Source organism: Zingiber officinale, unplaced genomic scaffold (assembly GCF_018446385.1).
Source record: "Zingiber officinale cultivar Zhangliang unplaced genomic scaffold, Zo_v1.1 ctg167, whole genome shotgun sequence".
In the NCBI taxonomy this organism is placed as follows: Eukaryota; Viridiplantae; Streptophyta; class Magnoliopsida; order Zingiberales; family Zingiberaceae; genus Zingiber; species Zingiber officinale.
The window spans coordinates 173,240-242,815 of NW_024589857.1; the positions used below are offsets into that span (position 1 = coordinate 173,240).

Sequence of the window (69,576 nt, forward strand, 5' to 3'; positions counted from 1 at the left end):
CCTAGTTGTTGGGTCTTCCTTGCCAAATCATACCAGGACTTACCTTGCTAAGACCATATGCTTGGACTTACACCCTTTGCTAAGATCACACTTGGACTTTCCAAATACCTGGCTCCTCTCCAGGACTTTCTCATTTGCCAAGATCACACTTGGGCTTTCCAACTGCCTGGCTCCTCACCAGGACTTTCCACTTGCCTGGCTCTGATCACTAGGACTTTCCAATTGTCAGGCTCCTCACCAGTATTTTCTCTTGCCTAGCTCCTCACTAGAACTTTCCAAATGCCTAACATCCAGTTAGGACTTTCCCAGTCAAGTCTCCTGTCAACTTTGACCTATTTGACTTGTATTCTCATCAACCTGGTCAACCCTTTGACCATCTCCATAACCGGACGATTGCTCCAGCAATCTCCTTATATTGTCAAACATTAAAACTCAAATCTCGACTCAAGTTTGACTCAACTCAAGCTTAGTCAAACTGGTCAACCTTGACCTAGGAAAATTGCCCTAACACTTACAAGGTATCTGAGGACTTTTCCTTAATTAGACTAGATGAACTCTTTTCAGAATTCAAACTTCATGAACAGACTAATGCATGCCCGACCGAGCAAGGTATTGCTTTGATTGCAGGTACAAGTAGAAAGAGGGAACCAAAAATCAAGCGCTGAACCGAACTCGAATCCGAAGATGAATCAGATCTCAAAGATAAAATCACCATCGAACTAGTCAAACTAGTTCGGAAAGCTCTCAAGAAGAAGAAGGTGACTCAATCAAACTCGAAGACCAAGTCTGGAGTTATCTGCTATGGATGCAACCAGAAGGGACACTACAAGCTTGACTGTACAAACCAGAAGCAAGGAAAAAAGGAAGGCTTTGAAGGCAATGTGATCTGAGTCATCGAAAGAGTCGGACGAAGAAGATCATAAGCAAACAAGCTTCCTCGCTCTACCGGTACAAGCGTACGTTGCCCAAACAGAGTCCAAGTCCGAAATCGAGAATGAATCATAAACCAAGTCTGAGAGTAGCCATGAATCCGTATCTGTTTCCGAAGGGCTAAACAACATTGTAAGTTCCCTAATTTCTAGTACTCAGATAGATGACTTACAAAATTTAGTTGTATATTTATTAAGAAAGCTGGTCAAATCTAACATCCGGGTCAAGTCACTCCAAAAGGAGGTAACAACCCTTAAGGAAGCAACTAACTCGAGCTCTTTGACTGAGCAAGTTCAGGAAGAGAATTCCAATTTAAAAACTTAGGTCAAAGAACTCAAGGACTCATTGGAACGGTTCACTTTGGGTTCCAAGAACCTTAACCTAATTCTTAGAAAATAAAGGGTTGTATACAACCGATCCAGACTTGGATATAAGATTAAACATAAATTCATATATGATTTGTCATGGGTCCCCAAGTCTAACTTAACTAATCAACCTGGACTTGGTCAATATTGGATCCTCAAGGATCAAATTCATTACCTTGATAGACCTTATCGAGATTATGATCCAGGAAAAGCCAACAAAAAGACTGTCTTTATCATAAAATAGAATTATCGGATGTTTGCTTTACTATTTTTCATTATACATGCTTAGATTAAGGTAGATAAGGACTTAGGCTTGATTCACACTAGACTAGTTAGACCTAAGATTTTCATAAAGAAAATTAAATATTTAATTTCTTTAAAAAACTTTGTCTAAAAATGGTGGATGATCTCAAACCCATGAAGGCCTAGTGTCTCACCACAGTTTGGAAGTCAATTATTGAAATAGATATTTAATTAACTAACTGTTAAATCTTAGTCTAACTTAAATGTTGATCAATCCTTAGATTAGAATTTAAATTAAAGATTAAATTAACCATCTCATAAAACTATTAAAGTTCCCTGATTGAAAATCTAGAAAAGGGTGAGATGGACCTAGATTTAAAGTAGTTAACCAAACCTAAATTAATTAAATTAAAGCCAACTCAATTAAAATTCCTAATTAATTACAAAAATTTAATTAATTTTAAAATCTAATTAATTACAAAATCTTAATTAATTTCAAAATCTAATTAATTACAAAAGTTTACTTAATTTCAAAATTTAATTAATTATAAAATCTTAATTAATTTTAAAATCATAATTAATTTTAAAATCATAATTAATTTTAAAATATTAATCATTTTCAAATCATTAATTATTTTTAAATCATAATTAAATTTTAAAATATTAATCATTTTCAAATCATTAATCATTTTTAAATCATAATTAATTTCAAAATTATTTTCATATCTTAATTATCTTTAATCAGTTTTGAAAAATATAATTAATTTTAAAATCTTAATTAATTAATTTTAAAATCTTAATTAATTAATTTTAAATTTTAAAATTCAAACTTAAATATTCTGAAATTCAAAATTCAATTGAAATTTAATTTAACTTAACTTATTTTTCAAATTCATTATCCTTCAATATCATAAATATTTAACTCTATCTCACACAATCTTATAAGCTGAACATACTTGATAACCTAAAATGAGTTAGATAGAAAATTAGAAAAATAATTTTTATATTTATTTTATATGCTTGGACTCTAGGATACCCTAAAAAGTATTCATTTTTTTAACATTAATTAAGGGGGAGTGCAAAAAAAGTTTAAGGTATTAATTTTTTTTTAATTAAAGCATTGTTTTTCAATATTTTAAAGTTAATTTTGTAAATGTTTAAAAAGTTCAGTTTTTTTTTTCTATTTTTGAAAATAAATCTTATTTGAAAAAGTAAGTTCAAATATTTTTGAAAAAAAAATTAAGCTAAGCTTTTATTAAATTTTTTTAAGCTAAGTACTTAAGCTAAACTTTTATCAATTTTTTTTAAGCTAAGTACTTAAGTTAAGCTTTTATCAAAGTTTTTTTTAAGCTAATTACTTAATTAATCTTTTTTCAAAATATTTATAAAGCTAAGTATTTAACTAAGCTTTTATCAAAATCTTTATAAAGATAAGTACTTAACTAAGTTTTTATCAAAGTCTTTTTAGAAGTCAAGTTGCTATCAAAATTTCTCTTCAGAAAGTTAAAGTACTTAATAAAGTATTTTTAAGCTAGTGTTTGTCAAAGCAATTATTTTCAAAGTTAAAATTTAGCTAAGTTTTTTTTGGAAAAGGCTAAGATAGTTTCAAAACTTAAGATTAGCTAAGTAATTTTCAAAGCTTAAGTTTAGCTAAGTTTTTGTTAAAATGCTAAGTATTTTAAAAGCATTTATAATTTAACTAAGTGTTTTTCAAAACAATTATTTTCAAAGCCAAGTTTAGCTACTTTTTTTTTAAAAAAAAAAACTAACTCAGTTTCAATGCAATTATTTTATAATTTAGCTAATTTTTTTAAAAGCAATTATTTTCAAAGCAAAGTTTAGCTAAGTTTTTAAAAAAAACTAACTCACTTTCAATGCTTAAAAATTAGTATTTTTTTTAAGTGATACCCTTCAGGGGGAGCTTAAAGTTAAACAGAGTAAAAAAAATTTTGTCAAACAAACTTCTCTTCACTTATCTTACTTTTTGATTTATGTCAAAGGAGGAGAAAAAAGTTAAAGTTAAGAGTTAAACATAATTTTTATGAAAGGGGGAACATAAGGGATTTTTTTCACAAATTATTGTATTTATGTTCATGCTAAAATTCCTTTAATTATTGTTATATTTTACTTAACTTTGAATCAGGTTGCCATAATCAAAAAGGGGGAGATTGTTGGTGCAGGAAGCACTAGACGATCGAACCTGAGTTTTAAGTATGTTAGAGGGTCCAAAGTTAAGTTGTCTTGTGATCTAACAAGGTTGATTTAGCTTGCAGGAAAGTCCTAAGTTGTCTTAGGCAAAAGTCCTAGTGGATTCTAGGCAGGTGGAAAATCCTAGAGGGATGTAACCCTATGTCCTAGGGGGTGGTAACTTTAGGTAATGGAAAGTCCTAGCTACGGTTAGACAGATGGAAAACCCTAGGAGGTGGTAACCCTAGGTTCTAGGGGGTGGTAACCCTAGGTTATGGAAAACCCTAGGAGGAGGTAACCCTAGGTCATAGGGAGTGGTAACCCTAGGCTATGGAAAACCCTAGGAGGAGGTACCCTTAGGTCCTAGGGGGTGGTAACCCTAAGCGGAAAGTGTGGGCGGGTCGTGGAACAGACATCCAGCAGAAATTCCAGTCGGTCTGGAGGGTCGGTCTGGCAACAGGTAATCTCTCCTGAGAGGAGTAGGTGTGGACGCGTTCCCCGTTGAGAGAACAGTAGGCGTCGATTCGACCTAGGGTTTCCGGAGGAAATTCGAAATCAAAACCGAACAGTCCGAAAGCTGTCAAGTTATTGATTTATATATTATTTGCTATTTTGTCTAACTCTATTTTGCAGGAAGCTAACAATTTTACAAGGTCGGACTTAACCTTAATCGGTCGACCGAACCGGGGATTGGCCAACCGAACCTCCAAAGTAAATAGATAGATTTCCAGCCAGATGAACGGGTTCGACCGAAGGATCGGTCGACCCAATCTGGGGTTCAATCGACCGAACAGTGGATATACGGTGATTAAAATCAGGTTGAATTGATTGAATCAGACCAAATAAGTCAGTGAGGATAGCGGGATCGATCAATTGAACGACGAGACCGGTCGACCTAACAAGGACTCATCCGAAGCTGAATCTGGACAGGAAGACAAACCAATTAAGGCAGGACCGGTCGACCGATCAACAACGAGTCAAACCTGATCTCGAGATCAGTGGATCTGGATTAGGCCTAGCTTGGTTATTTAAGGACTCAACCAGTTGCTTCAACAACACAATTTTTTAGATCAAGAACGAACAACTGTTGCTTTCTTCAATGTTGCTCAGACAACCGACGAAAGACTTCTAATCCTATTGTTATTGGTAACTTTGTTATATTATACTTCAAGTTTTCAAACTATTAGTAATTGTCCACCGAAAGCGATCAACGATCGCAGGCCTTGTAGTAGGAGTCGTCACATGCTCCGAACCAAGTAAAAGAAATTCTGTTAGCATTACTTTTGTCTTGTTCTTTATTCCACTACATTACTCTGAGTTTTTTGAAACAAATGAATTATCCACGAGTGCTATTCACTCCCCCTTTTAGTACGTCATCGATCCTACATTTTCATATTATTGCTAGCTCTCTAGTTTCATCAATAAATTTTGATCAAAATCAATTTATAAATTTTAAAAATTCAAAATAATATAGAATTTAATTTTATATATTCATATAATTCTCCTGATTATATATTCATATTCACATATTTTATTTATAATAATAATTTTTTAAATATAAATCAGTTATTAAAAAAAAATCCATTGTTACAGTCTAATTCGGGACCTGCTCATATCCAGTAAAAAAATAATATAAAATGAATATAAGATACGTAATTTTAAAACTTATGTAGGTGATGTTAATAAAATATTTAGAAATTTTAAATGCATGATTCAATAATTTGTCAGTAAAAAGTAAGGTTGTCTGTGTGAACGTACAGATTAATTTTTATTTTGAGGTCATTTAAGGGCATTGACTAGGATGGATTTCTAAAGTTACAAAAGAAAATATAGTGCCGTTGAAATCTCTGGATTGTTTCGACTTTTACAGTCCTTTATTTCGCGTATTTCTTCTAGACTTTTAAGTATGCTTTTTAAGTTACAAATATTCAAAGCTTCTAGAAATTTAAAGCAAGTCAATAGACTAAGCTTTATTTTTATAACCATTTTGACTATTCTAAACAGTGGATGAAGAAACAACGAACGGACGGACAGTGATGGAGGAAAGTGGCTTAGTCGTAAATAGAGCACATGTTGGAGGGCCTTTGTGGATATAGCTGCTCTATTAATACCGATCCCATCGACCGCCGGAGGATGAGAGACGACCTGTGATCGGCGATGGCGGAGGTTTTGCCATGGTGGAGGGCCGATCAGATGGAGGAGGAGGAGGAGGAGAAAAAGAAGGGGAAGGGGAAGGAGAAGGCGGTGCTGGAGGAGGAGGCCGAGTGGAGATGCCGCAGGCACTCGCTTAGGTCTCCCAGCGGAGTCTGCTCTGCCTGCCTTCGAGATCGCCTGCTCTGCCTCTGCCCCGATTGCCACAGCCTCCGCCCCTGTGGCTGCTCCCCTTCCTCCTCCTCCTCCTCCTCCTCCTCCTCCTCCGAGGCCGCCGGATCCTCCGGAACTGGAAGATGGACCGCAGGCGGAGAGGCCGGGTTAGGCCCTGTGGGTCCCGTCTCGCTGCTCATCGAGAGCGAGCCGGCCTTCCGGCGTTCCCGATCGATGGGTTTATCCCACCTCCCGACCACCGGTGACGATCCGACGTCTAGGTCTCGGCGCCAGAGCCGGGGAAGGGCTTGGACTTCTTTATGGCCGTTCTCGAGGTCGGCGGAGGCGGGGAGAAAGGAGCCGCTACCGCCGTCGGCTTCGGGCCTGTTCCGGTCGAGGACAGTCGCGGCGGGGCGGTCCTCGATGCGAGGGGGCGTCAGGGAAGAGGAAAGGAGGAAAGAGTGGTGGAGGTGGCGCTTTTCCAGCCTGGTGGCCTTGTTGCGACACCGGAAGAAGGCGGCGCCGGAGCACCTCCTTCTGCGGCGGCGCTGGGGACTGGTACAGGGCAGAAAATAAACCGCCGTTTGTGACCCGGAGTATGCAAAAAATTTGGAAACTGATAATAAATATTTTAGAATATAAATTACATAATTAAACATAAATAATTTGAGTTTTTATTTTCCATTTTTAGTTTTTAACTTTAATAAGTTTAATTGCTAAAAATAAATAATATAATATTAACTACTTTACTGAACCATGTAGATAAATTTTTGAAATTATCAAATTAGGTAATTTTAAAATTATTAAATCACATGTTCATTCCTATTTTATATTTTTTAAATAAATAAATCGATTTTAATCTATATCGAAATGTCGAAAAAAATCAATCAATTGATTTAATTTTTTTTAAAGTCAATTTAGATAAAATTAGTTGATGCACGATCTCATCAGATTGACATGAAACTAGTTTTTATATATTTGGATATCTCTTGTTATTATATTCATACCCTATCACATTAGCCGATTTTGCTGATGGACCAAATGACCTTGAATTTATATGAAACTAATTTCCATGTGTTCATCTACCTCTCCTAATTATATCTCTACCCATAAATGTCAGTTTAACTTAATATATCGAGAGCAATGATTTTTTTAACGTGAATATGTTTAAAAATTTTAATTCGTGTTAAAAAAAATCTGACTAATGGACCAAATTATCTCGAATTGACATGAAACTAAATCATAGGTGTTCGGCTAGTTCTAATGATTATATTCATATCCTCAAACATTAATTTGACCCAGAGTAATAATTTTTTAAACATGGATTAAATTTTTTAAATATTTTCATAAATCAACCAAATGACCTTCAATTGACATGAAGCTAATTCCTATGTATTCGTCTACCTCCCCTGATTATATTCATGTCCTAAAACCTCAATTTGACTTAATATATTGAGAGTAATGATTTTCTAAAAATAAAAATATTTTAAAAATTTTATTCATGTTAAAAAAATCTGGCTGATGGACCGAATAACCTTGGATTGACACGAGACTATATTCTATATATTCGACTAGTTCTCCTGATTATATTTATGCCCTCAAAATATCAATTTGACTTAAAATATAGAGAGCAATGATTTTTTAAACATGGATTAAAATTTTCAAATATATTGATATTTAAAAAAAAATCACTGCTCTCAATATATTGAGTAAAATTGATATTTAAGGACAAAGATATAATTAGGAGAGTTAGATCAGGGGCGGATGTAAGGGGTGGCAGGCCTGGGCTGTAGCCCAGGCCTGGATTTGACCCCTTCTCTATTAAATAGTAATATAGCATAATAAGAAAAAAAATTATGCTTTGTTACTTAACCTACCTGCCACCCCTTTCATCAGCCGCAGCCTGCAGGTGACGCCGAGCTTCACGCAGGCAACGCCTAGCTTCATGCAAGCAACACCGAGCTTCACGAAGGCGAAGTCGAGGTCTCGAGGAGGTATACCGGCTATACATAAGATCTCCTCTTTCCCCCTTCAATCATCCTCTTTGAGTTTTTTCCCCCTTCGATCTCCTCTTTTCCCTCGCAACCTGCCGCTCAGTTCTAACTTCTAATGTATCAACTGAATTAGGGAACTATCGGTGTTAGATGGTTGTAGACTTGTAGTTTCCAAACGGACCAAACCATACTAGAGAATTGTACAGTTTCCACTTTCCAGCAAGCAACCAAAAGGGAATTGCAATGCATTTTAATTTTGAATTTGTTAATGTTATATCAGTGGGCATTAACGAGTTATATGACATTCTTTATAGGTTTTTTAGTTTCCTTATTTCAATGCTCCTTATTTATAGTTTCAATGCAGCATCTATGATAGAATTTTAGGTTTTCCATATCCTATTTCTTGTTTGTTTTTGTGATTTTGTTTAGTATTAAGAATGGTAATTTGATATGTATTTCAGTATTTGAGTAGTATTATACAGAAAAAATATGAAAAATTCTAAGCGGTATTAATTAGTCAATATAAGAATGGGTAGATTGGACCAAATCGTTTCAAAATTACTTGATGGTTCCTTGCTGCCCAACCAGCAAGAACAATACTCGAATACTCATCGAAGTAGTTTGAGGCATAAAGCTAACATAGCTCGATAATGATGAATATTTCTAAATTAAAAAAAAATAATTAATAACAATAAAATAAGATAAAATTTATTTAAGTTTGGATGTTGATGTAGCATGGGATAGAGTCTAATAACATAGAAGGATTCATAAAATCGACCCACCTATTGAGATAAGACTTTTTTGTTGTTATAGTAATAGTTAAAAATTTTAGCCACTCCTTTAGTCAATTCCTGGCTCCGCCCCTGAGTTAGATGAACATATAGGAATTAGTTTCATATTAATCCAGATCGTTTGGTCCATTAACCGGATTTTTTAAACACGAATTAAAATTTTTAAATATTTTGTGTTAAAAAAATCATTGCTCTTAATATATTGAGTCAAATTGATGTTTAAGGGCATGGATAGAATCAGGAGAACTAGATAAACACATAGTAACTAGTTTTATGTCAATTCAAGATAGTTTGGTGCATCAGTCAGATTTTTTAAATATAAATTTAATTTTTTAAATATTTTCATGTTAAAAAAATTATTATTTTTAATGTATTAAGTCAAATTAATGGGTGAGAAAATGAATATAATTAAGAGAGGTAGAAAAATATATAGAAATTAGTTTCGTGTAAATCTGAGGTCATTTAATCTATCAGTTATTTTTACCCAAAATCGGGTAATGGATAAAATAATTTTAGATTGACATAAAACTAGTTCTTATGTGTTTGTTTATCTTTCCTGATTATATTTATGCCCTCAAATGTCAATTTGACTCAATATATTGAGAGCAATGATTTTTTAATATAAATATATTTGAAAATTTTAATTCATGTTCAAAAAATCATCGTTCTCAATATATTTTGTTAAATTGGCATTTGAGAGTATGAATATAATCAGGAGAACTAGCTGAACACGTAGAATCTAGTTTAATGTCAATCCATGATCGTTTGGTCCATCGGGCGGATTTTTTTAAACACGAGTTGAGTTTTTCAAATATTTTTGTATTCACAAATCATTGTTCTCAATATATTAAGTCAAATTGATGTTTGAGAGCTATAATTAGGAGATATAGATGAACACATATGAATTGATTTCATGTCATTCCGAGGTCATTTGACCCATCAGTCGATTTTTCTTGCCCATCAACCGGTTTTGGGCAAAATCAGTTGATTGATCAAACGACCTGAGATTGATATAAAACTAGTTTCTATGTATCAATCTATCTCTCTTGATTATATCCATGCCCTCAAACATTAATTTGACTCGATATATTGAGAACAATGATTTTTTGAATATGAATATATTTTTTTAAAAAATAATTTATATTCAAAAAATCATTATTCTCAATTTATTGGGTCAAATTGATGTTTGAGGGTATGAATATAATTAGAAGAACTAGCCGAACACATAAAATTTAGTTTCATATCAATTCAAGGTCGTTTGATCAATTAGTCAAATTTTTTTAACACGAATTAAAATTTTCAAATATATTCATGTTAAAAAAATAGTTGCTCTCAATATATTGAGTTAAATTGACATTTGAAAGTATGAATATAATTAAGAAAGATAGACAAACACATAGAAACTAGTTTCATATAAATTCGAGATCATTTGGTCAATCAGTAAATTTTGGATAAAATCAACTGATGTATCAAACGTCGAATTAACGTTTGAGGGCATGAGCATAATTATGGGAGATAGCTGAACACATAAGATTTAGTTTTCAATCCGAGATAGTTTGGTCTATTAACTAATTTTACCTAAAATCGATAGGAAAAAAAATAAAAATAAATAAAAATCAGCTAACTAATTTTAAAAATAAGTAATTTATCTAAAATTTTAAGTTTCGTGTAAATCTGAGGTCATTTAATCTATCAGTTATTTTTACCCAAAATCGGGTAATGGATAAAATAATTTTAGATTGACATAAAACTAGTTCTTATGTATTTGTCTATCTTTCCTGATTATATTTATGCCCTCAAATGTCAATTTGACTCAATATATTGAGAGCAATGATTTTTAAATATAAATATATTTGAAAATTTTAATTCATGTTCAAAAAATCATCGTTCTCAATATATTTTGTTAAATTGGCATTTGAGAATATGAATATAATCAGGAGAACTAGCTGAACACGTAGAATCTAGTTTAATGTCAATCCATGATCGTTTGGTCCATCGGGCGGATTTTTTTAAACACGAGTTGAGTTTTTCAAATATTTTTGTATTCACAAATCATTGTTCTCAATATATTAAGTCAAATTGATGTTTGAGAGCTATAATTAGGAGATATAGATGAACACATATGAATTGATTTCATGTCATTCCGAGGTCATTTGATCCATCAGTCGATTTTTCTTGCCCATCAACCGGTTTTGGGCAAAATCAGTTGATTGATCAAACGACCTGAGATTGATATAAAACTAGTTTCTATGTATCAATCTATCTCTCTTGATTATATCCATGCCCTCAAACATTAATTTGACTCGATATATTGAGAACAATGATTTTTTGAATATGAATATATTTTTTTAAAAAATAATTTATATTCAAAAAATCATTATTCTCAATTTATTGGGTCAAATTGATGTTTGAGGGTATGAATATAATTAGAAGAACTAGCCGAACACATAAAATTTAGTTTCATATCAATTCAAGGTCGTTTGATCAATTAGTCAAATTTTTTTAACACGAATTAAAATTTTCAAATATATTCATGTTAAAAAAATAGTTGCTCTCAATATATTGAGTTAAATTGACATTTGAAAGTATGAATATAATTAAGAAAGATAGACAAACACATAGAAACTAGTTTCATATAAATTCGAGATCATTTGGTCAATCAGTAAATTTTGGATAAAATCAACTGATGTATCAAACGTCGAATTAACGTTTGAGGGCATGAGCATAATTATGGGAGATAGCTGAACACATAAGATTTAGTTTTCAATCCGAGATAGTTTGGTCTATTAACTAATTTTACCTAAAATCGATAGGAAAAAAAAATAAAAATAAATAAATAAATAAAAATCAGCTAACTAATTTTAAAAATAAGTAATTTATCTAAAATTTTAACGTTTCAAAGCGAAATAAATTCAACTGATGGTCGACTGATAAAATTGATTAGCCCGAAGGATAAAATAGTAAATAAATATGTAATTTAATAATTTTAAAATTACTTTACACGATTTAGTAATTTTAAAAATTTACCAACGTGCTTTATTACAAAAATGTAATATTAATATTGGACCGGCGGTGAAATTATATTTACAAATATTAAGAGGTCAAATATATCAAATAAAAATTCTCTGGGTAAAATGTAAAAGGCATTTCTCAGTGGGCGGCCCGGCCCAAATAATCTACTACCTCTTTGTCTTCCACGCGAGGGTTCTTCGTGTCCGTGGTGGTTTGACTTCGACTCCGTCTCGCGCTCGCCGTGGCTCTCCCTTCATGGCGTCTCCGTGGGCGAATTCTACCGTCACTGTTGGTGGAAAGGGTTCCTCACTCTCACCTTCGGCAGTATATGCCGTCTCCCACGGCGTATCCTCCGTCAGTATTGACCCCGCCGCCCTTGCGAAGCTCTCGCAATCCAAGCGGCCGTCTCCGACGGGCAGAATTCAGGATGACCCTTCTACTCCGCTGTCGTTGACAGCGGAGGAGTCTCGCGCCGCCCTCGTAGTTCTTCTGAATAAGCTCGTCCTCTCCGACGCCGCTGTCCGCCCCGGCCTCCCCTCTCTCATCGTGGACACGCTAAACCTTGCGTCTGGCCTTGAAAGACTCGATTTTTGTTCAGCTCCGAGGTTTTGGGACTCGATGGCCATGTTGAATGCGAGGAATCTGGATGAGATTCAAGTCGGCCGTGAGGAGTTTGGTATTTTCGTGACTTCGTGTGCAGCATCGGTTGGTGTCTGCGCGATCTTGGACTGCTGCGCCTCTGCTCTTGTGAAGGTGGTGGACGCCGTGGCAGCGTTGTCTTGTGAAGCTGCTCGCGCTGATGTCTCTGCGTTAGATTTGTTTGGCTCCGGCGATGGATTCTCGATGAAGGATGAGACCGATGTGGCAAGCGACATGAAGACATTGCTATTTGGATCGAAGCTTGTAGGGCAGGATGATTCTTCGCCTTTCAGTGAGATTCCTACCGTCAATGGTAGCTTCAGGGAGGCTCTCAGGTTATTCCATGGACGAACACGAGTTGAGTTGAATTCCAGTGTTAAGGTCAAGAAGTCAATTGTTATTGCAAATCACGGAAAGGAGAAAGCTTTTATCGCGTCAGTCTTGCCACTTGCAATGTCAATTCAGTCCTTGTGTGAGAGTAGCTTTGGCCGAGCTAAATCTTCTATTAATATTATCAGTGATAGTAGCTTGCGCTCTAGGGTTTCTGAGGTTTTTGAGAAAGCATGCTCAAATTTAGATGATCTGAGAGATCAATTTCACTCTGTGACAGAAAAGGCTGCCTCTGGATCAAATTCTGCACATGTTCTTCACTCTGTGTATGATTTTTTGGTTAAATTTAGGAATGTTCTTGCTTGGGAGGCAGTATTGGCATTGTTTTCCCTTGAAATAGATGACTCAATTGAGAGAGCTCAAGTGGATTCCTCGAAGGACAACAAACTGAATGGAGATCTAGTGAAAGGCGAGAAGAGTGACAAGAAAAAGAAGAAGAACTTAGGCAAGGGGACTTCTATCATAAGGCAGCTCCTTAAAGGTAGTGCTTTGTGTAGCTCTGAGCTTTCTGCTGAAAATATTTCAGTGTTGGTTGATTGGGCATCTGATCTGTCAAAATATTTCGATCCCATGGATGCTAGGCTAGATAATCTACTGACAAGGGTTAAGGAAATAGTTGAGGCCAATGAAGTCAGGAGACTTCCAAAGAATCCTAAGGTAATAAATTTTGAAATTGTTTGGAATCAAATAGTTTCCGCAGTTTGCAGTTGTCAATACCTACACAGGTTCTTTGTATCTAGAGGGTTTCAGCATATTTTACTATTTGCTTTTATCAATTCCTTCTTTTCCTTCATCGATTTTTGTTATATCCATGCTATGCTAGGGACTAATCAATTAGCCACCTTTTTATCATGGGATGCATTTCTGAGTTTTGACCATAATCTTCCATTTAATTTAGACACAACTTTGAGAACTGAATCATGTCCAACCTGCATTTTCTTGGAGTTATACTGACAAGAAGTCAGTCAGTGTGGATTTTGATTAGAAGCATGAGCTGTTTGATCACAATTTTTTTTTTCAAAATTTCTTGCTGTACTGCATTTGGGTGATGCATCATATGTATAAATTGAACCTTTATATGCCATATTATCCTGTGACACATGTATAAACACATTATTCTTCTTTGCCATTACAATTCAGAATTTCCTTTTGCTTATGTGTAGTAGGGTACACGTGATTTTGGAAAGGAACAAATGGCTATTAGAGAGCGTGCATTCTCAATTATTACAGGTGTTTTTAAGATGCATGGTGCTGTTGCTCTTGATACTCCTGTGTTTGAGTTAAGAGAGACTCTCATGGGTAAGTATGGTGAGGATTCAAAGTTGATATATGATCTCGCTGACCAGGTACACATAAAGATGTCAATGATTTTCTTATTGTAGCTTTTCTCTTCCAATTTATTTATTTGTGCACATTGCCATTAGCTATGTTTTCTTCTTTTATAGGGCGGAGAGCTCTGTTCTCTGAGATATGATTTAACTGTTCCCTTTGCAAGATACTTGGCCATGAATAATATAAATGCATTAAAAAGGTACCAAATAGCTAAAGTATACAGAAGGGATAAGCCATCAAATGGAAGATATCGTGAGTTCTACCAATGTGATTTTGATATTGCTGGTCAATATGAAACAATGGAACCTGATTTCGAGGTTATCAAAGTCTTGACTGAACTGTTGGATCAACTTGACATTGGCAGCTATGAGGTATTCTTTTTTCTTTCTACAGATTTCTCAATGGGAACTGTCATATTGTAAGAAGAATTTTGTCTTTTTTCCTCTTAAAAAATAGTTGAATGTGAGAAACAGTTGCGATCAAAAGTCTTTAACTGCTCCTAAAATATCAACTGTTCATGAAGATTTGTCTTTGTATTTACAGATTAAACTGAATCACCGGAAGTTGCTGGATGGGATGTTGGAAATCTGTGGAGTGTCCTCTGAAAAATTTAGAACAGTTTGCTCAAGCATTGATAAACTGGATAAGCAACCATTTGAACAGATCAAAAAGGAATTGGTTAGTAAAGCTTCTGCAAATTTATTGCTTATCAGTTCAAAACTCAAAGAAAACCTTTCTTCTGTGAATAAAGAAAACAAATTTGGTTTCTAGGTGGAAGAGAAGGGTTTATCGACTGAAATTGCAGATAAAATTGGCACTTTTGTGAAGAGAAGAGGGCCACCACTTGAAATTTTGTCAGAACTAAAGGAAGAGGGTAGCCAATTTTTGGAGAACACTGGCTCTGTTGTTGCCCTGAATGAGTTGGAGATTTTATTCAAAGCCCTTGAAAAAGCAAATTGTTTGAACCGAGTGGTGTTTGACTTGAGCCTTGCAAGAGGCCTTGATTATTATACTGGAGTTATATATGAAGCAGTTTTCAAAGGAGCTACACAGGTAAAATGATGCCTTCTGACCATAGTGTAATAGTTGAAACATTTTATGCATAGTTTATGATTTTTTGTTGTCTACTCTGAGGTAGCTGAATGGTTTGCACTTGATCGATAATAACCTCTGAATTTTTAAGGAGATCTAGGCCTGAGGAAATGAAGAGTTGAAATTCACTGTGGTTATCTATTTATGCACCTTTTTCATTCAGACATGTTTTTTTAATAGCTTGGTTAACAATTATTAAAGGTGATTGGCTAACCACTTATCATAAAAGCTTGAGCCATTTGGAAAGGAACCACTTATCTCTTCATGTGTGGGTGGGTCATATATATATATAACTTAGGTGAGATTCAACCTCTCAGCCTTTTGCTTTGATAATATGTTGAAGTTGATTGGATAACCACTTACCCCAAAAGCTGGAGCTTTTAGGAAAGTAACTAATTTATGTACTTGTATTGCTAAAACCTCTTCCTTCATATATGCGAGACAACAATCATGTCTTATTCCGTGAATGGACAAGTCTTCTTTTATAAAGCTAAATGTTTGTATATAATTGAATGATAGGTAACACTAGTGGCATATCTAGTTCTCATGCCTAGTGGTGATTTCATTATAAATATAATTATTATTTCATTATATATATATATATATATATATATATATATATATATACCTTGCTTGCCATCGTTGTTCTCCTCTCTTATTTAGCGTTGCTGCTCTCCTCTCACTCATCATCAGTGCTCGCTTTCTTTACTCACTAACCAAATTATTTTACATATCAACCAAATTGTTGTCACTTTCCTCTTTCACTCGTCAGTGTTATTCTCCTCTCTTTCTCATTGTTGACACTTGCTTTCTCTACTCGCTGATGGAGGGTCAACAACCAGTGTTTGTTCCTTGCCCTCCCCTTGACTTCCTCTGTTCACCATTATAGGTTGTCTCACTTTCTGAACATTGTGGCACCCTTTTCCTCCAGTTACCAAATTCACGAAGCTATCCAGGAGAGGGTTGTTGCACATTTAGACATCAGAGGTAATGATTTTATAGTCATTCCTTGATGCCTTTTCTTTCATATAATGTTGCCTATTTAATCAGCAAGCATACAATCTTAATAAAATAATAATTCAGATTATAGATATATTTCTCAAGAAGAAGTTATTTTAAATAGCAATCAAATGTGAGAGGTTCTTCAAAACAATCTCACACTGAAATCATGTTGAGGATAGTTTATAAAGACAATGAAGTTACTTTGCAACAATTAATTGTATTAAGATAGTAATATTTTTTGCATTATGCTGAAAATAATTTAACTCGTTTTTTTATTAAATACTTGTGAACATTATTATATCTCTGTTTGTATTTTATCATTAATGTTATCTAATTTGTCTTTGTCAAAATTTTCACCGTTCGATTTAATGAGCTCCCTCCAATAATTTTTTGGCTACATCACTGGGTAACACAGTTGTGGATGTAGTGTTTTGATTTATTAATCTGTCTCAAAGAATGATGATAAGGGAATAAAAATCTAATTTGGTATAATCTGGAAATTACTTCTAACACATCTGAACTTGTTCTCAGTTTGGTGTTTTTGTTGCCTCTCAATTTTGTTTTTTGTATTTTATTTCACTAGTAGTTTGACCTATTGAACCTGAAACCATCAAGTTTCCTGAATCAAATGCATGCCTGGAAATTCAAGGAAACTGATTTTTATTGTTTTTATTGCTCTTTCTGTGCCTTAGGTTGGTTCTATCGCAGCAGGGGGACGATACGATAATCTGGTAGGGATGTTCAGTGGAAAGCAGGTTCCTGCAGTAGGTGTCAGTCTCGGAATTGAGAGAGTCTTTACAATAATGGAGCAACTTGAAAAAGACCGAAATCAGGTTTGATGCCTCAATTTATTCATGTCGGAAACTCAATTTAATGTGTTTTTACACTAGTCATTTATGTTTCTCATCAGTCTGTATCGGCTTATCGCGCTCTTCTACTTCATTTTCGTTCTTAATCTGGTTCCGCAGGTCATTCGTGCCAATGAAACACAAGTCTTGGTAGCCATCCTCAGCAAGGATCTCACACTGGCTGCAGAGATCGCGAGCGAACTGTGGAATGCTAAAATCAAAGCAGAGTTCGGCCTCACCAAACGAGTAATGAATCATATCACACGCGCAAAGGAATCAGGAATCCCTTGGATGGTCCTCGTCGGAGAATCTGAGATAAGTAGCGGTATTTATAAGCTAAAGAACATCGAAGCCAACCAAGAGGAGGAGATTCCCAAAGAAAGAATTGTCGAGGAGCTCTGCATAAGGCTGTCAGGCCGAAGTACCAAGTGATTCAGAGTATGAACCAAGCCTTGCGTAACTAAGAATGAGTATGCTTCTGTTTAAGCTTAGTTGAGCTCAACTTGTGAGTGCCAACCGATCGATTGCAGTAGGATAAAGGAGATACTGCTTGTGTATGATTTTGATTCACAGTTACAATTTGCAAGTGTTCTTATGGATGTTTATGAACTCATTCTTCTCATTCTTTCTTGAAGTTGCTTAATGTAGTGCTTAAAGAAGTCTTGTGCCACGTCAAGTTTCTCATTGCTCATTGCCAATTTACAAAATTTTATTTTTTGATAGTTAAAAATTTCATTTACTTGTCAAATTTAACACATTTACATAAATTAATTTTAATATACTTTACAAATATTATACTAAATTTTAAAAGCTTAAAATGGTAATAAAAATAAAAAATTATACATTTATAAGAGAATGAGAAAAACCAATTGGGCCTAATAAAAACCCATGAACTGTTGAAGCCCATTTAACATCCATGGTACTTCCTCCAAATCTCATTCCTTCCTCCGTATCCCAATCTTCACAACTCAAAAATCTATAAATCGGATTTAATTGCGTTGCAGCATCGATAGACGAAATCGAAATCGAAACTGAAACGAATTGGAGTCACCGATCGAGAATCAGTCTTCGGATATCATCGAAGCCACGATTCCAGGGCGAAATCCTTAATCTTCTTCTTCTTCTTTGCCCGGTTCGATCGCCGCCTAACCGCTACGATCGTCCCCCTGCCCTTTCATTCTCCGTGTTTACGATCTCGAAACTCTCGATTTTCATCCTCTTTCGATTTTTTGGTTTCTTCTTCTTCTTTTTTTTTTTTTTTGGGTGGTTTGTTTTTAGGGTCATGGATCGAGGTCGGAAGCGCGAGGGCGCCGCCGACCTCCGTGCGGACAAGCGCGCGTGCAGCTCGTCCGACCACCGCCCCTGCTCCTCCGCCTCCGGCTCCCCGCCCCCGCAGCCGCCGCACAGCGAGATGGAGTCCTCCTCCTCGGGGAGGTCCGATCGCGGCGGGGACTCCGGATACGGGTCGTGCGACTCCGACGACTATGCTGGGGGTTACGACTCGCGGTCCGTGAGGGGGAGGCTGCACAGGGTCTTGGTTGGCCTCGCAGACGACGGCTCGGGAGGATCCGAGCAGCTCGCAGCGCTGACCGAGCTCTGCGAAGTGCTCTCCTTCTGCATGGAGGACGCCATGGGGTACTTCCCTGTGGAGAGCGTCGTGCCGCCACTCGTGAAGCTTGCTGGTCACGAGAGCAATCCCGAGGTCATGCTTTTGGCGATAAGAGCGCTCACCTACCTCTGTGATTCGATGCCGAGGTCGGCGGATGCCATCGTGCGGCATGGCGCCCTACCTGTCCTGTGCGGAAGGCTTTTGGCTATCGAATACTTGGACGTGGCAGAACAGGTATTTTATTCTCGCTCAACACATATTCTATTTTCCCCCCTTAAACCATTATGATAGAATTATTTTTCTTAGTTTACTATTGTGTTAGTGCCACCAAGCATTGGAGAAGATATCGCGGAAACAACCGATTGCTTGTTTGCAAGCAGGAACAGCAAATGCTGTCTTAACTTATATTGATTTCTTTCCAAGTAGTATTCAGGTTAGTAGAAGAGCAGCTTCTGAGCATCTTAGCTCTGTTCGTATCATATGGTTTTTGTCAAATTGAATTTCAAGTAACCACATTTACTAAATCTGCATTATTCAGAGAGCTGCAGTTTCAACAATAGCCAATATGTGCAAGAAACTGCCTCCTGATTGCTCTTCAAGTATTATAGAATCAGTCCCTACTTTATGTGCCCTTCTCCAGAATGAGGATACGAAAGTTAGTGCTCTACTGCTCTTGATTCCTATTTTTCATTATAATTCTTAAAACAAAAAAGGAAATTTAGTTCAGTTCTTGACTTCTTCATTGTTGTATTTACCCCTCCTATACATTTGGCGAAACTGCTTTTTGATCCCTGTTGTTGATGCAGTTGGTGGAAACTGTTGCTATTTGTCTTGCACGGATAGCTGACTCTATTGGCTCTTCCTCCAATTTGCTGGATGAACTATGCAAGCTTGGGTTAATACAAAAGTCCTTGGAATTAATAACTAATGATGGTCATAGGACACTCAGCCGTGTAACTTATTCTGTATGTTACTTTAATGATTTGGTATTCATTATTTGATCAGTTGATCATTTGCCATGTATCTATATACTTTTCTAGGATGCTTATCTTTTTTGTTACTTTTTACACATTCAGGGTTTAATTGCTCTTCTCACCAAACTTGCTGGAAATTCTCAGCTAGCAGTTCAGACCCTATTTGAGCTCAATATTAGCAGAACTCTGAGGAACGTCTTATTAGGTTCTGACATGTCAGATGATTCTGCTTATGCATCTACTGAGGATTTGCAAATCAATCAGGTTTCTATCCTCTACTTTGTTAACATGCTCATTAGACATGTGTTGCATGAAAGTATATATATCTTTTATATTTTCTGTATGATATATAAGCACACCTTATCATATTTTTATGTGATTGTTTTGAGATAATATAACATTCGTTCTTCAGACTACCTCACAAACTGAATAATGCCAACTAATTGAACCATATGAATCCTGAAGTGAGGAAGCTTGTTATAGGCTTCCGTACAACATACTTTCTGTCAAGCAGATCATCAAAAAGTAGCAATATGAATTTATTTTCTAAACATAAATTTCTTGTATTTCTTCTGCCTTTTGTCAATCATGGACCTCATTATTGCCCACTTTTTTTAACTATCAAAAACAAATAAGGGGGAAAAAAACTTCCAGGAAGGTTAAGGATGTGCCATATGGTTCTTTCACATTGTAAATCATAATGTTTGGTTCTTAAATGAAGTGAATTTAGGCAAGGGAAGGGTGCATGAAACATTGAAACATTCTAGGTGACCATGTTTCTGAATACTTAAATATCCTGTAGCATGAAGTCTGGGGTGGTCAAAGAATATATTAAATAGATCAAAACAATTTCCTTATACCTTGAGCTTCTGGGATAAATTCCACCTATTTAATCTTAACATGTAGTTTTGATATTTACTTGGTACAAGGGTTGAAAATTTTAGTCTGATTTGCTACAACCAAAATATGATATGAGTGAAACTGCACCATCTCCAGATGCTATCCTTTAGTCTTTATGTTTGCTTTGTGGTAAATTAACTAAATGTATGACTGCATTCCAACACTTAACCTTTTTCTTCAGATTCATATTGCTAGTGTCTCGTGATGTCAAACAATTTATTGTTAAGCACCATATTATTTTATTTAGATATAAATGTTTATAATTGTTTGTGGTCTTTGATTTTTTTTAACATGTAAAACTTTTTTTTTACATCATTTGCAGATCAAGGCTTAGTTGAATTTATGTAGTAGTAGTTGTTGCTGTATTTGCGGATCAACGACATTATTGATTTATCAAATCACTACTTGCTGCAGGTATATGAAGTTTTAAAGTTAGCTAACCAGTTAATCCCTCCAAGAGAGAGAGATCCAGACAATCAATTAACAGAAGCTAAGGAAAAGATTCAAATGGTTGTGCCCAATTTCTTGGATCAGTTTGCAACAGAAATTCTTCCTGCTTCTATTAAGGTTTGTTTCTGTTAATGGTACAGCATCTATTGCGAATAATATTAAGTTAATCTCTACATCACATATACATGGTAGGTTGTGAACTCTGATGCAAATCCATATGTATGTTATGGCTGTGTTTCCATCATAAGCCGCATTGCCTATTACAGCGCACCTGACACACTTCTGAAGTCAATTAAAGATATAAATATCTCATAGTGAGTAAATTACAGAATTGATGTGATCACATCAATATGTAGAATCTTTATTAAAGTTTCTCTCTTAAATTTTGTTGGGCAGTTTTTTGGCAGGGCTGTTGCTCAAGAAAGATCCACATATATTACTTTCTACACTGGAGACAGTTGAGATTCTGATGCAAAAACTTCCTGGTTTTTTCTTAAGCTCTTTCATCAAGGAAGGAGTAGTTCATGCAATTGATGCACTTCTTTCAGAAGATAAATGCACAGAGCCTGTACTTGGACACTCAGATGATCAAATGGTAGTAAAAGATATTTCCAGGTGCCTGTGCTATTCATTTGCTTTATCTAGGGTTCCATCCTCAGAAGCAAAGACATGCAAGATTGTAAAAGAATCTATCCACAATCTGGGAAGGCACATTAAAGCAACCTACTTTGCTAATGGAGCAATGAGCTCTGATATGGGATTTACTGAAACCCTTCAAAATCTCAAAACTTTGTGCAAAGTGCTAACTGAAAGTGTGGATATGCATTTAAATAGTGACAGTAGTCTCCAGGATGAGGAGAATTTAACTCAAATGTTAGACCAGGTAATGAGAGCTTTTTCTCAGGAAGATCCTATGTCGACCTTTGAGTTTGTCGAGAGTGGTCTTGCAAGATCTCTGATCCATTATTTATCAAATGGAAAGTATCCACTTGGAACTCATTCTGTTGGTTTATCAAGTCACATTCTCACCATACTAAAGAGATTCCAGACGTTTGCTTTCATTTGCTTATCAAAACCATGTCAAAGTTGTGACAATACCATTTTGGTTATCTTGCTGAAGAAGCTGCAGAATGCATTGTCTTCGTTGGATAACTTTCCTGTTATTGTAAGCCAGGGTTATAAGGCAAGAAACACTTATGCAGATATCCCTGCTAGGTGCTGCACCATGAATCCCTGCTTAAGAGTTCGCTTTGTCCGTGAAAAAGCAGAGTCACACTTGTCCGACTATAACAATGTTCTAAATGTTGATATTTCTTCATCGGTAGACGATATAGAAGGATATCTCTGGCCTAAAGTTAGTGAAAACAAGAATGTAAATCTGACAGAATCTATGGATAATAACATCAGCAAACTAAAACTCACTTCTTCAAGGTCAAATCATACTTCAGAAGGGGATTCTATAGAGACACACACAAATATCTCCAATGAGACATGTATTTCCAACTCTTCAGAGGTACAGTTTGGTTATTAACTTGTTATTTTTCATAAATCCTATTTTTGCACAAAAGAACTTAGTATAAATGGCTTTTGTATATCTACTATGATACATTTAATCTCATAATATTCACTCAAGTTCAATGGAAATAAGATATCAGGTGCTTTGGATGAACTTTTTTGATGCAGTTGCTTACAAAGACACATCTGATCTTATAATATTTCATTATAGTTCAATTGAAATAAAATGTCAAGCGCTTTAAGTGATCCTTTTCTCACAGTTGCTTAAATATTCTTCCACTTAGGTAATTAGAAGTCAAGAACAACTTTTGCCAACAGAAACTAGTCCACTGCAGTCAACATCTGGTAACCTTTCAAGTATTTTGAAAAAACAACTTGTTAGATAAACATATTTGTCACTACATACCTCTTTATCTGTTGTTCTTCAGGTGTGAAATCTGGTCCAGAAATAACCATAACAGCATCTCCTAGCATAGGAGAGGCAAAGCAAAAGTTAACTTTTAGCTTAAGTGGAAAACAACTCGACCGCTCTAAGACGCTCTATCAAGCAGTTCTAGAGGATCAAATGTCTTCAGAATCTCACATGGTTGTGGGGTCAAGATTTTGGAATCAATTATACAAACTTACTTACAGAGTAGCTGAAGATGAAAACTCAAGCAAGGGCCAACTCTTAGATTGTGTTTCTCAGTCAAACATCCTCTTGAATAAGCTTGGATTCTCCTGGCAAAAACTTCCTTTTTTTCCTACTATATTTCAAATTGAGATGCCTTCTAACTTTGATAAAATGAGTTCAACATATGATATTTTGTTTATGTTGAAAATATTGGAGGGCTTGAATCACTTTTCTTTGGAATTGTTGACTGATGAAAGAGTCGGAGCATTTGCTAAAGGGAAAATAGATAACCTTGATGATCTGAAAGTGATAATCCCTTCAGTTCCAGAACTGGGGTTTGTGAACAGTAAATTATCTGATAAGTTGGAGCAGCAACTCAGAGACCCTCTGGTGTTGACCACTGGTTATTTTCCATCATGGTGTAGCCAGTTAATGAATTCATGCTCTTTCTTATTTTCTTTTGAAGCAAGATGGAAGTACTTCTACCTCACAGCTTTTGGTTCTTTGAAAAATCAACAAAATAGCATACAACATTCAAATAGCCCTGGCACAAACTCCAGCAGTGATAGCCTCACTTATCCACGCAAGAAGTTCAAAGTTGATAGGAACAAGATCCTTGAATGTGCTATGAAAATGATGGAATTACATGTTCATAGTAAGGGTTCTCTTGAAGTAGAATATGATGAAGAAGTGGGTACTGGTCTAGGTCCTACGATGGAATTCTACACATTATTAAGTCATGAATTTCAAAAGGCTGGATTGGGTATGTGGAGAGAGGACCTTTGTCACAGTGTCGGTGAATCTGGATTATTGTCAGCTCCATTTGGACTGTTTCCCCGTCCATGGTCGACAACAACAGGTGTGTTGGGTGGGACTGAATTCTCTGATGTGATAAAAAAGTTTCTCCTCCTTGGTAAGCTGGTAGCCAAGACAATCAAAGACGGAAGGATATTGGACATACCATTTTCTAGAGGCTTCTATAAGATTATGCTTGAGCAGGTTCTTGCAAAGTTTTATACTGATTGCTTGTGTTTGTGAATGTTGTTTCTGTGCAGTCTAACCGTGGAATGAACTTAATGCTTCTGTAGGTGCTGAGTATATGTGATATCCAGTCATTTGATTCGGAGCTTGGAAGGACTTTGCTGGAGTTTCAAGCTGTTATCAATAGGAAAATGTTTGTCGAATCAGTTCCTGGAAAAAGCCATAGGGTTCCATCTAACTTAAATTATAGGGGTATCAGTGTGAAGGATCTTTCTCTTGATTTCACTCTTCCAGGCTATTCTGATTATGCACTTTCCTCGGAGAGTACAAAATTGGTAAGGTTCAGAGCAGGAAGAGTAGGACTCATTCCTTCTCATTCAAAACATTTTGGTAACTATAGTTGTTTGCTTGATAGGTTAATATTGACAACTTGGAAGAATATGTTGCGCTGGTTGTAGATGCAACAATTGGCAGTGGAATTGAGAGACAAGTTGATGCCTTCAAGTCTGGGTTTAATGAGGTAATTCTTTGCGTCATTGTTCAATTTAGGTTTGTCGAACCTAGAACTTTTATGGCTGGTTCTTCCTTTTTGATAGATGGTAAGCGAATGAAAGGAAAGATTTTAATTTGCATCGGACCAAACATGTATTATAATTCTTGATATTTTTAATGTTACTACAATCTGAGCTAGATAGTCTCAGCCCATGCTTTTAGTTTATCTTGCCTTCCCCTCCTTTATGTCCAGGTATTCCCTCTGAAAGCTCTTAAGATTTTCAATGAAGATGAGCTGGAGAGACTACTATGCGGTGAACAAGATACTTGGGATGTATGCACACTTTTCCCCTATTTTAGTCATTGATTTCGTGCTCCTTGATGATTATTATTGTCCCTTTCTATACAGTTCACTGAGCTTGTGGATCACATCAAGTTCGACCATGGATATACAATGAGCAGCCCTACTGTTATCAATGTCAGTTATCTTCACAAATCTCCCCAGAAATGTTTTATTCACAATATCAAACCTACCACAGTCTGTCTGTCCCTTTTTCTTTTGCAGTTGTTAGAAATCATTCAAGAATTTGGGTGTGATCAACGTAGGGCTTTCTTACAATTTGTTACTGGTGCTCCTCGACTCGCACATGGTGGCTTAGCTGCACTTAACCCTAAACTAACAGTTGTTCGCAAGGTTAGAATTTACAGTGTGATAATCCACCAATATTATTCTGTGCGCTTAACAACGAGCTTCTATTTTAAATTGCAGCATGGTAGCTGTGATGCTGATTTGGATTTGCCAAGTGTGATGACTTGTGCTAATTATCTAAAGCTCCCACCTTACTCTTCCAAGGTTTTGTTTCTTTCCTCTTTTTTTTTTTTTTTTTATCTGGATGATTCATTTAAACGATATTTTGCCTTCTATATGATGAGAAACGACAGTTTTATCACTTAAATTGATTTTTTGGTCTTTTGTTTTTGCAATTTATCATTTTTTTGTTAAGTGATATTTAGTTAATTATTAGTTTCCTGAATGAAATATTAAGTGTAGAACTAACGAGCAATTTTAATTTTTTTGTTTTGGGGTCCACTTTGATTTGTAGTTAGAAACTACAAATGAAACTGAAAATTTGGTTCAATTATTGAAATTGAATCCCATGACCCCAGGCAAAAAGTCAAACCAAATCGAAATACGATGCATTTCTTTTTGGCATGTTTGTCATCTAGAATATTCTCATAGATGTATCTCTCTCATCTGAAATATGATGCATTTCTCTCAACGTGCACTGCAGGAGAAAATGAGAGAAAAACTGATGTATGCGATAACCGAAGGTCAGGGATCGTTTCACCTCTCGTAAGCACTAAGCACGGCAAGACATTGCAACTCTTCTAAACCATCGGTACTCACTGCTTTGAATATGATTTGGAGTCACGAGGTTGAGACGATGTAAATAAGTAGCTGCAGGAGGAGCCTAGTGGTGGGCAGATTATTATGCACACCAAAAGGATGACAGTCCAGGCACCAAAATTGTACATAGTTCAGGTTAAGTCGATAGGTAGCGGTTACGCGTGCACATAAAAGTAATGTAAATAAGACGATATTAACTTAGATCTCTAGTTATCATCCAAGGGTATGTTTTATTCCTACAATATAAGTAGCCTTGCTTGTCTTGTTCATATCTTTTATCTGGTTAGTCTTTAGTTTGTGTTGTGTTTGCTACAGCTGATATCAATTATGTTTGATTAAATATGTTTTATTTGTGTAAAGTATTTTAGAAATATTTTTTTTCAAAAAAAAGTTTGTTTTTATATATTTGGCATACAAATAGTAAAGGTATTTCCCTCTTAAGCAGGGGTGGTTAGTCGGTTCAAATAAGGTAGGTCAGGTGGTTCGGTCGATTTGAGTGGTCTAAACAATTAGCTACCTTGGTCGTTCATGATTAGTAGAGAGTTCGGATCTTTCGTCTCTAAATTTTTCTGTCCTCATGTTTTCTGTCGATCGGACGGATCAGATTACATCTTAAGGCATTATGACATTCTTAAGATGTGTGCAGTATTTTTGTGATGTGCAAGGTATCCTTGAGATGTAATCTAGTTCGTCCGATCGACAGAGGACACGGGGACAGATAAATTTGAGGACAGAGGATCCCAACTCATTAGTAGAGCATAATTTGAGTTGGCTAGGTGAGTAAAGCACTTCGGGTAAGTTAGTTGTATTAGGGATTGGCGATTCAATTGGTCAAGACAATCGAGCAAGTTGGTTAGATTTGACAATTTATAGATGATTTGGGCGAACTAATCATTTCAAGCCAAGCGAGTTGGATCAATCGAGCTGAGCTAAATACAGATTAAATACGCGGATGGCGTCAGAAAGTTGAGAATTGGAGAAAAAATTATATTGTTTTCCCAAACCGATAAGTTCCGCAGCAAGATAGACAAAGAACCCAGTATTGTTAGTTTAACGATAAAATATAGATAGATTATGAGAGAATAGGTCGGAAGGTTGAGAATGAGAGTATAAGAGTGGGTGGAACGTATGTTTTTTAAAAGAATAATATTTGACTTGTATTTTCTATCTCTATTTTTTCTTAAAAAAATAGATAATATTATTTGAAAAGTAGAACATGTCTAAAAATTATTTTTTATTTTTCAAAAAACACACATTCCAAGAATGTGAGTATAAGAGTGCGTTTAGTTTACATATTTTTTGTTTTTATTTTTTGAAAAACATGTGATTTTTAAAAAATGATGTTTCTACGTCTATTTAAAAAAAAATAGATAGCATTTTAAAAAAATAAATAATGTCTAAAAATTATTTTTTAAAAAATTATTTAAAAATAAAAAATAAAAATACGTAAACCAAACTTCTCTAAGAATTGCAAAAATAAGAGATTTATTATAAGAGCATAGCACACGGATTAACTATAGCTCTTTTTAAGAGAGCCATTTTTCTCTCTTCAAAATGGTATGTTTTTATTAATTATAGCAATACGTTTATTGACTATGATTTCTCATCTCAACTACTGCTGAAAATTTTAGGAAAGAAAAATTAATTCTATATAAGTTACCCTACGGTAATTGATTTAATTTTTTTAATATATATATATATATTTGAAAAAGGAAAATATGGTTAATGTAGAGATATAAAGTATAAAAGTTACCCTACGGTAACTGATTGATTAACTCTATTGTGGGATTATTAATATTGTAATTCTATAGAATTTATATATTATGTTAAACTCTAGAGAAATCGAATTACTTGTAATTTATAAATTTCACAATAAATGGATGTTGTGCAACGTTGTAAAATTTATAATGAGGAATCCCTTCAGGATAAGGCAGTTTACATCTATTATACAACATGAACTAGAATTGCTCCACAGAAATTTCTGAGATAAATCAAGATCAAAGCCAGATAAGACCTTAATGACACATCTGCATGAACTCTTTAAAAGTTATCTAGCCATATTGATCATCCACATCAGCAGCTCTTTCTCGCAACTAGTTCTTCCCCTACACCTTGCATAGTGTTCAAGACATCTCTCTCTGCCTTTTTCTGTATGAGATCATGAAATTGCATAAGAATGCATACTTGGAAAGACAACAAGGCGTTTATCGCAACTATTCGGAGTTTTCTCTAATCCCATTCGTATGCCTACCCTAGACAACCTAATTAGCTAAGCTAACAATCACAACAAAAAAATACATGACATTTTGATACACTAACTCAAACTTAAACCACATGCAATATCACTGAAAGTCTCATTTTCCTTTTTCTCTTTGTTGGACAGGGAGAATAGAACCATGTGTGCATGATGACTCTTACCAGAATGACAGAATCTTCCAAGTTGTTACTCTCTCCGGTGCTGCATCACTTGTGTATTATGACTCTGCATACTCTGGAGAAGTATCCGATCCATTTACAAGGGCCGAGCCAATGGGCTACCCGGTTCGTCGCATCGGCCCAGCCCATCCCTATACGGTAAATTCATTTATCTCTTTTTCAGTATACTCCTCGGAGTTTCAAAATCATCAAAAAAAGGAACCAAAATCCATGTTCAACTCATTTGAAGTCAACCACATAATATCCTCCCTCCGGTTCCCGGCAAATCTACTTGCTGAACCGCGTACGCGGGTTTTGATATATCCAAATCAAGGCCCGATTGAGTCGGCTGTTACGAGATATATATTACTACAATTATTGAAGAATGGTCAATTATCATTTTTTTTTTTAATTTATCTGTTCACAAATAATCATAGGATACCGTATAAAATCGTCGGATAGCATATTCCACTTTTTACTATGATATTATCCAAATCAAGAGTGAATTAGTCCACGTAATTTACTTTCTTCCGGAAGAGGGGTCTCACATGTTATCCAAATTAAATACTCAATTTTTATAATATCTAAATCATTTATTAGATATCATATTCTCGAATACCCTTTCTCTCTCTATAATTCTATCAGTCAATTTTTTCCGAAATGAGAAGATTCATTTTCCCAATTTAAATTAAAAATATATTTCTAAATTTTTACCTTACTAATTTAAAATTTTATTATTCTCAATTAGTATATACTACTGAATTCAAATAAAAGGTATAGGAGTATATTAATTTTAATTAAAGTAATTTAAAATTATTTATGTCAATCAGTAGTTCAAACAAAATTAATAGAGTTGCACTATTTTAAAATTTATAGTTTTTTAAATCAGAAGAGTTTTAGAAAATCATTATAATGTTGATTAGCATGTATGTATCATTGTAGCCTCAGACGGTAATCAAACAAATTTTATCAAATTTAAAAATTATTTTCAATTTACATAATCAAAATTAAATAATTTTGTAAAAGAAGAATATTTCAGGAATATAATATTTTAAATATTATAAAAGTTAAATAAGTGGCTTGGATAATACCAAAATTTACGTAAAATGCTATTTTTTTTCATTATTTCTAAAGAGAGAAGAATATATTTTCTATAAATGCAAATTAAAACGACAAAAATTGATATATCAACATCATATCAATAATATTCTCGACCAAGTCCCAGGAATAATAAAACACTTATAAGAACAATTAGAAGGATCAAAATTCCAATTCCAATAGCTCTAAATAGGTATAAATTGTAGTCGGGATTTATAATTTATCTGATAGATGGACAAGAAGAATAGACTATCTATCTGACAAAACATAAACACCGGAATTATATATATATATAAAAAATCCTGCATCCTTTTTTCCCCTGTGGAATCGGCACAGGTAACCAGAGTTCTAAGAACTGAGAAATTTGTTAAACTTCTCTGAAAAGTAAAGAAGCTTCCCAGAAATGAAGAACACACGGTCATGTCACTCCCGATTTTCCCAACACGTTCACAGGAAAATCAGAAGAAACACCAGCAAAGGCATAAAGTGCGACACATATCACCTGAGGCCCCATCTCAGGTAGGAACACTGAACTGACAATATGCTGGAAATTGCAAAACTAACAAATTTTCTCTTGCTGAAGGTTTCAAAACATCGGGTGCATTTTATCTACAGCTACATAGCACTTGTCGAGTGATCTGCATACAAAAAACTGGGTAGCAAAACATCACTTCCATAAAGTAGATACCTTGTTAGCTGGCTAGGGTTTCAGCTTGTTCGTCGACCTTTTTGATAACTTGTCGCCGTGCAATGTGATCTTCCAACAATCAGCTTGAAAAATGAAGACAGAACCCACTTTGGGAACAACTGCAATGCAAAATACACCAGTTGATAAATTGTGTCCTGGATTTTTTTTCCCATCTTAGCATTTTCCATACTAATTAGAATTTTTTTGTATTGATTTTTAAGAACTCAATGCTCATGCCTAGCCACGAAGTATAGAAGACCATGCCATAATCTAAAGAAAAAGAATATATATTCTATATGCAAACTGTTTATTTCAATATTAAATGTATTCTTAATCCACAATGTCTGGAAAAGTCAGTATGAAGTGAAACAATGAAACAAAACCAGGTGCACCACTGATTCATGTTTTTTCAACTAAATCAAGATGCAAAGAAATTGTGTGATGAAGATCATGCTAATGTATTTTGACTGGTTGAATGTGTTACATAGAACATTCCTAAATAACAAGGAACTGATGTGCAAAAAAAACATCTTTTTACACACAACTAAAGTCGAAGTTATATTATACCTCGGAACCGGTTTTCTTTTGTAATTATTCCAAAGGTCTCAGAAGTCTCTCGAATCATAATACCACTTTCGCCTTTGTAGGCACTTGTTTTGCATTCGACAACTAGAATAACACATTAAGAAAGTATCATCCACAAGTAGATAAACTACAGTAAAATCAAAAGCATGAAGTTAGCATGATATTGATAGGCAGTCACAGACGACAGAGTTATGTCCAAAAATACTAACCCAAAAGGAAAGCACCATGCAAGTCTGCATTGAGAAGGCACTCATTCAATTGTTTTTTCCTGAAATTCATCATAAAAATAAATTTTCATAAAATTTAAATGATCAAATTATTACAAGATGTTATATAGGAAACATGCAAAAGTGCCTGCCCACTTAAACCACAAAGTTTCTTGCTTGAGGGTAGAATAAAACGTACCCCACTTCTTTCATAAGCTCGACAATGTATCCTTTCCACATTTCATGCATTGGTGTGAAGAGATCAAATCTGCAACCAGATCAGTAAGTTTTTATTTTAAAAAAACATTGTAGAAAATAATTTATGCAACTCTGCAACAATTTGGCACATCTAGTTCATTAACTGTGATTTTGTTAGTAAGAAATAACAAAATCAGGAATCACAGTAGCAAGCATCTACCAAATCTAACTATACTTGAACATAAAGAGATGGAGTGTAAGCTCATTAACTGTGATTTTATTAATAGAAATAATGAATCAGGAATCACAATAATATCTCGCAGAAATAATGACTAGAATATGAAAACCATTATACTCTTACTTGTGGAACTCTCTTGGTAGGTTGAATGATCCACACTTCCTGTGTTGTCTATTGGACATGTGGTTCCTTGACCGTTTTGAGTGGCTCATTAAAGCCTTCAGGCGAGCATCTTTCAAACTATCATCCTTTGAGATTAATTGATCAAGATAGATCAAATTGTCGATTTTCAAGCTTTTTCCATGCCTTGTGTACTTATTGGCCTCATCACCCTTTGCAACAATATCATTCACAATTTTGCTTACAGTATCCCTTGCATTCGGAGCCTTCATCAAGATTAAAAAAAAACACCTATATGATCAAACCAAAAAATAAAACCTTGTTCTACAATAATGCTAAAAGCAAAATTGGAATATTGTTAAACTAGACTATACTAGAAGAACTACCTTTAGATCATTAAGTTGTAGCAAATTGGCATCAACAATCCCAGAAATCTCTGAATAAACAGGGTGAACATCTGTAAATATGAACAAAATGCTAGGTTACAATCTGGCAAGCCAATAATGCAGGTTATCTTTTACCTATGCTCCTATATCCTCTCTCCATCTCTATATCTCCTCCTCTTGATTCACCCTAGTCTTCCTCTACAACCATTAATGGTTTCTAATCCCAGGACTCAAAACCAAAACGACAGTTGCTCCAATCGCAGGATAAGATATGGCATTCATAAGCGGGGCAACAAGAAAGATCAATGGGAGGACCTGAGACGAAAAATCCTTAATGAATGAAAAAAAAGGCGACAAAGGCTAGAAATGGACCTTTTCTAGATGAAGAAGAGGCAGAAGCCTTGCCTCGTGTTCTCCGCTCAGATCCACCGTCAACCTCTGAGCTCGGCACAAGCTTCGCATTCCTTTTCTCTTCCTTCCTCTGCTCAACTCCGCCTACACTCTCCGACTCCTTTATTCGCTTCGACTTTACGCTCTCCTGGCGACGCTCTGCCTCGAAGGCGAACCTCTTTTCGAGAGCTTCGAGGGCGCGTCTCTTCCGATCGGAAGCAACCGGCGTGACACAGTCGGACGTCGATGCCATCAGGGCCAAGGCGGCGGAGGTGGTAGTCGGAACTGGGACGAGGAAATACGGCCGGTTGGCTTCGATGACTGAGGTTGGCGTAGAGGGCGGAAGGAAGAAGGAGGAAAGGGGAAGGGCCTCCGGCTGGTTAGGAGGAGGAGGACTGGCGGTTAGGTCGCCGGAAAAGAGGAGATCGCGGAGGGCAGCGCAGCGGCGGTGCCGGCAGTAATGTAAATAAACCCTAATTTGCTAACCCAGCCATGACGACTGGTTCGGTCCGATTGAATGCACAATTTAATTCGACGGGAAAGTATTAAGAGCTACATCTGATTAAGTATTTTTTATTTTTATTGTTTCAAAAAAACAATTTTTTATTTTTTATTTTTGGAAAAAAAATTGGATGGGTAAGGTGGTAAAAGACCATATGAATTTTCCAAGTAATCATATTTAATTCTCAGGATATATTTAATCATTCATACCAATTTCTCTATTCAAAATATATAATTTAGAATAAAAAAATTATTTTATTAAATTTGGATATCCATTTTTCAATACATCATATATTAATTTCCATATTTCTTCTCTCTCCTCTATAATATTTAGGGAATAAAATCTATTCCCTAAATTTAGATAAGTACTGTTCATAAATGCATAATTTAGAGAATTGATATGATAATTGATGTAAAGATTTTTTAGCTATCCTATCCAAAATTTAAGGTAAAATTTTTGAATAGGTATTTGATGTGGATGCTCTTATGATGATTTAATTATCGGTGAAGCTGGGCTTGTGATCAAATCGCTAGTTGATGCGGAGATGAGTAAGGATCCATTGGTAAAATCTTGACATGGATAAATTTTTTAGATCGTAAAGTACGATTTAGAAGATAGATCATTTTATTTGATCGAACTTCATAAATCCTACTTGTAATATAGGTAGGGTAGGATCCCACTAATAAGCGACTGCTGATCCAACGACCAAGGATAGGGGTAGGAATCTAGAGGATCTCGTCCTAATCTTGACCTAATTAATAGGGAATTTATGTGGCCAAAGTTAACACAGGGACCATGTGACCTGTTTTAGGTCTGGATTAACATAGCTTTCAAGTGGCATATCAATCATTTTCGACTGATCGAGCTAAGTCAATTGAACTAAATTTCTGATTTCCTGAGTCACCAACTCAGTGACTTCCCAACTTGCAATGAGCTGCTAATCTTTGAATGTCTAGAGCACGGTTATTAACATTAGAGGATATAAGATAAATCACAGATATCTCTATCTATTAGTACATATAGTTAAGATAAAAAATCCCAATACCATCACTCTTTATGTCTGTCGTTATTTCATGATGGTAAAAATTTTAAATCAAAATACCCAATATTAATCTGGCTGTAAGTGGACAGAATATGGGTTGGATGTAGAAAAAATATATAAAAAATTCATGGCAGCCATAAAATATAAAAAAAATAATAATAATAAAATTTGAATATTTTTTTAATAAAAATTGATAATGTTTGGGTAATAATTTTGTAGTTGCAAGTGCCCTTTCTTACTAAATTAAAATGGCACAAAAATTAAAAGGACATTACACATTTAATAAATACCTCTAAATAGCTATAGAGTGATTGGTATATACCATTTCTGTTAGGATCCTTTGTACGGCTAGAGAGGGGGGTGTGAATAGCCGACCCCAATTCGTTCTCGATTCTTTCTACAATGTCGAGTTAGCGCAGCGGAAATAAAACAATAGAAGCGACAAAGAAAGAAATCAAACCTCAAACTCGATGGATGTAACGAGGTTCGGAGATTAGGGCTCCTACTCCTCGGCGTGTCCGTAAGGTGGACGAGTCCGGTCAATCCGTCGGTGGATGAGTCCCCGGAGAACCGGCTAATATAAACTCCTTATGGGTGGAGAAACCTCGCCACACTCTTTTGCAACAGCAAACAAAGGAGTACAACAATGGAGAAAACAAACAAGAACAATAGAAATTGTAATACACTTGCTTGCCTCTTGTTGTCGACTGGAACCTTGATGAAGCAGCAGCTTCTCGCATCCAAGACTAGCAAGAAAACTCACGAAGCTTGACCCAACGAGCTCAACAAAGCTCAGGGAAGAAGAAGCAAAAGCTTGAGGAAGAGTAGAGGAAGAAGAAGAAGAAGCCAGAAGCCCTCGGCCTTTATACTGCGAAGAAGCAGTGAAGAAACTGCCGTTGCATCGCAGCTAGAACAATCGATGCGGAACCGATCGGCCTAAGCGTGAAGCTTTTTGTCACCGATCGGTCCCGACCGATCGGTGTCGCGATCAAGCCACGATCGGTCGTGGACGATCAGAACCTCTGATCGGTCCATGGCCGATCGGTCTTCTCCTCTCGCCATCGATCTCTTCGATCGGTCTGCCGTCGGGCCATCAAATGGATCGGTCGGCCGATCACGGTTTCTTCTCGCAGGTTGCGTTGCCTCGATCGGTCTCGGGCCGATCGATTCTGTCGATGAGCCATCTAATTACGATCGGTCACCGGGCCGATCGAGCAACGATATCACCGGATCGGTCACGGACCGATCCAACTCCTGTTTAGAGTGCCTCTCTAACCTAGTTCGGAGAACGAGCTACCGAGCCCTCTCCGACTCCATATGCCAAGCTTCACTCACTTGGACTTCTCAACACGGATGTCCGATCACCCTTGATCCATCTGGATTTTCCTTGCCGGCTTCACTCACGGGACTTTCACCTGCCTGACTTCACCTTGCCTAACATCCCGTTAGGACTTTCTCATTCACCTAGCTTCACTCACTAGGATTTTCACCGCCTGGCTTCACTTTCCAATCTGTGGCTTCACTCACGGGACTTTCATCTAGCTTCACTCTCACTAGGGACTAGCTTCACTCACGGGACTTCCCAACCGCCTAACATCCCAGTTAGGACTTTCCAACGCCTAGCTTCACTCACGGGACTTTCCAATGCCTAACATCCAGTTAGGACTTTCCAGCTTCCTCACCGGGACTTCTCCGTGCCAAGTCTTCATACTTGGACTTTTCCGTGCCAAGTCTCCATACTTGGACTTTTCCCGTGCCAAGCTCCTGCTTGGACTTTTCCATGCAAGTCTCCATACTTGGACTTTTCCGTGCCAAGCTCCTGCTTGGACTTTTCGATGCCAAGTCTCCATACTTGGACTTTTCGCGTGCAAGCTCCTGCTTGGACTTTTCGATGCCAAGTCTCCATACTTGGACTTTTCGATGCAAGCTCCCTGCTTGGACTTTTCCGTGCCAAGTCTCCATACTTGGACTTTTTCCGAATCAGTCAACCTTGACCTACGGTTGCACCAATAATCTCCCAAACATCTATTCTTGTCCCATATCAAGAATAGAACTCTCTCACGAGTGTCGAACATCAACATGCAACACAACTAGGTCAACCTTGACCTAAGGTTGCAACAATCTTCCCAAGTCAAACATCAAAATACAACTCGAGTCAAGTCAACTCGAGTCGGGTCAACCAGTCGACCTTGACCTAAGGTTGCACCAACAATCTCCCCTTTTGATGTTTGACAAAACCATAATCAAGTTAGGTTAACTTGATAACCTAACTTAGGTTTTCAACCATCTTCAATGTCGATGTTCTTTCCTTGAACATTCTCTAGACATTCTCCCTTAGGTTAACACGATAACCTAACTTGGGTTCTCTAATAATTCTCCCCTTTTGACACACATCAAAAAGTATTCCAATGTTCTTCCTCGAACATTCCTTGACAATCTTCCCCTAGCTTAGGTTAAACCGATAACCTAACTTGGGTTCTCCAATAATTCTCCAATGAACACTCTCCCCTTTTTGACACACATCAAAAAGAATAAGGAGGGTATCAAGGTCAAGAGTTTCTTCCTAATGAAAGTCCCATACCTTTCATTGAAACTCTTATTTTCCCCTTGATACTAAGCTCAACAGTCCACTTAGTGATAATCCCATATCACTAATCCTCAAGGAGTAAAAACTCCCCCTAAAAGTCAACTCCCCTTGACTAATAGTTAAAACTCCCCCTAAAGGCCAACTCCCCCTTGACCATTGCACCAACAATGTCTTGGAGAGTTTCAAACCTTTATAAATCTAAAAACCAACTTTCAGCCGAAATTTCAGACATGCAGTCGAATTTCAGCACATTGGCACACTATCAGACCTCACTGGATCGGTCACCAGACCGATACACTCTGGATCGGTCCAGTGACCGATCCAGCCCTCCCTGGATCGGTCCAGCGACCGATCCAGACACTGATCAGGGATTTCTGATTTTTCCTCTCCCGAAATTCAGAAACCCCTAATAAATTCCAGAAAATTCGAAAAATTGTGAAATTTTGAGGATACATTCCTCATATCATACACTATCATGGAAAAATAATTTTCTATGAAAATAGTTTCCATTTTCAAATCTTGATACAAAGTTCAAAAACTTTGAAATAGTTCAAGTTTTAACTCAACTTTGTATCACAAAGTTCAATGATGAATGCTATCACTAGGAAAGCTTCATCAAGGTTTTTCAAATCAATTTTAAAATGCTTTTAAAACCATTTGAATTTAGGACCATAATCTTAGGGCTAGATGTACATGACTTGTACACAAGCTTTCCCTATAATCCTCAATTTCTTGAATTAGGGTCATCTAGGTACAAGAATTATGCACCTTGATCCTAACTCATGATCCTAATATCTCACACACATCTAAAGTGTATCAAACCACATTCAAGTCAATTTGATGTGAGATATGGGTTAAGGTCAACTTAGGCTAAGTTCTCATGCATTTTCTAAACATCAATTTGATCTCAATATCAAAATGTGTTTTTCCTTAAATCAATTACATTGATTATAATGCAAGAGATGATGACATGTCATAAATGATATCATAAGTAAAAACATGTGCCAATGTCATGATGTCATGGCATAAAGCTTGAAAACTTAAATAAAGCATGACATATAATAACCTAAGCATTATCATGACATTTCAAATGATCATAAATTAAATATGGTGTCATGACATGGCAAATGGCAAACAACCATGGTAAGTTAACACAAATAAAATACCTAGATTACCTATCTAAGTATCCTTAATCACTTAGCTAACTTAAATTCTAATCCTAGATTGCCCAAAGTGCTCCAAGAAAATGTCAAAACCCAAGTTGGCATTTCTTGATCTCTTGTTTGATTTATACCATTTAAAATTCTACAAGAGTAGCACTTCTAAGTTAAGGCCCGGATTGCCTTGATTACCTAAGAGAATATCAAAATCCCAATTTGATATTTCTCTAGGTTTTTCCAAATTGTGTCAATTTAAAGTAAGATTAATATATTCTCACTTTGGCACAACTTACTCTTCCAAGGAGTGAATGACAAAGATTATTCCATTTCATTTTCAAAGGTTCCCAAACACCTTGAAAATGTTCCTTGAGTGTCAATTTCCTCAAAGTTGGGTTAACTACCCTTCTTATTGGAGTTGACACTCTCTAACCCATCTATGGGGTAGAGAAGATGCTCCTAGGAACCCAATACCTATTAGAGCTCATTGGGTTCACTAAATATTCACTAGGGATAACTTCCCTAGCAACCCTCCTAATGACCCTCTTAGGCTTTAAAGCCTTGGTCATTTGGGTCTCATCAAGGTCAACTATAGGGGTGACTCCCCTTGTGACCTTGGTAATGGTCTTCCTAGCCTTAGGTTTTGTTCCATAATCGAATGGAACATTATGATAGGTGGGCTTGACCATTTGGGACTTAGGTTTGTGACCCAAACCCTTTTTGTCCTTGGACATTGGTTTTTGACCCTTAAACCCTAGAGATGACTTCTCCAAGTTTTTAAGAGCCTTTTCCAAAGTATCAAGTCTTGACCTCAAGACTTGATTCTCCTTCTCTAATACCTCAATTTTTGATTTGTCATTCTTCTTTGAGGCATTCCTAGGCATGTGTCTAGTTGATTTGGGGTTTCTACCTAGGTTTTCCTTAACCTTAGAAGTGTTAATCCTAGGGTTAGCATTCCTAGTAGTATCCCTATCTAGGTTGACATGTTTAGCACCTAAGCACATGTATTGATTTCTAGTGTTAACATGCTTATCATTATTGACTAATGCAATAAAATTACTAGCATGTATCCTACTAGACTTGCACGAATGAGCTTTAAAAGATACCTTAGGGTTTGCCTTAGCTCCCCCTATCGATGTGCCCGGTCTCTTGCCCTTGTGAGGTTGCCTCCCCCTCGGACAATGACTCCGATAATGTCCCCTTCGCTTGCATTGGAAGCATACCACGTGCTCCTTGCCTTTGCGTGTCGGGACTCCGGCTCCCTTGACTTTTGGTGCCGGTGGAGTCTTCCTAACCCTCCTTGGACACTTACTCTTGTAGTGCCCAAACTCCCTACACTCAAAGCATATTATATGTAACTTATTTGAAATTACGATGCTTGAGTTACCTAGGGTTGAGGATGGATGAAGGTTCTTTTCCTCATCCCTTCCGGAGGTAGATGCTTCTTCTTGCTCCGATCTTGAAGAAGAGCTCTCCTCCTCTTCTTCCTTGGATGTTGAGTAGCCCTCAACTCCCAATTCTCTATCTCCATGAAGTGAGCTACTTGATGACTCACTTGTCTCCTCTTCATGACTTGAAGTGGAGTTCTTCTCATGAAGTTTGGCCAAGTTGTTCCACAACTCCTTGGCACTATTGTATCCTTCTACCCTACACAAAACATCATTAGGTAAAGAAAATTCAATGATTTTCGTTACCTCATCATTGATGGTTGATTTGTGGATTTGCTCCTTCGTCCACTCCTTCTTCTTGATAGGTTTTCCTTCCTCGTCCATCGGAGGGGAAAAACCTTCTTGTACACAAAACCAATTTAACATATTAGTCCTAAGAAAGTACATCATCCTTACCTTCCAATATGTGAAGTTGTCGTGAGACTCGTAGAAGGGTTGAATCGTGACATCTTCTCCATAGAGATCCATTCTCTAGCTTTGCTCCCACGGGTGTTGATCCGATGAAGAGCGAACCTTCGCTCTGATACCACTTGTTAGGATCCTTTGTACGGCTAGAGAGGGGGGTGTGAATAGCCGACCCCAATTCGTTCTCGATTCTTTCTACAATGTCGAGTTAGCGCAGCGGAAATAAAACAATAGAAGCGACAAAGAAAGAAATCAAACCTCAAACTCGATGGATGTAACGAGGTTCGGAGATTAGGGCTCCTACTCCTCGGCGTGTCCGTAAGGTGGACGAGTCCGGTCAATCCGTCGGTGGATGAGTCCCCGGAGAACCGGCTAATATAAACTCCTTATGGGTGGAGAAACCTCGCCACACTCTTTTGCAACAGCAAACAAAGGAGTACAACAATGGAAAACAAACAAGAACAATAGAAATTGTAATACACTTGCTTGCCTCTTGTTGTCGTTGGAACCTTGATGAAGCGGCTTCTGGATCCGGCTAGAACACCGGCGAAACTCACGCGAGCTTGACCCAACGAGCTCAACAAAGCTCAAGAAGAAAAAGCTTCTACACTTCGAAAGAAGAAGAAGAAGAAGTGAAGCCCTCGACCCCTTTATACTGCGAAGAAAGCAGTGAAGAAACTGGCCGTTGCATCGCAACTGAATCGATCGTGCAGGCCGATCGGCCTAAGCGCGAAGCTTCATTTGTCACTGATCGGTCCCGGACCGATCGGTGTCGCGATCAAGCCACGATCGATGCGTGGACGATCGAGGAACCTCTGATCGGTCCATAGGCCGTCGGTCTTCTCCTCTCGCCATCGATCTCTTCACGATCGGTGCCGGCCGTCGGCCATCAAATGGATCGGTCGGACCGATCCACGGTTTCTTCTCGCAGGTTGCGTTGCCTCTGATCGGTCTCGGGCCGATCGATTCTGTCGATGAGCCGATCTAATTCGATCGGTCACCGGGCCGTCGAGCAACAGATATCCGGATCGGTCACGGGCCGATCCAACTCCTCGGTTTAGAGTGCCCTCTCTAACCTAGTTCGGAGAACGAGCTCTGAGCCCTCTCCGACTCCATATGCCAAGCTTCACTCACTTGGACTTCTCAACACGGATGTCCGATCACCCTTGATCCATCTGGATTTTCCTTGCCGGCTTCACTCAGGACTTCATTCACCAGGAGTTTCTTTCTGCCTAACATCCCGTTAGGACTTTCTCATTCACCTAGCTTCACTCACTAGGATTTTCACAGCTTCACTCACGGATTTCAATCTGCTTCACTCACGGGACTTTTAAATCTGCAGCTTCACTCACAGGACTTTCCTTCCAGCTTCACTCACGGGACTTCCAACCCTAACATCCAGTTAGGACTTTCCTGTTGCCTCACCAGGACTTTCCAATTGCCTAACATCCAGTTAGGACTTTCCTTTACTCACGTCTCACGGGACTTCTCGTGCCAAGTCTTCATACTTGGACTTTTCCGTGCCAAGTCTCCATACTTGGACTTTTCCGTGCAAGCTCCTGGCTTGGACTTTTCCGTGCCAAGTCTCCATACTTGGACTTTTCCGTCAGGTCCTCGTCGGTCACCGTCAATCTTGACCAAAGGCCAAGCTCCCTGCTTGGACTTTTCCAGTGCCAAGTCTCCATACTTGGACTTTTCCAGTGCCAAGCTCCCTGCTTGGACTTTTCCGTTGCCAAGTCTCCATACTTGGACTTTTTCCCGAATCAGGTCAACCAGATCAACCTTGACCTACGGTTGCACCAATAATCTCCCAAACATCTATTCTTGTCCCATATCAAGAATAGAACTCTCTCACGAGTGTCAAACATCAACATGCAACACAACTAGGTCAACCTTGACCTAAGGTTGCACCGACAATCTTCCCAAGTCAAACATCAAAATACAACTCGAGTCAAGTCAACTCGAGTCGGGTCAACCAGGTCAACCTTGACCTAAGGTTGCACCAACAATTTCTTACTTAAAATAAAATAGAATAAAAATTGAAAGAACGTTATATATTCAACTCATCGTCAAATGAACATTTAAAAAAATTAATAATAATTAAATGAGCATCCAATTATATTTTTTATCCCAAAATATTTTTATTTTCAATATTGTTGTCGAGCAACTACAATTAATTCAGACATGTAAGAGTTCCGAGATAATTGTTTACAATATAATAAAAAATATTTTATTTTAATCAAAATTACTATGTATATAATATTACCGCATAATATTATTAATTCGTAGCGGTTATAATAATATTGAAAATAAAAATATTTTTAGATAAACAATACGATGGCCGTGCGATCGCATCCGATCGCTGCTATCATCACCTCGCCATTAAAGCCCAAACGAACGGTCGATAAGTCCGCCGCACAGATTTGACAGAACTACGCGTCGCACAGAGAATACACCGACCCCATTACGGCCCACGACAGGGAGGATAGAAAAAGGAGGCCGAATAATAAATTGCGTTTAATTATCTTGTTTATTTATTGGGAAGAAAAAACAATAAAACAAGGCGACATTTTTGGCTTCCATTTGAGGTCTCGGCGAAAGCGTGTGCTTTGGCGATATACTTCTCTCGTTAGGGTTAGGGTTAGGGAACCATCCGGTGTGGTCCTAGGCGTCCATGGCTGCCGAGGGCGAGTCCGGCGGCGCCGCGCCTGCCTCCGCCACCATCCACATCCGATGCTCCAACGGCTCCAAGTTCTCCGTGCAGGCAGCGCTCGACGGGACGGTGGGCGCGTTCAAGGCCGTCGTCGCGGGCATCTGCGACGTGCCGACAGAACAGCAGCGCCTGATTTACAAAGGAAGGATCTTAAAGGACGACCATACGCTCGCGAGCTACGGTGCGTCCTCACGTTCGGTCTAGGATTATGTTACGCGTTGCATATTTTTGTCCTGATTTGGGTAGATCCTGGCTTAGTTCTTTGATAGATCTAGTGATCTCACGATGCATAAAGCATGGGCATCGTTCTGGCGTCCAAAGATGATATTTCCCTGCAATCAACTTTACTGTGATTTTTTTTTTTTTACGGTGCTTTGAATATTGTTCCCGATATACATTTGACCTCTTATTTTTTATTGTTTGTCATTTCACATGATGATTCTCTGTAATGTGGTTGTGAAATTTAGCTAAATGGTTAGTGGTCTTAGTAGAATTATCTATATTTATCTGTTTCATGTCATCAAACAAAGTAGACTTTTCCAACCATTTACTTCGTAAACCTTCCTTCACCCGCTAATATGATGGCAAAGAAACATACAAAATCCAATTCTTTATCCGAGTGTGGTGGACACGGGCATATATGCTGGCCATAAATATGATCAATTTTTAGATGTTTTGTGTAATCTTCTTTCTTCCCATTATGTGTTTGAGTTTTATACAACACTAAACACACTCAGGAAAACAGATCTTTCTTCTTGGCTCAAAACTTTCTATGAAATATTTTCTTAGACCAGATGAAAAGGGGATGTGTTGTGTTAGACCCTGTCAGCATGCCTACTACCTCACGAACATAGCTACTCACTGTACTTGTGGTATGACTAATTCATGATTACTAGCAAGGTAACATTACATCGTGATCAATGGGAGATATATTTATGTAGCCAATCTCAAATAATTGGAATTGCAGCTTGTTATTAATGTATAGATTCACCTGGTTCTTGATACAATAAATAATTTGTATCACTATCTGCTAATTCATATCTTTCTGAACAGGTGTTGAATCAGATCATACCATTCACTTGGTTCGTGGTGCTGCTTCATCAGCTGCACCAGCTGATAAAGCTGTGAATAACCAAGGAGCCTCGAGAACAACGAACAGTAGTCCGTCATCCACTCCGGGAGGTTCCATGTTCCCAGGCCTGAATGTTAATGGGTTATCTGGTAGTGGAACAGCTGGTTTATTGGGAACTGGAATTCCAGAGCTTGATCAGATGCAGCAGCAGCTTAGTCAGAACCCAAACATGATGAGGGAAATTATGAATTTGCCTGCCATGCAGAACCTCATTAGCAATCCAGATATAATCCGCAATCTTTTTATGAACAATCCTCAAATGCGTGAAATTATTGACCGCAATCCTGAGCTCGCGCATGTTCTCAATGACCCGAGTACTCTAAGGCAGACCCTTGAGGCGGCAAGGAATCCTGAACTCATGAGGGAAATGATGCGTAACACTGACAGGGCGATGAGCAATATTGAATCATCTCCTGAAGGATTCAACATGCTACGACGCATGTATGAAACTGTTCAGGAGCCATTCCTTAATGCAACCACTATGGGAGGAGACTTAGGGGGTGACATGGGATCCAACCCATTTGCTGCTCTTCTTGGAAATCAAGGTGCTGGACGTGGCAGAGAGTCTCCAGCAGACTCAGCTCGTAGTCCAGAGCCAACAACTGGAACTGTACCTAATGCCAATCCTCTCCCTAACCCTTGGGGCACCAACAGTAAGTTTCTATGCTCACTTTATATGATCACCTTCCTGCTAATATTTTTATTCTTTACTATTTTACTGGGTTGTTTGATTGGTAGCTGGAGGGTCACAGCCAGTCAATACAAGATCAACTGCTACAAGTGCACCAGCAACTCCTGGCTTAAATGGTCTTGGTTCTCTGGATTTTGAAAATATGGCTGGTAGGATGCAGGATCCCTCCATGTTAAGTCAGGTTTTGCAAAATCCTGCCATGATGCAGATGATGCAAAATCTCCTTTCTGATCCTCAGTATGTTAACCAGGTAGTGTCTGAAGAACCATGATTGATTTGCCATGCATGGTCTCTTACTTTTGTTTGTTAATTGATGCAGATGCTTAATTCCAACCCTAATGTACGTAGTTTATTGGAATCCAACACTCAGTTAAGAGAGATGATGCAAAATCCAGATTTTATTCGCCAGCTTATGTCACCTGAAACAATGCAGGTGAGTGTGTTGTAGAATTTTACATTTTGTTTAAAATCTGTGATTTGAATAATTCTACTCTGCAGCAACTTTTATCTTTTCAACAATCTCTGTTCTCCCACATTGGACGGCAGCAGTCAACCCCGTGAGTCAACCACTTTTATTTTTTTTTCCCTCTTTTTTTTTTTAAGATTGTATGTACTTTTCCATTGGGCTTTTTACTTGTTCATTGTACCAGTTTAGTTTTTTTTCTACTTATCATTCATTGTCTCTACCATATACCCTTGTAATAGGCAATTGTTGAATCAAATAGACACTATTTTGCATTTTGTGGATTTTTCTAATGCAAATATTATTTAGTTTAACCGAAACTTTTTATTTGCTTTTAGTTCTTTATTTTTTTCATATGAGAATAGATTATTTAGGTGACTGATTCTTTTCTCCTTTTTTTTTACAGGGAACAAGAGCAGACAGGTCGGGGTACTGGCAACGGTAAACATCATCCCTAAATTGTTATACCCTTTTTTGTTTGTTTCGGATTGCAATGCGCTAATAGTTGCTCTTTCTTTAGATGTTTCGTGATCCTTGATGATTTGTCGCTCAGTGATTGCATACTTAATCCAATATGAACTGTTTTTGAGTCGAAAAATCTATTTGTCAAAACGGGTGGCAATGTGGCATCATTGTTGTGGTGAATATTAACTAGTATTATGATCCATGGATTGTGTCAAGGTTATTTGTCTGTACCAAAATTTTCACACTATCCTAGGGCCTAAATTCACTTTTCCAAGCAAACACATGAGTACCTTAATTCATCTGAACTCACGATAGACCCACACTTTAACCTGAAACCTGCTCAATCTGTATGAATGTGTTTAAATTGCTAGCTTGCTGTAGAAACAGCAGAAGCATGAGAAGAAGAGGGAGAGACACAAAGTTACATTAAACTTGTTATATTGAATAGTATTCTATTTTTAATGTTTCTCTATTAAAAAACTTGTATTTGATAATTTAAATACATTTTTTATTCCATAGCCTTAAACCTGAAATAACTGTTTTGTATAACTAACTTAGCAATTTAGTATGTATATGGGACTCATTCACTACCATTTCTATTCCCTTCAAGGCAAGTGACAGAGCTTACCATTAGGTATTCCACTGCAGAAGGTCAGAATTTAATCTCTAAATTGATTATTTTAGTTTAAAGCTAGTCCATTTGGGATTCATTGCCTTGAACTAAACTGCTATACAATTTATTAATTAAATAGAATAAATTCACAAGGCAACAATTTTCATTTTCTTGAAATCTTATTGTTACTTAATACATCAAAAAAAAAATTATTTCTATTTATGATCTTACTATCTTAGTCTAATATCCAAATCATAAGCCCTATTCCATACAAGTTAGAAGAGTGAGTCTCGGGATCTTGAAGCAAATATTCTGCTAAAAGCATGCATTTAAAAGTTGAGTTGGCGTTTTGTGCAGCTTTTTAGTTATATTTGCAATGATGCATGATTTTAGCAACTGTTCTAGAGTTGTATTTGCTGCTTCTTTGAACCATGAATTCTGATGAGATAATTACGTTCTCTGCTTGATCTCTCATATCATGCTCGCACGCTGCTACTTGACATTTGATAGGCACGCAAAGCAACACGGGACTGGAATTCCTGATGAACATGTTTGGTGGGCTTGGTGCAGGAGGTCTTGGGATCCCCAATCCTTCAAATGGTCAATTTTCTTATCTCTAGTTGCACTTATTTATGAAGTTCAGCTTGTTAAATTATTGGAAATATAGACTGAAATTGGAACCTTGCTAATGAGGAATTTGAGTTTGGGCCTCTAACACCTAATCTAGGCCCTTCATTTAAGAAAATTGATATTTGTCAAGCTATTTTCACACGCTTGATGGATTGCCCTCATATCAAGTTTGATTGTGTTGGTAGCATCTAGGTTAGTTTTGCCATATTTTTGATACAATTATGTCTGTTTTTTTAATCAAGCTGCTTTGTGAAACTATTTGGTAGACTTTAAAAAATTGCACATTTCACTCTTGAAAAATTGTTCTTATATTATGTTAATCTATTTTCATTAGGTTATTTTTTGTAAGTTTTGATACAAAATATTGTTCATTATGTTGTTTATTGAGACAATTTGGTGGACTCAGCACTCTTTCGCATGCTATTTTTGGTTAGTCCGAGTGTTTTTGATCAGGTGTATTTTTGTACAACTTTCATATAAACTTCATTTATTAAACAGTTTGGTATGCCAACTTCGACTGAAAATTTACCAAATTTCATATTCCTGATAGCTTGCAACTTCGATTCAAGATGCTATTTATCACATTGATAGGTGAATTGGTTTGATAGGCTGAATTAGTAAGATGTGGGATTGTGTTTTTTTCAATAAGGAGGTTCAAATTCAAAATTCTTCGTTAATATGGGCCTAACTTGGGCATTTCCCCTAGTCTTAATTGGAATGTGAATCTGAACTTTAATTTCTCTGTCACTTGCAGTACCTCCAGAAGAACTTTATGCGACTCAGTTGTCCCAGCTTCAAGAAATGGGATTTTACGACACTCAGGAGAATATCCGTGCGCTAACTGCCACTGCAGGGAACATCCATGCTGCCGTCGAGCGACTCCTTGGGAATCTCGGGCAGTAACTTGACTTGGAAGAACCACTATTCAGCATGCCTCCCTGCCTCCTCCGATCGCCGAGTCCAAGATTTACCAGCTTTAAGATCATGTCTGTAAGATTCGTCAGTTTTCATTGTTCCAGAGCAGATGGCAGCATATCAGTTTTAAATTGTCAGCATAAATGACTCGAGACGTCGCCTTTTGTTTCACATTACCGTATTTCTTGAATGCTTACATGCACATACGAGGATGTATGTATGTTGATATCATATACCGTGAATAATTAAGAGTATCGAATCTATAGTGTGATTGTTCTGTTCATATTTTCCATATTCTTTACTATCTCTTTCCAGATGTTGTAGCAAAACTTAGCAGGTAAACAAGTTAAGCTTCTCGCGAGTTTGATCCCATTCAAAAAAGCAATTCATTTGTTTGTTCAATTAAGTTAACAAGTCGAGTTTGAGCTTAATTTTGAGTTTGAAAACATTATCAAGCTGAGATAAAACGAACTGAGCTCGATCCTCTACACTCCTAGCAAAGCTTCAAAGCATAATTTGACTTGGTACAGAAGCTTGTTAGAAACCCAGAACATCATCAAGAAGTTGACTTGCATATAGAGTACAGGGTCAAAGAAAGCATTCTCAACAAATAGGTAAATCCGTCAATGAGCTTATTGAAAGGTCAACAAGAGCATGCACGTCAACTCCCTTAAATATAAATTTTATTTTAAATTTTACATTTGGTATAAAATAAATTTTTACCTGCTACTCTATCCTTCTCTAAATTTAAATTTTATATTTAAATTTTACATTTGGTATAAAATAAATTTTTATCTGCTATTCTATCCTTCTCTAAATTTAAATTTTATAAATAATACTTTTTTTTTCAATTTAGAGAAGGAAATTTATTTCTTAAATAAAATATATAAAATAAAGACAATAGATTGTATAATGAAAATAGATATATTTTCCACAAAATTATGATAGGCTGATGTTGTTATCACCACCATGTTGCAGTGTTGAAACTGCTTTCTATAATGTCATAGCGATCCAATGTCGATCGCATCATAGTAATCCGAATTGTCGTGTGTGGAGGAATAAACATCGCAAAGAGAATGCTTGATGTGTGTGCCGAGTACGAAGAAAAAGGCTCTTAGTTCACCTGAACTTTAAGCTTAGTCATGCCAACCTCCAGCTTTCCAACAATGGCTTCATTTTGTTCGCCACGGGGCTTTGCGTCTTTGATCCTAAGCCATGGATGCTGCGGTTGGCCGATTTTCTGAAGCAATGTCAAGTAGGGGTACAGGAACTCAGTAAACTTGCAGGCATCAGCCTCAGGAAACTTGTATTTCTCAACTAGTAGCTTGTCTAGTGGCAGCCAGAATTTGGGTCTTCGGGTCCTCTTGAGGTCACCATCCAATCCTTCCAAGTGTAATATTGTCTTCAATAATTTTGGAATTCATACTTCAAATTGTAGAGCAAATTAGGAACAGGAACAGGAACAGTGATAAATCAATTCGATCACAGAAACTAAGAGAATAAAACTTTACCAGATAAATCATAACATTCGTCCCCAAATTTCGATTTTTGGCAATGATTGATCGAAGAAGATTGAAAGGGCGATCTTACCTTATGGCAGAGCCGTACACAAACATCGCAAACGCGAAATGGAAATGCTCGGAGAGAAGTAGTACCTGCGATCGGGTGTCATAGGCGAGGCAGACGGTGGAGAAATGCCCCCAGCCTAGCTTCCTCTGCGCAACGTAGCGCCAGCCGGCGAACTGGTTCCCAATTCTGACCGCTTGGTAGCGTCCCTCGCGGTAGGCATCCACGCCCTCGTCCTCCTGCGACCCCGAAGACGAAGAGCACGGCATCTTCCTTTGTTTTTTTCTCCCAAAGCTCTCGCCTTTTCCGGCTGTCTCGCGGTATCCGAAGGATCTCCAAGTCGGCGTTGGCGTCAAATCGCGGTGAGCGATAATACCTAAAACAATTATTTATTAATATAATAAAAGAGTAATAAAATTAAAATAGAATTTTTTTTTTTACTTCCCCTTCCCCTTTCTTACCTCGTAAATCGGATGTAAAAACTGCTTTTCTGTCATGGGGAAGGACATTTGATGATAAAGAAGGCTATAGCTTACACTTCCTACTTTCCGCAGCTCGCTTCCTCCCAAACAGATTTCAAGTTTCCTTTCCCTTCTTTACCCTTCTCAAACAGTGCGTAGTTACCGCCTTCGATTCCGCGATCAAGATCCATGGGGACGGCCGGAAACAGCAGCGTCAACGCCAAGCTGGTCAGTCAACCTTCGAATCGTCTCCCGTCGTGCCGAATTCACCGATCCTTTCTGCCTTGTTCCGATCGCAGGTCTTGCTGGGCGATATGGGCGCTGGGAAGTCCAGCCTCGTCATCCGGTTCGTGAGGGGGCAGTTTATCGAGTTCCAGGTTTCCATTTCTCCGGATCGCTCGTCCCTTGGGGGTCCGGGCTCTATTTTTTGTGAAATTTGGGGGCGAAAATAGGGGTTTTGTAATTGATTTTCTTCTCTCAACTGCAGGAGTCCACGATCGGCGCGGCATTCTTTGCACAGACGTTGACGGTGGGCGACACCGCAGTGAAGTTTGAGATTTGGGACACCGCGGGGCAAGAGAGGTATCACAGCTTGGCCCCCATGTACTACCGAGGCGCAGCCGCGGCAATCATCGTTTATGACATGACCAGCACGGTAAGCGGCGTCTGATCCTTGTTCCACTGTTCCATTTCTTCACCACGATGAAATTCAGTATATTAATGCGTAAAAATCACTTTTTTCGTTTCATTGATTGCCATTTTGGTTTATTTTCTATCGAGTTTAGGAATCATTTGAAAAGGCAAAAAACTGGGTACAAGAATTGCGAAAACAAGGTGGGTTTAGGTTTACTTACACTTAGCTAAGTAATATTGCTGTTAATCTTCTTTTAACTAATTCGCAAGGTGATATAGGTAATCCAAATATGGTGACAGCCCTTGCTGGAAATAAATGTGATCTGGAGGACAAAAGGAAGGTGCAAACTGAGGTAACCATTCTGCTTGACAAGTTTCCATGTGGTTTCCCTTCTCTAGGTTCCTTCTTTCCTATGTATTAAACAATTTAATAGTTTCATGGATTTTCGATAAATGGCCGCAGAATCTGAGATCACCATCATTAGTTTAAGTTTCCCTGATCTGGTTGTTACCTATTCTATTGTGTAATTGAGTCCCATCTATACATTCAGAAAGCAATAAGTACAAATGAACCTTTCTGCTTGCATGTTGTGTGAGCATGGATACATGAACCTGATGCTGATTTCAATCGAATTGTTGAATTTGTTGAGTGAGGAAGTTGGACATATAGCAATTGTTAAAGAGCAATCTCTTGTGGTTGATCTTTCACTTGCTTCCAACTACTAGAATATTGTTTCAGTATCTTTCTATAACATGTGGATAACTCTGTTGGAGGTATTCTGCAAGTGGAATTTTATTGCAGAAATATTCATGCAAGTCTCTCTCTCTCTCTCTCTCACACACACACACACATGTTTATTCAAAACCTCTGCCATGCAATCTTGTTATTGTGCATGATAGATTATTGTACATCCCATGTAGATCTTGCTTGAAAAGGATAGAAGAGAAGTTAAAGCAATATAACCTTATCAAATAGCGGAAATAATTCTAGTGCAACTCATCAGTGTCAGTCTTGCAGGAAGCAAATACATATGCAGAGGAGAATGGTCTTTTCTTCATGGAAACCTCTGCCAGAACAGCCATCAATGTGAATGATATATTTTATGAGATAGGTACATGCTTCATTGGATTATTACTATTCTATCAAAAATAAGTTTGTAAGTTTAGACTATGTCAATCTGTTTTAATAGATGATCCCACTTAGTGTCCCATGTCTTGTGTATTGTCTGAAAATTTTCCTTTATTAGATCAACAAGTGAGTTATTAGTGATCATGCTGGAATTAGTTCTATATTGCCTTAAATAGCTGCTGAAGTTGACAAAAAAAGAAGAAGAAGAGAAGTTCTTTCAAATTCTGTTTGTTGCATTCTCTTGAAGAGATAGGCTTGTTCTGATTCTGTACCACATTCATATCCAGAGATATGTGAGTTTGCTTACCAACTCTATTACAGTTGCCTATATTTGACATTGCTAGTTTTTCTTAATATTCTTGCTACTTGTTCTTACCTATATGCTTCTGTTTGAAGTTCATACTTTTTGTTTCTTGCAAGTTAGCCACTTAGGAGTGTCTCCTACAAGATCATCTCCACACAATGTTTCAGTTATTGACCAGCTGATCAATTGGGAGTTTCAAATTGTTGTGGCTGTCTTCAGATTCTTTTGTTGTTATGATAATTTTTGCCTGTTATATATGTTCTAGATACTAGCTTTTTAAGGTGAATTTGACCCAAAAATGTTAATTTGTTGGATTTACATTTTCTTCTAGAGTCTCTTTGCATTTTCATTCTTCGCAACAAGAATCCAATGCGCACTATTTTATAATGCACTCTTGTATTCCTTTGTGCAACCAGCAAAACGGTTACCACAAACCCAACCAGCTCAACAACCAGCTGGAGTGGTTCTTACAAATACATCAGCTGAAAGATCACAAGCTTCATCATGCTGTTCTTAGGTAACTTTTACAAATGATTCTTCAATGCATTTCTCTTTTAACGTTCAACAGCGTTCTTAATTAAATGGACATGACCTTCGAAAGATATCTTACATATACTTAATGCTCTTGGGAATTATAGACGCCCAATGTGCATGGTAAAATTTCTTACACTATCAGAAAGTGCATAATCAAATTCATATTTGCAGCTCTATCTGTTACATAAATGGAAATATGTACATTTTCTTTCTGGACAAATGGCACATTGTAGAATAGAAATGAACAAAAATACAACTCATGGAGTCAAAATTAGAACTATATAGTTTTTGTTATGATGATAGAATAGAAATGAGCAAAAATGCAACTCATGGAGTCAAAATTAGAACTATATAGTTTTTGTTATGATGATACATTAAGTTCAATTATTGGGAGTCAAAGAGTCATTCTTTTTGTATGCTTAGGGAATATAATTGATAAGCAATGACATAGGAATATATTTTCTTTTGTTTCGTGGAAATGGAATGGTACAAATGGACTATTTTCATTCCCATGTTTGATTTACCGACATTGTAACAAGGAAATAGACAGGAATACTTCACGATATATAATATCCTTCCAACTAATAAATAATAGTGTCACACTTGGCCTTATTAGTTCGCATATCCGAACGACTTGGTCAGTTTAGTTCGCTCGGTTCGTTAAGTCCAGCCCATCCTATTTGTTCAAAGTGCATATTTCTTGGAGAATTGATCAAACAGGGATAACACTACTATAAATGGAATAGAGTAGGAGCATATATTCCTTGGTATGGAGCAAAGCATAGTTGAGTTGGATCGGAGTAAGCCTCGTAAGAAGGATGATTAGAGAATAATCATTCTCAATATTCCAAGTTCATTCATCCTAACTGAAAATAGGAATAGCTATTCTTTTGAATCAAACATAACATAGGAATAGAGGACTAGATTTGAATCCCAAATGGGACGAATATCCCGAAGGTCAGTATTACTTAAGAATGTTTGGGAGAAGAATAATAATTCTGTGAGAATTGATAGTCTAGATTCATTTTGCAACCAGCACAAGAATAGTTATTTCATAAAAATTTCCTCTTTTTTTTTCTTTTCATTTTTTTTTAATATTGCACTCAAACTTTCTTATCTCTCAACTCTACTTCCTTTCTTCAGTCTGTTTGTAATCTATCTTTGCAGGTGGCATGCAATTAACTCGTGGACAGTTGACTGAGGAAATTAAGAAGAAAAAAAAAATTGTGTAATGTTCAAAACCTAGTGACTTGTTGCCATCCTTTAGAAGCGAAATCCACTCAACTTTCTTGCTTTCACTGTTGTGTTGGAGTTCATTTTTGTGCCAGATTAAACTGACCGCAATTATTGTCTAAATACAAACATTTTATGAACAATAATCAGAGCAAAAGCAAAAGATATTGGGCAAAAATTAAAAGAATATTTTTTTATTATAACAATTTTTTTTCCATTTATTATCAAAATAATATCTTTTTTAATTTTTTTTTATTTTTTAGACAGTGTATTAATTATAAAATTATAATTGTTATAATTTAGATATTAATAATATTATGTTATAGTAGGTATAGTTTATAGTTGTTGTAACACAATTTTTTTTGTCAATATTAATTAATACTATATTATATTGTTACAAAGTTATAGTCGTTATACATAATTATAGAATATATATTAAAAAAATATAAAAAAATGAATTGGAGTGAGAGATTGATTTGATAATTGAAAAACGTCTTTTACACTATTCGAATAAAAAAACGCTTTTGACTTCATAAAAAACCGTCTTTTACACTATTCGAATAAAAAATCGCTTTTGACTTCTTTCCTCATATATTGGGGCTGAATTCAGTTTTTTTAATCCAATTATTAAACACTTGCTATTCAACTAATGATGTGACCGACTTGATTGTTTAAAGATTTTAAACTTCTTAAATATAATATATTTAAATGGGATTTAAATCCTCGTTATTTAAGAACCTCGTCTCATCTAATCTCAGTTTTTATCATCGAATCTACAGGGCAACTTAATTCACTATTGACTTTTTGACTTAACAATACTTGTCTTCGTGAATCATTCGTAGAGCATCTTCAATACTTAAAACTTTAAATGAGTTTTAATCACTAATATTAAATTATTATAAAGGTGAGATTTAAGATTTATAAATCAAGACAATATTGAAAATTTAAATTTATTTTTTTTTCTTAAAGATTAAGCTTATTAATATAATGATAAAATAATGTCATATTGTTATTTATGATTGTAATATAAGGAGGTATATAATTTATGACGTACACTCATAATTATAGATAGAATAGTAAATTTGTTATTGAGATTTTTTAATTTTATAAACTTCTTGTAAATTATATATATATATATATATATATATATATATGAACAATCAAACTTCAAAATAATATGTTATTAAACTTAAAATAATTAGATCCAGAAAAATATACTATGTTAAAAAAATAGAGAAAAAGAAACCTTAACTAAATAAGTAAAGACATATAAGAAAATTCAAATCAAATAAAACTTATGTCAATATAATTACTTATTTGGCTTATAATAAGTCAAGTTATTTATCCTCCGCCTGCCCAAATAAGAAAAATTTATATACACGTGAGACCAAACTAATTACCTACACTAATCTTGATTTAGTAGAATCCAGTCAGACGTTTTTGATACTTCTTCTATTACTTTTTTTATCATAAACTTTTCTGCTCCTAAAGGAGTTGGAGGATTTTAAGTGATAGTAAAATTTTACAATAAATAATAAAAGTAAACAGTAACAGTAAATAAAAAGTAAACAATAGCAGAAAGTAATAAAACAAAGTAGTATTAGTGATAGTAAGTAGTAACAGTAGAACAACAATAAAACTTTTTATCGTAAACCGTAATTTTTTCATTTTTTATTCTATTTCTTGTTCTTGTTTGTTTTTCAGGGAGCCTCACCTGTTCAAGATCTCACCCTTTAACCATTACCTTGGCTTATGCATAAGATTTTGGGTTAAAGATACCCTTCTTACTTAGCCAGCACAGGTCTTATATGATTTTATTTTTGGTTATTCCTGATATAGTTATTGTTCACCTATTGGTTACTAAGAGAAGGACTGAGGAAAAGAACCAAGAATAGATAGACAGAAGTTTATCATTAAGCAATTTCAACAGTCCATAAAAACAAGTAGCGATCTTATTTAACAGGGAATTTTTATAGGGGAAATACAACCAGAAAAATTAGAAACTTACGTACCAGAAAACTTAATTTATAGACACTTATATTACATGATGACAGGACAGGAAACACATAATTTACAGAATGCTTATCTTACATGCTAAAGTACATGTGCTGAAATAAAACTTACATAAACTAAGGTTGAGGAAAGTTGAAAAAGATTGCACAGAAGAGGAAGGTGAAACAGAAGAAGTGATTGCTCCGTGCCCTTAGAAGCAGAAGAATGAGACTTCTTATAGGCAGAGAGATTGCTTCAGGGAGAAGAAAGGCTTACTTGCAAGAGAAGGGGTCTGCTCGGAGATGGAAGACAGGTGGTAGAAAAGGAGGAGGGCCTAGTGGTGACTTTTAGGAGTGGAAGACATATGGCAGAAAAGGAGGGTCGGAGAGAGGTAATGGACATGTGGTTACTAGTGGAGTTACTGTAAAGGTGGTTGGGTGGAGCTACTGTAGAGTAAAGTGAATGGAGTTTTTGTAGAATAGATTGATTGATCAGGGGGGCAACCATGTTATCAAGATTCTGTTCTCCTAGAGTCCAGAGATAGTGCTTGTGAGCTAGATGCTTGAGTTGGTACTCTGTGCTTGGCAAGGGCAGCCTTGTAAGCTCTGGATGAAAGTGCTGAACTGACAAGACGTTTGTTATTCATTTGTTCTGTCTTCTTTTGATAATATTGAAAAAGCGTAATATGTTGGATAGTGAAATTGAAAAGAAAGAACCTGATGCGCTCTCTCTCTATATATATATTTCAAAGTTTAGTAAATGTAAAAATTCTTTTTGATTACTTAGTAACATAGGAATTAATATGTTTCCTCGAGGCAGTACAGTGATTGAAATATGGGATATTACCACATAAGATCTTAGCGTTAAAATTTGATGAGTCTGAGCATACTTTGGCCATATGTTATTCATGATTTATCTCTTCTATATTAATTTAGGGCACAAATTGATAGGGACAACAAAATTACCTCACCTTCTGTCACGTGAATTAATAATAGGGTTAATAATTTTAAATCCCCTTGTATTTTATTGCAGGTTACATTTTGCCCCCCTCTATTTGAAAAACTACACTTAACCCCCCCGTTGACATAAGTAAAAAGGAGAAAAAAAAAATGACCAAAATAACCCTAACCTAAATCAGACTTTAGAAGAAAATGAAAAATAAAAATAATTTCGTAAGATCGTTGAAAGCTTAACCTTAACCCAACCTGATTTATATATAGGCCTAAAATTTCACTTGTTCCTAGAAAAAATATTCTCACAAAATTCACACATGCACCAGCATAAATAATAGAAAAATAGTAACTCTGAAAAGGATAATCAGCCAAAAACTCATTCCACCAAACAAAAAAGAGCCAGAATTATAAATTGATGATTCAAAATTAAATAAAGATAGAATAAAGTTTATCATTAAAAATCAAAATAAAGACCCTTTGATAATTTATAAAAAAATTACCCTTTTAATTTTTGTCTAAAAGTAAATTTTCATTTCAAAGCAGCTAATAATATTTTTCATTTCAAAAAGGTACTGCTTTGAAATGAAAATTTACTTTTAGACAAAAATTAAAAGGGTGATTTTTTTTTTATAAATCATCAAAGGATCTTTATTTGATTTTTAATGATAAATTGTATTCTATCTTTATTTAATTTTGATTCATCAATTTAGAATTCTGGCACTTTTTTATTTGATGGAATGAATTTTCGATTGATTATCCCTTTCAGAGTTGCTATTTTTCTGTTATTTATGCCGGTGCATGTGTGAATTTTGTGAGGATATTTTTCTAAAACAAGTGAAACTTTGTGTCTATATATAAATCAGATTGGGTTAAGGTTAAACTTTCAACGATTTTACGGGATTATTATTTTTTTTTTCATTTTCTTCTACAAATCTGATTTAGATTAGGGTTATTTTGATCATTTACTTTTTTTTTTCTTTTTTACTTATATCAAAGGGGGGTTAAGTGTAATTTTTTAAATAGAAAGGGACAAAATACAACCTGCTATAAAATATAAGGGGATTTAAAATTATTAACCCATAATAATAATAATAAAAAAATACCCGAACAACAAGAATTTCTTTTAAAAAGGAAATCAAAATTACAGAGAAAGAGAGTGCATCGGGACTAAGCGCTTTCTCGTTATCACGTCACCTTCTGTCGCGTGAATTAATAATAATAAAAAAAATTACCCGAACAAAAAGAATTGCTTTTAAAAAGGAAATCAAAATTATAGAAAAAGAGAGTGCATCGGGACTAAGAGCATCCATAGTGGATAGACCCCGTTGAGAGCTCGTTCGTTGTCACATCTGCGCCACATCAAAAGTTAAAAACCTCATATCTTCTTCCACCATCAAAAAATCTCTCAACAACTCCCTCATGGTCCCACACTTTATATTATATATAATTTTCATTTCTCCTTCATAATTCATACACCATTAATTTTTTATAAATTTAATTCATACACCATTAATTTTTTATAAAATTTAAATTTATAAATTGATAACATTAAACAACATTAATAATTAAAAAAAATACATAAATATTAAAGTGCATCAAATAAAAAGACATAAATTATAATAATAGTCCTAACAATAAACATAAACTCATCTACACCAAGCCTTGTCTCTGTTTAATTTTTCCCACAATTTTCTCATGTAAATAAAGTTGCTCTGGTGTCATCTCACTGGTATTCTTCATAAGAATTTCATAATTCTTATGAAAGATCTCGGTTTCTCGCAAATCCATTTTTTGGATTTGATATTCTTTAATATCTTGTCATTCTTTGTCAATGCCATGTTCCATTGTGTCGCCCTCTCTGGCTTTAGATTTGCCCTTTCTCTTCGCTGCCTTTTGCCCTAAAAGACGAATGCGGACTTCAGAGTCATCTAAATCAACACTTGTATCTAGATTTGATGTTGAAATGTTTCCCCCTGATTCGGATGTCCTTGCTTTCTTGTTAGAGTAATGAGCAACTGATTGTGGAGTATATTTCTCATATTCTTTGAGAACCCTCCACATATGCATATACTTAAAATCCTTGCCTTTGTTGTTGGCTTTCCACATATTCAATGCATTCTCCAACACATTCTCGTCACTCCAACCGCTTTGCCGATGAGTATAAAAATTATTATAAGTTGCAGAAAATTCATTTACCATTGGTGCAAACCTATAATAATGTGATTTCAGTCGCTGATAACTTCTTGTCATAGATCCAGTGGGCTGATGTTTGTTGTAGTAATCAGCTATACGTTTCCAAAAAGCTTGATCCTTCTGGTCATTACCAATGATTGCATCAGTGCTTATAGTTGCCCATGACTTCGCAAGGACCACATCTTCATCGAGAGACCAAAATCTTCGTTTCGATTCATTTTCCTCCAGCTCAACTTCACGCTCCTCTTGTGATGAGTGTGGTGGCAACTGAGTTGCAGGAACAGATGATGGTGTTAGAGATTCTTTGTCGCTAATAGATGGATCAATAGTTGCCTTTCTTGATTCATTCGAATGTATGACAGGTGGTTGAGTAGGAGAAAATATGTAAGGATAAGACATCCCAAGTTGGCTACCCATTGCTGACCAATCTTGGGATGAATACATACCAAATGGAGCTGGGGCGGCGTTACCTGGATTCCACGGCTGCAAAAAATTTTGAGAACTTTGGGAATTTAGAAAATTTGGAGAATATTGTGGAACATATGAAATATTTTGAACATTTGGAGGATATTGTAGGTGAGAGAAAATATGAGGATATTGGATATTTGGAGGAGTGCGAGTATTTTGAGAAGATGAATTTCCTTCCATATTTGAAGAATTCAAAAGATTCGTAAAGGAAGTATTGAGATTTTCATCCCTCTCGAATACAAACAGGGAATGAAAGGGAGAAATGAATTGAGAGCAAAGATTGCGATGGAATGAATAAAATTGATCCCATATTTATAGATTTTTTTTATATATTAAATAATAAAATTAAAACGTTGAACAACGGTTAAAAATTAGCCATTGTTCAACGACATGCAATCGGTAACCGTTGCATGCGGCTAAAAATTAAAACGTTGTGCTTTTTTTTTAATTATTAAAAAAATTAAAATATATAAAAAAAAATAAAAACAACGAAGAAGCGGTTCTGTAAGGACAAATCCGCTTTTTCGTTCGAGGGAGAAACCTCCCTCCCACTATGGGAGGGAGGTTTCTCCCTCTGCCACATCCACAGTGGGAGCTCCGAAGTTCAATTCAACCCTTTCTCAAAATTGTTCTTTTAGATTTTCAAAACCATTATTATTTCAAGGGGGGAAAATTAAAATTATATATATTTTTTTGAAATCCTTAACTCATTTTTATTTCTAAGAATACTACACGATAATTTGGGTTATAATATTATAATAACTATGATTTTATAATTATTATAATATAATATTGATTAAAATTGAAGTATCCAAACTTCAGTAATTATGATTATATTTTTAGAAATAAAAATAAATTTGATATTGAAGGAGGAGTAAAATGAAACATTTGTCCTTACTCTGATCAGTTTCTTGTCTCTCTACATCACAACGCTCGCGCACTGTCTCTCAGTCTCCGCTGTAATTAATTTTTAAAATTTCTTAAATTTTAAATTACAAGTCTTAAATCCTAACTAAAAAAAATAGACTTATATATATATATATATATATAAAATATTGAAAATCCAAAAATCATTACCTCAACTTCTCCAGATTCAAAAATATTAGTATCAGAACCCTAAATTCCTTCAAATCATGAATGCCTTATAGTTCAAAAAACTTATGGATCTTCGGATAATAGAGTTTTTAAATCTAGTTTCACAATTTCCAACCAGAAAAATTATTACTTTTCATCGACATAAACATAATTTCGTTAGATCTTGAAAATTTACTCATTGTTTAATTAATAAGAAATGATAATCCACACTTAAACACCATCACAGACTTACTCATCAATATAGGAACTACTTCATAATCTCAACAACAACATACTAAAAGCATTTTGAAACTAGTGTCAAATACTTATAGTCCAACAAACCCAAATAATAAACGACTTAAGGAGAAGAATAGACTTCCTAAAAGAATCATAAGATTATTTTAATAAAAGATTTTGTCAACTCAATCTACTTAGGGGGCGTTTGGTTCTTTGTTAGGAATAGGAATTGGAATGAGAATCATTGTATTGTGGAATGGGAATGGGTATGAGCATGGATATCACTCTTAAAAGCAATGTTTGGTTAGTTGCATATTTTATATTGGAATAAATCAAAATGTCCTTTTTTACCCTTAAAGAAAAATAAGAGAAAAAATTAGATATGAGAGAAAGATGAATGTGAGAGAAAAATATGATGAGAGAGAAAGTATGATGAGAGAGAAAGTGTGATGAGAAAGAATGAAGAGAGAGAAAGTGTGATGTGAAAGAATGAAGAGAGAGAAAGTGTGATGAGAGAAAATGAGAAAAGAGAGTGGGATAGGAGAGAGCATGATGAGAGAAGATGAGAGAGAAAATATGATGTGAGAGAAAGTACAATGGGAGAGGATGAAGAGAGAGAAAATATAATGAGAAAACATGAGGAGAGAGAGTGTGATGAGAGAGATTGAGGAGAGAGAAAGTATGGTGAGAGATAAAGTATGATGAGAGATAAAGTATGATGAAAAAAAGAGAACATTGCGTGTGATGTGAGAGATTGAGGAAAGAGAAAATATGATGAGAGAAAAAGTATGTTGAGGAAAAAAGGAGGGAGTGTGACAAGAGAGATTGAGAAGAGAGAAAGTGTAATGAGAAAAAAAAGAGAAAAGGGAGTGTGATGGGAGAGATTGAGGAAAGAGAAAGTATGATGAGAGAGAAAGTATGATGAGAAAAAAAGAAGGAAGAGAGTACGACGGAAGAGATTGAGGAGAGAGAAAGTATGATGAGAGAGAAAGTGTAATGAGAAAAAAAGGAAAGAGAGTGTGATAGGAGAGAGAAAGTGTGTGATAAAATGATGAGAGAGAAAATATGATGAGAGAGAACAAGGAGAGAGAAGTGATATGAAAGAAAAAATAAATAAATATATTTTGATATTTGATATTAAGGGAGAAAATTTTAGTTTTAGCTCAAGGGTATTTTTGGAATAAGGGAATATTTTGATTAATGAAAATAGGGTAATGGCTCATTGAAGGGGAGGTATATGAGAATGAGTTATTACCCAATTTCAAGGATTCATTCCCTTATTTGCATTCCTATTCCTATAATCCAAACATTAACAATGACAATCAATGATTCTCATTCCCATTCCCCACTCCTATTCCCCTAAACCAAACGCCCCCTTAGTATTTCTATTTAAAAAAAGCGATTTTAAGCCTTTCTAAACTAATTGGAAAAAATAAACCTAAAACTTTTGAACTTCAATCCAAAATTGTTCTATTTCAAATTAAAGATTTGATCACAACGAATAAAACTTAGGTAGAAGGAGAACTTGAACTCGTACTTGAGGATATTAATTATAAATGAACAAACTGTACTTCAAAAGTACATATTACGAAGAAACTTTAGATTATTCCAAACAATTCTCTACAACTAAAGAGAACGAATACTACTCTATTAAACTAACCGGAAAAGGAGACCAAGTTTTAGTTCAACAAAACAATACCATACTAGTATTATTAACATCTTTATATCATAGAATAACACTCTTGAAAAATATACTATTAGCAATCAAAAAAACATCTACAAAGAAATATCCAAACAACTAATTGGTAGGAAGCTTTGGAAAACATCAATAAAGACTTAAGTTATCAAAAGCACCATGATACTTATAAGTTCTTACATACAAAATAGATTAATCAAATGAGTTTCACAAGAACTCAGACTGAATCATTCACATGTCCCTCACAAACAGTAAGAGAATAAATAAAAACAAATATGACTTCTTGGATAGAAAACATCATAACTAGAAGATGTAACAGTATCTATACTCATCAATTAGAAGATCTTATAGATATAGAAAGAAACTTAACAATATTCTCAAATGAACAACTAAATTCACTTAATCTAAGAAGATTATATAATCAAAGAATACTTTCATTCTCTACATCACTTTTTTGCTATCATAAGACATGACCTCTTCATCTTCTAGACGGAGGAGGTAAAAGATTAACTATTATGACTGAAGAATCATTATATTCGGTCTTAGAGGATTAACAGAATCATTATATTCGGTCTTAGAGGATTAACTAGAAAAAATATAAGAGCTAAAGTACTCTTAGTTCTATATGACACCTGATTTTCAGATAAGGAAAAATGTAGTCATAGAATTTATTGGAATAGACATTAATAATAACATAGACGTCACATATTTCTACCCAAATTAATAATAGTTTTAAGGTATGGAGACTTCAAGAAACACAATGTACAACATCACAAAATGAAGAAAATGAAGAAGATAGTTTTAACTTAATGAATATAGAAGAATAATTGACAAATGAGGAGGAAGAAGTTTCTCATACTCTGCAACAATTAGGAAAGATACTTACAAAACAATTTCAAATACAATATATAAGCAATATGAATTGCACGCTTCAAAAAGATCCACAATAAATTTTTGTTTGATGATTTAGATGAATATTTATATGCCAGCAAAAATAGCAACCTACCTAAATTCACGGGACATGAGGAACTTGAACACTTTGAAAAAGAAATAACAAAAACTTGAATCGGTAATTATATTTTGATGATGACAGAAATATAATTGCTAGACAAAAATATAAATAAATGAATCTTATTATGAATATAGGAAAATTTACTGTCACATCAAAACCACCGTTAACCGTTAGATATCTTGAAAGTTCAATAGTAGCAACGGATTATGGATAAGACCATTCTCCCAGGAGAAAAATAATAATCCTTTACTTAGGATCACACAAAAAAGGAAGATCACTTGAGCTTGAGATTACATATTTGGAAAAAATTCAATAAATATAACAAAATAAGATAATCCTTAAATGTATGGTCCTTATTTAGAATAGTAGATTGTCTCGGTCCAAAAAGATTATCAAGCTAGATATAAATTTGATATAGAAATTAGAGAAGCCATGATGTGAGTAGGAGAGAATTACTTAGGCGACGTAACTAGCGTCGCGTGGGAAGCCTACCAGATAAAATTTCTAGAAGAAATAACTTGCACAGCATATCAAGGAAATAACATCTTAATTTTATGTTATATTGTTCATAGACTTTTAACAACAAAAGATGCTAACACATGACTTTATTTAAGGCAAGAGAAGCTATGAGAGATCTAGAACAACTCTAACTCTATAGTTAGAACAAAATAAAAAAAAACATTTTATAATGATTTCCTAGCACTTACAACAATTTCAAACAATTAATGTAATCCTGAATTAAGAAAAAAGTTATTTAGTAAATTACCAAGAGACTTAGGTAAGGAAATGTAAGTACCCTGCGTTGATTTTGATGTGATCAACTAAGTTAAGTTAGACTCTGTGTTTTTATGCCTTGTGTTTAAGTGTGTAGAGACTTAAGAACACAAGAAGTTGAACGGAAGATGCAGCGACCGAAAAAGATGACACGGGAAGTCAGTCGACGGGCTCGGTGTATCCGAGCGATGAGGAGCTATGGAAGAGTACATCAACGGACGAGAAGGATGTATACAACGCTTTCGAGTGACGAGAAGTCGGGGAGGAAGGTTGCTTGAGGAGAATGCCAGAGTTGGGTTATAATTAGCTCAACTCTGGACGATTGAAGGATTACCCAAGAGATCGGACAAAGTCAACATCAAAAGTTGACTTCATCCAAGTGCCTAGACCAAGTCTAGGCGCTCGGTCTCCAGGCACCTGGAGTAGTACCGAACAAGTCAACGAGTTGTTCGAGCTGTTGCGGAGTGAATCAAGTCGACCGAGTCTAGGTGCCCGTACTTGGTCTCGGCATCCAGATCTAGTCTAGGCGCCCGAGAAGCGCCATATAGTAAACGACGTTTAACCAACCAATAAAACTACTTGTTACAAATAACATCTTGTTGTTGCATCGAAACATATAAATGTTGACTAATCTGGCTAACGTTGAACTTGGTAAAATAAAATGGTTGAATAATTGAAAAATTAGATTATTCAGGAATACACATTGAATGCTGAGATTACGCATTGAATTTCCGGTAGTAGACCCATAATAAAAAAAGTTTTTGTGATTGTTCCAGAAGAAATGAAAGACTAGTTACGACCAGTGGATTATAAATAGAGGCCTGATCTTCGAAGTTTAATATAAACACACAACTGTACTCGAACTTTTTTCTTTGTTTTTGCGCTTTCAACGATTGTAAGAGGCTACTCTGCCTACCTTGAAGGAAAACGTTAGTAGAGCTTTTTCATTGCCTTAGATTAACAACTACCTAGTTATATATAACTAAGTAATTTTGGCCTCTTCCTTTAATTTATGTTTGCCTTTATTATTTTTATTTAACTAAGTGTGTCCTTGCTAAGATCGATAGCAAGAGAAGTTTCATTTCTAACTTGTAGGTTATTCACTGCCTCTAGCCGACCTACACGAGACCAACAATTGATATCAGAGTAAGGTGCACTTTAGATGGACTAACAACTAACAAAAGCAACAAGATGGTCAGAGTGAGTATTTATCCACCAAAGTAAGAGGAGGATTTCACAATCTGGAAAAAGAAAATGAAGACATTCTTTAAAATAGATTTTGATATATTGCTTATTATTAAATATGATTTTATAGCACCGATAGATCAATACAGAGTTGAAAAAGAAGAGCACTTGTGAAGCAAAAAGGAACAAGCTAATTTTATGGCAAATGGAAAAGTAGAGTTTTATCTGCTGAGCGTTTTACCATTGTAAAAAGTCAACCGAATCAGAGCTTACGAGTTACGATTCTGCCAAGGAACTTTAGGAGAAATTCCAGGAGCTTCACAAAGGAACCTCGGAGGCTAAGCTAGCGAGACGGGACTTGCTTAGAAATCAGCTGATGAACCTCTAGATGGAAGAAAGAGAAATAGTAGCCCAACTACACGGAAAATCAAGGAGCTTATCACTAGACTATCAAACCTTGAAAAAATGCAACGAATCGAGACTCAATCCAATATGCTTTTAACTCCTTTCTGAGAACTCAAAAGTGGACATCAATAATAGATGCCTACTGCATCTCAAAGAATTTGGAGGTAAGTAATTTAGAAAAACTATTTCCAACTTTGGAATTACACAAGTCTAGATGTGTAGGCTTAAGAAAGGAAAAGGAGCCTAGTTATAATCTAGCACTGAAAGCCAAGAAGGACAAATTGTATTTTGACACATCCCTCGATGAAGATGAAAGAACATACATGGTAAGAATTTTTTTTAAAGTTTTTCAAGTCTAATAAGTTTAACAAGTCGAAGGGCAAGAAGCTTTTTTGAGGAAAAAGGAAAATAAAGTGCTACAATTGTGACGAAGAACACGTAAAAGACAACTCCCCAAAACTAAAAAAACAATAGAAAGGACAAAGACAAAGGAACAAGTCGATCGAAGCACAAGAACTTGAAAGCAACATGAGACGATACATCATCAAAATCAGAAGTTGAAGCGTACGTCGGACTTACGCTAATGGTAAGTCACCAAGAGAAAGAAGACGACGAAGCCACTTCGGAAGCAAGGAACGATGAAGGGGAGCATCTACCTACTAGTCTAACATGGTAAGTGAGGTAAGATTTTTACCCTCCAATCAATTATATGAAGCTATAAAAATTCTAAATAGTTCTTTATGCAAGACTAGGACAAAATACATAAATTTAAAGAAAGATTACGCTTATTTTCTAGAAAATTTTGAAAAGTTAAAAGTTGAAAATGTAAAATCAAAAGATAAAATAAAATAATTAGAAAAGAATTCTGCAAGTTCAAATTCCAGTTCTTTACCAATTTCAAATTTTAAAAATTATAAAGGGTTAATTGGTATATTAAAAATCATAGGAGCTAAATTACAAAAGTGGTCAGAAATTATATTCTTAGAAACTACTTGATAAATCTAGCAAGTATAAACTTATTTTGGGGTTCTAAAATCATACTTAGTCTAATTAAATTAATTTTTATGCAAGCTAAAATTTAAATTTAGTTTGGTTTTATTATTATTCAACTCCGCCCATGACGAACTAGTCATGGCCAGTCCCAAGCCTGGATAAAGGAGGAGGATTACGTTAGGCTGTCAGTCAATATTAAAACTATAGCAAATATTCAATGAATAGATCTATTAAACTATTATACTAATGCTAGGTTGTTCCCTGGAAGAACGCGTTGCAGGGTCCAACTACAACGTCTCGACAAGGACCGTTACATCTCTAGAACTTAGGTGTAATGCTAAATATGCACAAGTTCGTATTGTAGGGTCCGACTGTAACGTATCGGCAAGGACTGCTATATCTCCCTTAGAACTTGGCTGTAGTGTTAAATAAGTAAGAGTTCTCACACCATATGTTATATAAGAATAAATATGATAAGAAAATTAATAATCTAAGATGTAGAACATGGAACATAAGAACCCTCACTAGTAAATCAATGGAGGTAGTAAATATGATAATTAGGAGAAGAATTAGCATTTTATGTATACAAGAGACAAAATAGGTAGGCGAGAAGGTAAAACTGATAGAGAACTCGGGTTTTAAGTTATGGAACACAGGAAAAAGTAAAACAAAAAATGGAGTGGGTGTTGTTGTAGATAGTTCGTTAAAGGATGAAGTTGTAGGAGTAGTTAGAAAAGAGGATAAAATTATAACCTTTAAGATAATAGTGACAAAATAAACTATAAACATTATTAGCGTATATGCACCGCAAGTAGGATTAAATGAAACTACCAAATCAAGATTTTGGGACAACTTAGATTAAATATTATAAAATATTTTGTTAAATGAAATAATTTTAATAGGAGGTGATCTAAATATACATGTCGAAGTAAAAAATGAGGAATATGCTAGGGTATATGGGGGTTGTAGGTTTGGAATGAGAAATGAGGAAGGGAAAATCATATTAGATTTTACGATCGCATATGACTTTTTATTAGCTAATACTCATTTTTTAAGAAAAGAGAAGAACATTTAGTTAAGTTCAAAAGTGGGAATAATAAATCACAGATTAATTTTCTTATGGTTAGGAAGTAGGATAGAAAGATTTGTAAAGATGTAAGATTATTCCTGGAGAAAGCTTAACTACCCAATATAAGTTAGTAGTATTGGATATACACCTCAAACATAGTATCAATAGAAAGAAAATATATACGACTCCTAGAATTAAGGGGTTGAAGTTAAATGATTGGAAGCAAAATATATTTAAGGAGAAGGTAGGAGTATAAGCATTAGGTGAAATATAAGGTGATTCTAATACGACATGAGATAAGATGATATTAAAATTGAAAATAGTAGCTAAGAGTGTATTTGGTGAGTTAAAGGGATATTCACCATTAAATAAGTAATCTTGGTAGTGGAATGAGAAAGTACAAGAGAAAGTGAAGGAAAAACGAATACTTTATAAGGAATTATATATTTATAAGAACGAGAAAAACTTAAAAAAATATATATAATAACCAAGAAATAAGCTAAGAGAGTAGTGTGTGGACATACGAGAAAGATGAGAGTTGTAGAAATGAGGATGTTAAGGTAGATGTGTGGATATGCGAGAATGGACAGAATAAGAAATGAGAGCATTAGATTGAAAGTCGGAGTTGCATCTATTGAGAAAAACTCTGATAGACACATTTAAGATGGTACGGACATGTACTTTGATAACCAATAAATGCTCCAGTTAGACGATATGAAACTATGATAAACACGTATATCAAACGAGGATTAGGAAGACCAAAAAAGACTGGTTAGCAATAATAAAATAAGATAAAATTTATTTAAATATAGATAATAATATGTAGGAGATAGAACTTAATGACTTAAAAAGATCCATATAGCTGACCCCATTTAGTGGGATAAGACTTTGTTGTTGTTGTTAATTTTATTATCGTTTGCAAAATTGATTATTTCATACACCTTTTGTTTAATTTTTGTTTGATTTTTTTTTTTGTGAAAAATAAAGATATTATCTACTTACAAAAATATTTTTTGAAATTTTATGACTATTATATTATTTTTAAAATTTTACTTTTGGGAAATGAATTTTAATTAATGATTAAAAGTGTTTTGAAAGTGATTTTTTTAAAACTTATTTTTTATGTGATAATAAACGATGTCTTCTATCAGAATTTTTTTTCAAGATTTTTTTGACAAATATATATTTTTTATAAATTTTTGATAAAAAATGTAATTTAAAATTTAAAATTTTTTAGAGGTTAATTTTGAAAAACTGATTTTTCATAAACTTACCATTGTATTAGAAATATATAGAAAAATCATCCAAATTTTTAAGACTCAAAAACTATTTTAAAAAAAAAATAGTTTCTAAAATAACTCTATCTGTTCATTTATTACAATTAAAATAAAAATATTTTGCGCTTAAAATTTTTATCATATTTTTAAATGATTATGATTGTAATTGATAAAAAGTTTTAGGATTTTTTGACACATTTAAATAATTTTTAAATTAGTTTTCAAAATTTATTAGATTAATCGATTAAAAATTATTTCTTTGTTAAATAATTTCGGTAAAAAGATAAATTACTAAAAAAAATTTATTTCAAATCCTTAGAAAAATTATTAATATATTCTAATATTTTTTTTTTTACTTTCTTTATTTTTTTTAAAGGGGGAGAAAATTATGGATTAAGTTAAAGGTGAGGTATACAATTTAACATTATTTACTTGAATTGATTGAAATTGTTTTAATTATAATAATTACAAATTAACTTATTTAAATTAATTTAAATAAACATTATTAAGTTGGTAGCTGCTACAACACAAAGCTACGAGTTGATAGTTGCTACAACATTAAATTTGTGTTGTAGCAGCTACGAACTCGTAGTTGCTACAACATGGTTATGATTTTGTTTAACCACGTTGTATTAGCTATGAGTCCATAGTTGCTATAACTTTAAGTTTGTGTTGTAGCAGCTACGGAACTATGTAAGTATCCCAAGTTGATTTTGATACGGTCAACTAAGTCAAGTTAGATCATGTTGTGTTTGATCCTTGTGTCTAAATGTGCAAGAACTTAGGAACATAAGAAGTCGAGTGAAAGACACAACATACGATAAGGATGTCACAGGAAGAGAGTTGACCGGTTCGGTGCATCTGAGGGATGAGAAATTGTGGAAGAGTGCATCAATGGAAGAGAAGGATGCACACAACGTATCTGAGGGACGAGAAGCGGGGGAGGAAGCCTGCTTTAGAAGAAGGTCGGAGTTGGGTTCTGGTGAGCTCAACTCTAGACGACCGGAGTATCACCCACGCGAAGAAAAGTTAAGTACGAGGTTGACTTTAGAATCTGCCAGTAGCTGCTAGAGGCGCCTTCAAGGAGATGGAAGACGCCTTCAACGTTTGATCATAGAAGACGCCTTCAAGGATATAGAAGGCACCCTCGAGTCTTCATGGAAGGCACCCTTAAGCCTGTTGGAGGTGCCTTAAATAGCCGTTAGGCTGCCGTTGGAAGAAGATAAAAGT

At 35.6% G+C, this 69,576-nt stretch overlaps 8 protein-coding genes across 15 annotated transcripts; 5 read left to right on the top strand and 3 right to left on the bottom strand.

The window, feature by feature from the left end:
- Positions 1-5,878: 5,878 nt before the first annotated feature.
- LOC122036516 lies at positions 5,879-6,640 on the top strand. The gene has a single exon (XM_042595868.1). It carries the CDS (start codon positions 5,883-5,885, stop codon positions 6,603-6,605), a length of 723 nt encoding a protein of 240 aa, XP_042451802.1. The 5' UTR covers positions 5,879-5,882; the 3' UTR covers positions 6,606-6,640.
- Positions 6,641-12,019: 5,379 nt separating this feature from the next.
- LOC122036471 (histidine--tRNA ligase, cytoplasmic-like) lies at positions 12,020-17,788 on the top strand. The gene is made up of 7 exons (XM_042595794.1): positions 12,020-13,512; positions 14,022-14,201; positions 14,301-14,558; positions 14,731-14,865; positions 14,959-15,240; positions 16,974-17,114; positions 17,250-17,788. Exons 1-7 carry the CDS (start codon positions 12,082-12,084, stop codon positions 17,559-17,561), a joined length of 2,739 nt encoding a protein of 912 aa, XP_042451728.1. The 5' UTR covers positions 12,020-12,081; the 3' UTR covers positions 17,562-17,788.
- Positions 17,789-18,091: 303 nt separating this feature from the next.
- Positions 18,092-26,413, top strand: LOC122036470 (E3 ubiquitin-protein ligase UPL4-like). 2 transcript variants are annotated; one of them, XM_042595792.1, is made up of 17 exons: positions 18,092-18,972; positions 19,061-19,171; positions 19,277-19,393; positions 19,545-19,703; positions 19,815-19,976; positions 21,027-21,179; positions 21,255-21,376; positions 21,459-22,575; positions 22,862-22,922; positions 23,006-24,189; positions 24,279-24,506; positions 24,587-24,691; positions 24,917-24,997; positions 25,073-25,141; positions 25,229-25,357; positions 25,433-25,516; positions 25,956-26,413. In XM_042595792.1, the coding sequence occupies exons 1-17, from the start codon at positions 18,412-18,414 to the stop codon at positions 26,019-26,021; spliced, it is 4,509 nt and encodes a 1,502-aa protein (XP_042451726.1). In that variant the 5' UTR covers positions 18,092-18,411; the 3' UTR covers positions 26,022-26,413. The 2 variants fall into 2 exon arrangements, with proteins under 2 accessions (XP_042451726.1, XP_042451727.1); XM_042595793.1 differs by having other exon boundaries at positions 18,456-18,972; positions 19,045-19,171.
- Positions 26,414-29,910: 3,497 nt separating this feature from the next.
- Positions 29,911-32,927, bottom strand: LOC122036495. 3 transcript variants are annotated; one of them, XM_042595829.1, is made up of 7 exons: positions 32,411-32,927; positions 32,006-32,076; positions 31,623-31,885; positions 31,263-31,331; positions 31,067-31,125; positions 30,840-30,941; positions 29,911-30,391 (listed from the first exon to the last, which is right to left on the bottom strand). In XM_042595829.1, exons 1-7 carry the CDS (start codon positions 32,646-32,648, stop codon positions 30,285-30,287), a joined length of 909 nt encoding a protein of 302 aa, XP_042451763.1. In that variant the 5' UTR covers positions 32,649-32,927; the 3' UTR covers positions 29,911-30,284. The 3 variants fall into 3 exon arrangements, with proteins under 3 accessions (XP_042451763.1, XP_042451762.1, XP_042451764.1); XM_042595828.1 differs by having other exon boundaries at positions 32,378-32,927; XM_042595830.1 differs by having other exon boundaries at positions 30,840-30,984; positions 32,378-32,927.
- A 9,150-nt stretch (positions 32,928-42,077) lies between these two features.
- Positions 42,078-47,441, top strand: LOC122036467 (ubiquitin domain-containing protein DSK2a-like). 2 transcript variants are annotated; one of them, XM_042595788.1, is made up of 8 exons: positions 42,078-42,430; positions 43,303-44,034; positions 44,120-44,322; positions 44,392-44,505; positions 44,571-44,629; positions 44,942-44,976; positions 46,124-46,213; positions 46,998-47,441. In XM_042595788.1, exons 1-8 carry the CDS (start codon positions 42,211-42,213, stop codon positions 47,144-47,146), a joined length of 1,602 nt encoding a protein of 533 aa, XP_042451722.1. In that variant the 5' UTR covers positions 42,078-42,210; the 3' UTR covers positions 47,147-47,441. The 2 variants fall into 2 exon arrangements, with proteins under 2 accessions (XP_042451722.1, XP_042451723.1); XM_042595789.1 differs by having other exon boundaries at positions 44,942-44,958.
- An 828-nt stretch (positions 47,442-48,269) lies between these two features.
- On the bottom strand, positions 48,270-49,313 carry LOC122036484. 3 transcript variants are annotated; one of them, XR_006127395.1, is made up of 3 exons: positions 49,186-49,313; positions 48,814-49,100; positions 48,401-48,541 (listed from the first exon to the last, which is right to left on the bottom strand). XR_006127395.1 is itself a non-coding variant. In XM_042595813.1 (2 exons), exons 1-2 carry the CDS (start codon positions 48,991-48,993, stop codon positions 48,273-48,275), a joined length of 468 nt encoding a protein of 155 aa, XP_042451747.1. In that variant the 3' UTR covers positions 48,270-48,272. The 3 variants fall into 3 exon arrangements, 1 of the variants encoding a protein (XP_042451747.1); XR_006127394.1 differs by having other exon boundaries at positions 48,441-48,583; XM_042595813.1 differs by lacking the exon at positions 49,186-49,313 and having other exon boundaries at positions 48,270-48,560; positions 48,814-48,993.
- On the top strand, positions 49,279-53,083 carry LOC122036483 (ras-related protein RHN1-like). Of its 2 annotated transcripts, XR_006127393.1 has the most exons (9): positions 49,279-49,413; positions 49,485-49,562; positions 49,673-49,840; positions 49,971-50,019; positions 50,098-50,171; positions 50,837-50,930; positions 51,066-51,240; positions 51,668-51,768; positions 52,953-53,083. XR_006127393.1 is itself a non-coding variant. In XM_042595810.1 (8 exons), exons 1-7 carry the CDS (start codon positions 49,375-49,377, stop codon positions 51,766-51,768), a joined length of 603 nt encoding a protein of 200 aa, XP_042451744.1. In that variant the 5' UTR covers positions 49,279-49,374; the 3' UTR covers positions 52,953-53,083. The 2 variants fall into 2 exon arrangements, 1 of the variants encoding a protein (XP_042451744.1); XM_042595810.1 differs by lacking the exon at positions 51,066-51,240.
- Positions 53,084-57,781: 4,698 nt separating this feature from the next.
- LOC122036518 (glutathione S-transferase T3-like) lies at positions 57,782-58,573 on the bottom strand. Its single transcript, XM_042595870.1, has one exon. The coding sequence runs from the start codon at positions 58,571-58,573 to the stop codon at positions 57,782-57,784; it is 792 nt and encodes a 263-aa protein (XP_042451804.1).
- Positions 58,574-69,576: the final 11,003 nt, after the last annotated feature.

What these genes read in the sequence shown, in the direction of transcription:
- LOC122036470 (XM_042595792.1), top strand. Translation starts at nt 18,412, where the DNA reads ATGGATCGAGGTCGGAAGCGCGAGGGCGCCGCCGACCTCCGTGCGGAC. An exon ending in AAAGATATAAATATCTCATA is followed by an intron (nt 21,377 to 21,458) that starts GTGAGTAAATTA and finishes TTTGTTGGGCAG; the next exon opens with TTTTTTGGCAGGGCTGTTGC. An exon ending in TCCACTGCAGTCAACATCTG is followed by an intron (nt 22,923 to 23,005) that starts GTAACCTTTCAA and finishes GTTGTTCTTCAG; the next exon opens with GTGTGAAATCTGGTCCAGAA.
- LOC122036484 (XM_042595813.1), bottom strand. Translation starts at nt 48,993, where the DNA reads ATGCCGTGCTCTTCGTCTTCGGGGTCGCAGGAGGACGAGGGCGTGGAT. An exon ending in CCTATGACACCCGATCGCAG is followed by an intron (nt 48,561 to 48,813) that starts GTACTACTTCTC and finishes AAATTATTGAAG; the next exon opens with ACAATATTACACTTGGAAGG.
- LOC122036518 (XM_042595870.1), bottom strand. Translation starts at nt 58,573, where the DNA reads ATGGGTAGCCAACTTGGGATGTCTTATCCTTACATATTTTCTCCTACT.
- LOC122036467 (XM_042595788.1), top strand. Translation starts at nt 42,211, where the DNA reads ATGGCTGCCGAGGGCGAGTCCGGCGGCGCCGCGCCTGCCTCCGCCACC. An exon ending in TGTCACCTGAAACAATGCAG is followed by an intron (nt 44,506 to 44,570) that starts GTGAGTGTGTTG and finishes TCTACTCTGCAG; the next exon opens with CAACTTTTATCTTTTCAACA. An exon ending in GGACGGCAGCAGTCAACCCC is followed by an intron (nt 44,630 to 44,941) that starts GTGAGTCAACCA and finishes TTTTTTTTACAG; the next exon opens with GGAACAAGAGCAGACAGGTC.
- LOC122036483 (XM_042595810.1), top strand. Translation starts at nt 49,375, where the DNA reads ATGGGGACGGCCGGAAACAGCAGCGTCAACGCCAAGCTG. An exon ending in GGCAGTTTATCGAGTTCCAG is followed by an intron (nt 49,563 to 49,672) that starts GTTTCCATTTCT and finishes TCTCAACTGCAG; the next exon opens with GAGTCCACGATCGGCGCGGC. An exon ending in TGATATATTTTATGAGATAG is followed by an intron (nt 50,931 to 51,667) that starts GTACATGCTTCA and finishes TTGTGCAACCAG; the next exon opens with CAAAACGGTTACCACAAACC.
- LOC122036516 (XM_042595868.1), top strand. Translation starts at nt 5,883, where the DNA reads ATGGCGGAGGTTTTGCCATGGTGGAGGGCCGATCAGATGGAGGAGGAG.
- LOC122036495 (XM_042595828.1), bottom strand. Translation starts at nt 32,648, where the DNA reads ATGGCATCGACGTCCGACTGTGTCACGCCGGTTGCTTCCGATCGGAAG. An exon ending in CTCTTCTTCATCTAGAAAAG is followed by an intron (nt 32,077 to 32,377) that starts GTCCATTTCTAG and finishes TCATATTTACAG; the next exon opens with ATGTTCACCCTGTTTATTCA. An exon ending in CTACCAAGAGAGTTCCACAA is followed by an intron (nt 31,332 to 31,622) that starts GTAAGAGTATAA and finishes ATCTGGTTGCAG; the next exon opens with ATTTGATCTCTTCACACCAA.
- LOC122036471 (XM_042595794.1), top strand. Translation starts at nt 12,082, where the DNA reads ATGGCGTCTCCGTGGGCGAATTCTACCGTCACTGTTGGTGGAAAGGGT. An exon ending in TATATGATCTCGCTGACCAG is followed by an intron (nt 14,202 to 14,300) that starts GTACACATAAAG and finishes CTTCTTTTATAG; the next exon opens with GGCGGAGAGCTCTGTTCTCT. An exon ending in TTTTCAAAGGAGCTACACAG is followed by an intron (nt 15,241 to 16,973) that starts GTAAAATGATGC and finishes TCTGTGCCTTAG; the next exon opens with GTTGGTTCTATCGCAGCAGG.